This window comes from Chenopodium album, chromosome 3 (assembly GCF_948465745.1).
Source record: "Chenopodium album chromosome 3, dcCheAlbu1.1, whole genome shotgun sequence".
NCBI lineage: Eukaryota > Viridiplantae > Streptophyta > Magnoliopsida > Caryophyllales > Amaranthaceae > Chenopodium > Chenopodium album.
Window position 1 is genome coordinate 60,969,688 of NC_137836.1, and position 72,089 is coordinate 61,041,776.

The 72,089-nt window shown below is 34.1% G+C and overlaps 2 pseudogenes; one reads left to right on the forward strand and one right to left on the reverse strand.

Annotated features, from left to right (window-relative positions):
- Positions 1 to 33,803: 33,803 nt before the first annotated feature.
- Positions 33,804 to 37,109, forward strand: LOC145614377 (sugar transporter ERD6-like 7; annotated as a pseudogene).
- Positions 37,110 to 37,604: 495 nt separating this feature from the next.
- On the reverse strand, positions 37,605 to 46,372 carry LOC145625166 (putative indole-3-acetic acid-amido synthetase GH3.6 pseudogene; annotated as a pseudogene).
- Positions 46,373 to 72,089: the final 25,717 nt, after the last annotated feature.

Below are 72,089 nucleotides of genomic sequence, written 5' to 3' on the forward strand. Positions count from 1 at the left end.
CATGACCCGAAGAGGAAATCCGGATTGGGCCGAAGAATCGAGCCCAATCGAAGTCCAAGCCTCGAAGAAGAAGCCGAGCCCGATCGGGCAAGCTTGCGCCCGATCGGGCGAGCACGCACAAGAAGCATCAGCAAGAAGGCGCGCCCGATCGGGTGAGTGTAAGTTCGATCGGGCGCGGCGTAACAGGAAGAGCGAGGGAAAAAAAGGCGGGCCCGATCGGGCGCGTGTTTTTAGAAGACCTGATTGTCGAGATTCTTAGTTTTCAATTAGGGATTTGTTTTAGGGATGTTTAAGTACGATTTTTGTACGTAATTTTGATTACCTTCTCTTTTAGACTTTCTCTCTCTACTTAGGATATTTTCTCACTCTTAAATTCTCTCTACTTTGTTCTTAACTCCATTCCTTAATCCAGATTTACTTTTGGTAACAATTTATTCTCTTTTAATTTCAGTTATTTTCTTTAATTCTTTCATCATGTCTTGTTTTATTATTTTGATTTGTTTAGATTTAATTATGCTTGAGTAGTTTTATTTCTAGGGTTTGTGGGGATCTAATAAATAATATGAAGGGGTAATTTGTTATTGTTGATTATCAATGCTTGATTAATTTCCTATTGATTGATTTAATGCTATGCAATTAGGTTTGGCCAGATTTAATTGTATGAGTTTAGAAATATTAATTCGAGATTCGACAGATGAGAATTGATGTTTAGGCTTAGTTTCAATAGGCGGACTAATTTATAAATGGTTAAGTCGAGATTCGAGAGATGAGATTTAATACCGGTAAATTAACTCTGTGATTGTAATACGTAGCGAAAGCCCTTTATAATCTGATTAATTGATGCTTGATGATTGCTTATTATGATTTGCCCTGGAATATTGTTTGTTAGTGAACCTATGCCCTAGGTTTTCCCTTCATTGATTTACATCCCTTTTTATTTCCTTCCTACTTTTACCCTTAGTAGTTTAATTACTCTTTTATAACAAATTTGGTTACTTGATAATTTAGATTGCTTCTAATTAATTAAGAATAAATTGACCTGATTCCCTGTGGTTCGACCCTTCTTCCCTATCTACATAGTTAGTGGATTTAGGTTTTATTTTTGATTAGGTGAATACGATTTGAGCCTGTCAGACAGTTGTTGTTAGTTGAGACGATTAATACAAGAGGGGGGTGAATTGTATTAAGTTCCTAATGACTACCTTTTGCAGATTAATAAACAATGCATATAGGAACTTGCTAGCACACACAGATTTTACGAGGAAACCTTCCAGGGCCCAACTGGAAGTAAAACCTTGACCTTGCCTTAGGGATTTCAAACGCACAAACTTCACTATAATAGGGCAAACACCAAGTTACAACCTATTAGACACGGACCTTTAGTTTCACAAGATCCTCAATGGACTTGCTACTTGATAGGACCCTATCCTACCCAACCTAAGCACCACACTTAGATTCACTAGTACCACCAAAGTACTACACGTACTGCCAAAGTACAAAACTCTCAGCCTCACCAAGAAGCTTACAAAACTGTGTGTAAAATAAACAATAAACTCACCCAAATAACCCAACCCAATACAAGTGTACGACACCTAGTATGATAGGTAAGCAATGCACGAAATGCAAAACTAATATGACAAGTTAGAAGCTGGGTAAACTTACTCAATTATAGCACAATGATTTCTTCACGCATAAACTCACAAAAACCTAAAACCATTTTACTCTCCACTATTTATACAAGTAACACTCGTATAGTAAATAGGTTTTCTAAAAAATAAATAAGTTAACTTAACTTATCTTTAAAACACGGTTTTATGTAAATCAAGTGAATAAAATATTTTCCGGAAAATAAAGATAAAATGATATTTTGTTAAAAAGAATTATATTTTTAACAACCCGATTTAAAGGAAATAAAACTTTTTAGAAAATCTTTTCCTAAAATCTATCTTTTATTACTTTCCGTATTATTTTATTTACCAAGCCAACTTGTCACGCCTCTAATAAATTTCGTGCAATAACCTACTTAACATATTAACAATAATCTAGAAGATAAAAACCTTAACTAAAATAATTGTTGCGTCGCGCCTTTGTTCAGGTAAATTACTTGAGCTCCAAGCTTATTAAGTTCCACCAAAAAACTTAAGCTTGTTGTCTTCAAGTTCCTGTTAGGGAACGAACCTGTTAGGGAACTCAGTTCTTGTTAGAGAACTAGTTCTTGTTAGAGAACTCTTCTTCTAATTTGTTTAACTTCTTTGATAAAGATCTCTTCATGTCTTCTTAGTTCCAGCTACTTCTTCCGTCACCATGATCAACTTCACCTAAACTAATCAAACACTTGAAAACCTTTATTAGTCGAGTTTGCTTTAGTTTAAGTTCCTCATCATCAAAACCTTTATGCTTCAACAGTTGTCTTATACCAGGATGTGACACGCGTCACTTCCGGTGTCTAGTGATGCGGTTAAATATCTCTCTTTATGTTTTTTTTGTAAAATGTGCTCTATTTATGAAAATAGTCAGTCCAATTTAGTTTGGTCAATGGTAAGGGTCCAATAGTAATGTAGTTGGATTGGGATCGAAAAGTGCTTTCCAACGATATATTATAAGCCCAATTCCGATGGATAATGAGGAAACTATGGCCAAAATACTAATTGGGGCCGAAATGATAAATTTTATATGTGGCCCAATGATCTAGAGGAGGGCCTATTAATTATTATTTCTAAAGTTATTAGGATTGACTTTAGTCTTCTAGAATAATCTAGAAGGTTCTTTTAAAATTCTAATGGAATTAGGATTAATAATTGTTATTTTAACGAGTTTTATTTGGAATAAAAAAGTGTTTTATGATAAATCTGATCTTAAAACTGTTTAACGCGGATTCTAATTACTTAATTATACTAGGAAAACGATTCCGTGCAAAGCGCGTTTTATCTTTTAAATAGCGCCAAATGACGGAGTCTGTCGCTGTTGCCTGTCGCCTGGCGCTGGTCCCTGTCGTCTGGCGACATGAGGTCTTTTATTCCGAATGGAACTTGATCTCTTTTCTTTCGATTTCCGGACTATTTTTTCTATAAACAGGGTCCTTGGCCTCTGTTTTCAAATCACCATCAATCAACAATCTCTATTCTCTCTCTCTAAAAGCTAGAAGCTTACTCCCTCTCTATTCTTTTTCAAAACCTTCTATTTTACAAAATTCCGCGTACATTAGTTCTAGACACATCTAGCCAATTTCGAATTTGCCTTCGCCCTAGATGTGAAAGGTTGATAATTTCTGAGGGTTTGGTCCTGAATCTCTATTTTAATTATTTAAATTAGTTGTTTGATTTAATATTTTCTTTGAAGTTACTAACGCGTGTATTTTTTTTATTAGAAAGAGAGACGAGACATCCAAGTAAGTAATTTAATTGTTAATCTTTTGATATAGAAATCATGCTTTAATTATTTTAATTCCTAATATCATGTTAGGATGTCTTTATGATTTCTAGTATCATGTTTAGGGTTCTTCCTATGCTTTTTAAATATCATGTTAGTATCATGTTAAGGTTGAAGCTTTTGATTTTTTTTGTTTAGTGGCATGCTAGGATTTGTTATTAATCTTGTTAGTATCATGCCTAGGATCTTGCTAATATTATTATGCTTTATTGATATATAGGGCTTTTTGTCAAAAACTACCTAAAACTCATATTTTGTGAGAAACTACCTAATAAAAAAAATGTTGTAATAAACTACCTAATAAAGGTAAGTTGTTGTAAAAAACTACCTTAGAAAAGGTAAAATGTTGTAAAATACTACATATACCGAATTTTCACTGTTGATCGGCCTCAAAACCATCGCTTTCATTCCCAAAACTAACACAACTTGCTTGAAATCGTCTCCCACATCTAAACAGCCTTTAAACCCCAAAACCACCACCTCTAACCCTAAAACCACCATCCCGAAGCACTAATCTACCCTCACCAACTCGAAATATCCTCCAACCACCCCAAAAATAACCTTATCACCTTGAAAACCAACCCTCACGGTGGTTTTGGGGGTGTTCTAGGGTAGACCAACATCCTAAAATTAAGTCAACGGTGGAATTTCGGTCAAAGGTAATATATTACAACATTTATCTTTTATTTGGTAGTTTCTTACAACATTTTTTTTATTCGGTAGTTTCTTAAAAAATTTAGGCTTTATTAGGTAGTTTCTCACAAAATGTCCATATTATTATTATGATGATCATTATTGTAATTATTATGTTGCTTGATATATATTATTGTTATTGCTTGATCACGCTTTTTATACATGTTTAAAGGGAATTTGTACTTGTAATCACGCTTAATAAGATAATTAATAATCCTGTTTAGGCTAATATGATTATAATTCAAGTGGATCGCCAATAGTAGTCCTGCTTGTGCATTAATATTCAACCAACATAGATTAAACAGCTTTAGGGTTAATATATTATTGATTGTATGTTAGTCAGAAAGCGCACATGAATATGAGAAGAATAAAGTAGAGACCTATTTTTTGGGCAGATTCAATCTCTTTTAGGTTGAATTCGTACCTTCATCCCCGAATATCCAGTCATGGTTCAAGACAACTATGGAGTTAGCAATCTCATGGATCGTGAAGGGGTGTAACCTTCACCATGTAAACAGTTGTTGGCGACTCTTTTGCTCTAGCTTCCTTCCCTTTGAACGCCATCATGCTTAAGTGTATGATCATAGTGGGGCTCAAGTGTGGGATGCTTGAAATATTCCCTACAATTATATATTCAAGTTAATTACAATTTTGTTTATGAAATTTGCTATTATACGTACATATTATCACAAAATGATATACAACTAACTGTAAAATAAATGTTGTGTTTAACAAATGATTTTTTTAGATATAAAGGTAATATATTATTTGTAATTTTGTGTATGTTTGCACTTTTGCAAATAATTTTATTGGAGATTTTAGTTTGCTGTTCGATTGATTTTTTTATGTTTATTAAAAATTCATTTATAAATAAATATTCACTAATATGGCCACTAGACCTGATCAAGCCCCGCCTGAAAAATTCTTGAGTTCGGGTAGACTAAAAAAAATCCATTTTTTTTAGATAATTTGTTGCTATATATATATATATACTTCCTCTGTTTTTATTTCCTTGCAACACTTCTCTTTTCACGCTTGCCGATGCATTATTTCAATCATTTATATCTTTAATTATCAATATGAAAAATTATAAATGTTAGATATTAAAATAGTATAAACCGAGACGAATCTAACAAGATCCCACATGACTATATTTTTTCTTAGCTGTAAATCGTCAAAGCTAGTCAAAGTGGAGTACATGAATAGTGTAAAAGTCAAACTGTTGCAAGTATAAGAAAACGGAGGAAGTATATATATATATATATATATATATATATATATATATATATATATATATATATATATATATATATATATATTATGACATTATAATTTCTATATATTTGTATGTTTTATCAAATTTTATTTGTTGGATATAATTAATTTTTTTTTAAAAAATTAGACTTACCGTGCATGGCACGGGCCTTAATCTAGTAACAATAATAATTATAAAGTCAAGTTTATGAATTTTTTTTTTTACGTTGAATAATTAATTTAGAACGGTACCTAATTTCTTTTATTATTGTCAATGTCTAAATCTTTAATAGTTTTACTATCATTGTTATTGTTATAGGCTTGTGACTCACATAAGTATAGATTAAGGCCATGGTGTTTGTTCACCGTAGTTTCATCAGTCTATCTATCTATATATTATACTAAAAGAGGGTACACTAGCTTCATGGCTGCCACATATCCCTGTTTTAGGTTTTTTTTTTTTTTTTTAATTTTTTTTTATTTTGATTAAATGTATAATTGTCAAAGATCCTATTATTAAAGATATTCCGAGATAATATCTTGACTTTCTTCATATATGTTTCTCAATTAATATTATTCATGGATTTTCAGCATATATTTAATCCATATCATTTTTACATTAGATTGCTTAATTCAAGGAAAGTATATTTTGTTATTCTGTACTCCGTACATTATATTTTAGGTTTCCTTATTAGCACACGTACATATAGCTATATTAGAGTAGATTATTCCTTCAATCTAATTTTTTTTTCCTCCCCACATTATTCCTATGTCTACAAACACCATTCCTAATGATGTTGAAGCTAATTGTGCAATGTTGTCAACCTCGCTAATCTTATGAAACTCAACTCAACCAATTATTTGTCCTTAAAAGTTCAACTTGAGACTATACTTGTGGGATATGACTTTTTCAAGTTTCTTCATGGATCTCACCCTGGCCTCCTCCATCCATATCTTTTATATTTAAATCAAGTTTATATTACGGATTAGTAAAAGATATATTTGATTATATATTAAATGTAGATATACTAATGTTTATAAATTATGTATCTTATTTAAAAAATATAATACGGAGTACTACCTCCACTTTGTTAAGTGTTATATTTAAATGATCTCCAATTCACTATTTTGACGATTTTTTTTTTTTTTTTATAATTGTGCATTAATTTAAGTTATACAAAAGTTGATATATTGAAAAGTTATGACAATTTTTATATAATAAGATCAAACTTGATAATAATACTTCCTCTGTTTTTATTTAATTGCAACACTTCTCTTTTCACGCTTGCCGATTTATTATTTCAATTGTTTATATCTTTAATTATCAATATGAAAAAATTATAAATGTTAGATAATAAAATAGTATAAACCGAGACGAATCCAACAAGATCCCACATGACTATATTTTTTCTTAGCTGTAAATCATCAAAGCTAGTCAAAGTGGAGTACATGAATAGTGTAAAAGTCAAACTGTTGCAAGTATAAGAAAACGGAGGAAGTATATATATATATATATATATATATATATATATATATACTGTAACACCCCAATAATTCTCTCTTTAAACCTATGAGGACCCTGAACAATATTCAAGAGAATTACTGGCGTGTTACCGCCACGTGTTCAAACGTTAAGGCTTTATCAGAAAATAGCAGCGGATAACTAAATCAGTTATAAATAAGTTTCAAAACCAACGAATGAAACCAAATTAAGTCATACAACTTGGAACCATTAAGGCCCTTATTCAAAACCCAATAAAAGTAGTAAGTGATTAAATTCAGTGTTCAAATAAATTCAAACCCAAAAGAAATAGTGTCGAATAAAATCAAATTAAAATAGATTCAAACTTGCAAAAGAAATAAAATGCAAACAACCAACTCTCTACTCAAGATCCCACAACCCTGATGAATGTTGCATGTGTAAGAACCTGTGGTAATTCTGCTCCCCAATATTACAAGTGTAAAAATTGGATCGTCACGGGGTCATTGAAAGGCGAAGTCCATGACCAAAGAAAGACACACAAAGCACGCAATCAGCAAAGCTGAGTACATACAAGCTGCGAAATAAATTAAGAAATCCATAACATGCTACTAATAATCAATCATCATGCATCATTAAATTATAGACTCAACACACGACTCAACTATTTATATTACTAAGACTCCATTAATTAATAATAGGTAAATCATTATTTTTATTCATTGGATTACGCAATAGACAAGGTTGTCCAACCCATGCTCCATTTGGAACATCAATAAAAGAAAAACCCCATGTCTCCTTTCGGAAACATCAATAAACATCCAACGACCACGGGCGCGACTCCGTGACCGTAGTTAGTTTGAGATCTCACCTAACTCCTAGTTTTGAAAAATATTTGAAATAAGAGACTCGTAGATCAGACGGCCTCGAGAAAAGTACACGGCTAATACCCCATGTACCCCAACCCCTGATTGTCATTACTCCAGAAGTGCACCAATCCAGAGTTTTATTGCTCATCCATCTTGCACTTTACGTGATTTACAGGTTTAGACTTGGTGATGACTCATATGCATAACAATACAATCAATCCAATATCAATTCAATCAAGTAAAACAACTTTTCAATTTCAATTCTTGATTTATTAGTGGCAAGCAACATTTATTATTTATTCCTTTACTACCTCGGTGTATAAACACCTTAAGTGCATAAGGCACCCCAAAACCTTAACCTCATCTTAGAAGACTTAAATTCTTCCTTTACTCATCCTGCTTGCATAATCATGAATGAGTAATAAATTAATCATTACACCAATCATATACCTTTGCCTCTAAGCGCACCTTGCATAATTAGAGCACAAATAATACTTGCAATATAAAATAGTGCAAGTCATACGAAATTCACAATGTATAACCAAACAATTTAACTCAGTCATCCCTATACATGATACTAAGTTCTCGATCCGTCGTCCTTAAACATGCACCTAAAAGAAAGGTTTCGTAACTTGTACGTACCTTGAGCAAACGAATTGGTATGCCACTTTACTAACTAGAAATCACCTTCAATAAACTCCTCTCCTAAGCCAAATAATCACATCTCAATCAATACCCAATCAATCAAATTTACAGCAATACTAACTTACTTTAAAACCTTCAAAATCCAAATCAAACAACACTTTAAAACCTTCCCTTTAGTTAAAATTAAAGGCTTATATATAGTTCTTAAATTTTCTTCATAAAAACCTTAAAATACACTCTTATACATGAAATTACAGCAAGTTCAAAGTCTAATAAAAATCTAAAAATTATATAAAAACTCCTAAAAATCTCCCTTTTTAATGGGTGATTAAACCCTCTTTATAAAACATCAAAAGTAGTACTTAAAAACTATTTCCAACACTTAAAACTTCAATAAAAACATATATTTATGCTTAATTAACTTTAAACATAATTAATTTTATTAATCAAACTCAAGGATAATATTTTAAGTATAAAAAAACTTCGTTAAAATCAAAAATTGCCCGAAAATCATATTTAGAGGCTGAACTTGGCCACGAGAGGGTGGTTCTCACTACTGAAGTAGTGAGTCTCTTTTAAAACGTTGTTTCCACATGGAAAACACTACTTTTTCATCAAAATCGAATGAGTTCAGAATCTGATCGGGATTAAAACGGGATTAATATTAATGAACGAAAATCTAAAAATTAAAACACGAATCTACGTGTTCAAAATAATCTGGAATTAAGTTAAACTAATCAGTAGTTATAATCACCAAAATTTCAAAACATCATTACTATAAAAGCCCTAAATCAATTGTTCATAAAAATCCTAAAATCATGCATGATTTTCAATAAATTGAAACTCTAGGTTTATAATTCATAAAATATGAAATTTATAACATAAATATAATCTGAAATTTATAATCTTTATACCATTAAAATATAATTTGATACTAAAAATATAATCTTTATACTAAAATCAAAACCCAAAACAATTAAATTAACATTAAGCAAAATAATGAAACAAAGGAGGATGCAAATAAGACTAACCTTTTTGTGTGGGAAATTTTTGGAGATTCATGGGGTATTTATAGGAGAGAATTATTGTAGGGTAAAACGAAAGATTGGGCCTCATAAAAATAATGGGTCGATGAAGTAAACAAATGGGTTAGGCTTGTGTGATTGGACATAGATTGTAGAATAAAGATGCATAAAATAATTTGTTCAAATAATTTTCGACCCAGATTAATAATTTGAAACTTTTGAAATTAAATTATGAAAAATAACACATAAATATTATAAATAAAATAAATTTTCATTTATAAAATATTTAAAAATACGGGGGATTATATATATATATATATATATATATATATATATATATATATATATATATATATATATATATATATATATATATATATATATATATATATATATATATATATATATATATATATACTATGACATTATAATTTCTATATATTTGTATGTTTTATCAAATTTTATTTGTTGGATATAATTAATTTTCTTAAAAAAATTAGACTTACCGTGCATGGCACGGGCCTTAATCTAGTAAAAATAATAATTATAAAGTCAAGTTTATGATTTTTTTTTTTTTTACGTTGAATAATTAATTTAGAACGGTACCTAATTTCTTTTATTATTGTCAATGTCTAAATCTTTAATAGTTTTACTATCATTGTTATTGTTATAGGCTTGTGACTCACATAAGTATAGATTAAGGCCATGGTGTTTGTTCACCGTAATTTCATCAATCTATCTATCTATATATTATACTAAAAGAGGGTACACTAGCTTCATGGCTGCCACATATCCCTGTTTTAGGTTTTTTTTTTAATTTTTTTTTTATTTTGATAAAAAGTATAATTGTCAAAGATCCTATTATTAAAGATATTCCGAGATAATATCTTGACTTTCTTCATATTGTTTCTAAATTAATATTATTCATGGATTTTCAGCATATATTTAATCCATATCATTTTTACATTAGATTGCTTAATTCAAGGAAAGTATATTTTGTTATTTTGTACTCCGTACATTATATATTAGGTTTCCTTATTAGCACACATACGTATAGCTATATTAGAGTAGATTATTCCTTCATTCTAATTTTTTTTCCTCCCCACATTATTCCTATGTCTACAAACACCATTCCTAATTATGTTGAAGCTAATTGTGCTATGTTGTCAACCTCGCTAATCTTATGAAACTCAACTCAACCAATTATTTATCCTTAAAAGTTCAACTTGAGACTATACCTGTGGGATATGACTTTTTCAAGTTTCTTCATGGATCTCACCCTGGCCTCCTCCATCCATATCTTTTATATTTAAATCAAGTTTATATTACGAATTAGTAAAAGATATATTTGATTATATATTAAATGTAGATATACTAATGTTTATAAATTATGTATCTTATTTAAAAAATATAATACGGATAGTACTACCTCCACTTTTTTAAGTGTTACATTTAAATGATCTCCAATTCACTATTTTGACCATTATTTTTTTTTTTTTTTTATAATTGTGCATTAATTTAAGTTATACAAAAGTTGATATATTGAAAAGTTATAACAATTTTAATATAATAAGATCAAACTTGATAATAATGTGCTTTCTAGCTTATATTTAAACAATTAGACATGTTGTGAATCGTAAAAGCTTATAAATACGTAGATTGTGTGTTCTTTAAAAAGATAAATGTAAATTGTGATACAATTATAATGACTTTACTAATTTTCTACCATATGATTTTAGGTATATCATAATTAATTTTTTTTTTTTAAAAAATTATACATGCTATATATAATTCATTTGCTATAATATTTTGTTAAAAAAAATTATACATGCTATATATAATTGATTTGCTACAATATTTTCTTACAAAACTCCTAAATGCGAAATCTCTAAATTATTATAACAAAATTTTAAACTTTTGCTAAACCTATAAATAAACCATTTATTAGACAACTAAAGTCCCAACACACTCATGCATAACATCTACAAATTGTAAAAAAGTTGATTGATATATAATTCTCTATAAACTATAATTCTCATTTTTAAATATAGAGTTCGACACTAATTATTACTCCATTCTTTCTATTATAATTGACACGTTAGAATTTTTTTCACTATCTATAATATTAGCGTTGATTGTAGTTTATTTATTTTACTTTTTTTTTTTTATAAATGTAATAAATTCATATTTTTATCATTTTTGATATAAGGTTTAATAATTATAAAGAATATAATTTTTATTGATATTAATTACATAAAAACTAAGTAAAACTATTACATCGAGATGTATGCAAAGTTTGATTGTGTTAGTTATTCATCAATGTTACTCAGTTAGTGTTATAGGGGTCACTCAATTAATGATATAGGGCTTACTTTTTTTTTTTTTTTTTTTTTGAGGAAAATATAGGGCTTACTTATTAGTAAGTGTTATAATGGTTACACTGTGAGTGTTGTAGGGGATACTTTATTTGTTAATTATTTAAGAGTTACTCAATAAGTTAATAAGGGGCTACTCTAAATAAGTTAGTAAAACAGGGGTTAACTTGTCGGTATCATAGGTGTTACTATTGCTTTTTACAAACGGCCACACGATGTGCCAGTCGCATAGAAAATGCGTTGCATATTTTGTGTCGTCACGAGTGATATGTAAGAGTAATATGCATGTTTTTTTACTTCTCTTATATCTGTGTACATATAATATTTTTTTTCACTATTATATACTTGTATGTGCAATAAAAATATCAAATGATTATATATTATAATAATAATAATAATACATATAATATTATTATTTATTATTATTATTATTATTATTATTATTATTATTATTATTATTATTATTATTATTATTATTATTGAGAATTAATCAAACAATTAAGGGCAAGCCTACGCATCCTTATAAGGTCATATGTAGCTAAATGTTACAATTTTTGAAAAAAAAAGTATACTAATTAAGCAGTGGCTTTTCAGATTTTTAAATGTGCAAATATTTGGATGTAGAAGATGCAATATGTGTGTGGTGATGAGGTTGATTCATCATGTGATAAAATTTAGTAGGTGATGAGACAAGATAATTTCATATTTTTTATTCTCCACGAGAGAAAGAAAAATATGAGAACTAATATTTACATACATAATAAAACTACAACAACTTTTTAGTGCAGCAGGCCACACCATGTGGCAGGGGTTACCCGAGTTATTTTGTTAGAAGTTACCCGAGTTATTCAGTCAGAGGTTACTCGAGTCACTCGGTCAGGGTTACTTAAGGGGTTCGGACAGGGGTTACTCGAGGGGTTCACTCGGTTCTATGGTTACTTGAGGGGTTACTCGGTAAGGGGTTACTCAATCATGAGTTACTCGGTCAGGGGTTACTCGAGTTACTAGGTTAGGATTATTTAAGGAGTTCGGTCAAGGCTTACATATTCGAGTAATTTGGTTAAGGGTTATTTAAGGAGTTAGGGGTTACTCAGTCAGGGGTTACTTGAGGGGTTCGGTCATGGATTACTCGAGGGGTTACTCGATCAGGGGTTACTTGAGGAGTTACTCGGTCAGGGGTTACTTGAGGAGTTACTCGGTCAGGAGTAACTCGAGTAACCCATGACCGAGTAACTTGAGTATCCCCGACAACTCGAGTAACCCCTATCGCATGGTACATCAGACTGCATACAAAAAATTGTGATAAACATATATATCAAATGTCTTTAAAAAGATATGACTATATTCATGCTATATGTGAATATAAAAAATCCTATTTTAGAAGTTACATGTTAAATTTCAAGTGTTTTAGAGGCCATAGAGAAAAAAAATGACATTATTTGTGACTTACGAAATACAATATTAATACAATGATCATGTTGTTTGATAATAGAAATTATTTTTCCAAGCATATATTGAGTTCACAAAGTTTCATATCTGGTTGGCTACACCGTGTAGCCGAGATTTTTTGGTCAGAGGTTACTCGGTCGGTGTAGACACCTAAAAATGTCTCCCCAAAACCAAACCCGATGATGAACACCTTTCACTAACATTATTGGTCGGGTTGAGTATTTAATCTTTGGAGTGCTTAAATCCATGTTCTATCCAATACATTTCATAAACCAATCCATTTCCTAGCTCATTTCTCTAAACCATAACCTATTTTCCACTTTTCGTATGCACATCAAAAAACCGAGCTGAACTGATTTTATGGCTATATAATTTTGATCCAATTATTATTTTGTCGGATAGGCCTTGAAATAAGCTTTCCAACCATATATCATAAGCCCAATTCCGAGCTATAACGAAAAAGATATGAGCAAAACACTAAACTCGGCCCAAAACCGACACCCTTCCACTAAAACGGCCATATCTTAACCTCTACAAATGATTTTTACCTGATTCTAATTGGGTTGGAAAGTAGAATTGATAATATTTCCAATGATATATTATATGCCTTATTTCGAGTTAGAGATCAAAAGTTATCGCAATTTTAAAAACGCATAAAAAATTGGAATCGTCGCACAAGCAACAAAACCACCGCGTCACGGGGAAAAGTGAGGTGGCACGGGGCCTGGTACCGTGACACGGGAATTCTTAACGTGTCACGGTGCCTGGTGCTGTGACATGGGAATTCTCGTGCTTATTTTCACATACTTTTCACGCGAAATTTCTCCGCGTCACGGGAGATGATGACGTGGCACGGGTCATGGTACCGTGACACGGGATTTTTTACCGTGTCACGGCGCTTTCCCGTGTCTTTTGCGTGTTTCTTTCCCACGCGCTTAAGAACCTGGGCAAAAACTCCACCATGTCACGGCATGTCTTCCCGTGTCACGGTGCACATCCCATGACACGGTGCACATCCCGTGACACGGGATTGCTCCGTGTTTTCTCCACGTAATCCCTAAATGCGTTTTATCCTCTGTAGGTTTGTTTCTGTCCCGTGTCACACTGTTCCACCGTGTCACGGGATTTCCCCCCGTATGACGGTGCCTGGCACTGTGTCATGGCGTTCTCTGCCGTGTCGCGATGTTAATTTTTAGGGTTTTTATCTTTTTAGGGTTCCGTGTGTTCCCTCTGCTCATTTCCCTATAAATAAGACCCCCCTTTCTGCAGTTCGGGGCACCAAATCCTTCTCTCTTTTACACCAAAAACCATTCTCTTCTCTTTCTCTCATATTCTAAGCCTCAAACCTATATTCCTAATTACATCATACTTCCTTAAGCACTCCAAGGAGTTCATACAATACCCGAGGTTCTGTCCTTAAACCAAGGTGTGAAAGGTACAAATAATTGAGGGTTTGGACCAAATAAAATCTATATTTATTTAATTTAATTTTCATTTGATTTATATTTTTTTATTGAGGTTACTAACAATTTATTCATGATGTAGCAATAAAGGAGCGCACGGAATGTGAGTAATTAATTAATTTAATTACTTATATTTTTTTTATATTGCTAGTATCATGATTAGGTTAATTTATTATTTGATTTGACTAACGTTATTATTGTTGAATTGCTTCCAATATTAATGTTTATTCTATTATTATTATGATCACCATATTGTATGTTTAAAGGCAATATGTAATTGAAAATCACGCCTAATAAGATAATTTGGACAACCGGTTTAGGTTCCTTTTTAATCTTGTTATTAATTCAAGTGATCACTAATTTTTAAGAATTATGTGTTGCATTAATATTCAACCAATTTAGCTTAATAATAGATTGGAGCAAATTGAATTTTTGTTTGTAAGCCTTTGAGATCGCAGGAATCAATTTTCACTATAAGAATCGAGTAGAGGCCAATACGGGCGAATGTGACTCCATGACTCACTTCGTACCATCATCCCCGATCCTCCTTTCGTGGTTCTGAACCATATGGAGTTAGTAATCTCATGGATTATGAATGGGGTGTAACCTTTACGGTTCAATCATTGTTTCCTATCGTTGTCCCTTATTCGTGGTTGCCTTTTATGATCGGTGAACGGTTTACAAGTTCCTTAAAAACTTGTTGGCGGCTCCCTACTTTGCTTTGTCCCTAATTGTTGTCCCTAATCGTATATGTCAATTCCCACTTCCTATGAGTGCCAAACATATTCACACATGCTTTTAACGTAGTCGCACTTCAAACGACACCTACAGTCGGTCAGGGATTACTTGGTCAAGGGTTATTCAATTCGATCGGTCAAGGGTCACTCAGTCAGTTTGGGGTTAATTACTTGGTCATGGGTTACTCATGTTTTGGCGTGTTTCAGCCGTGTCAGTCACACAAAAAAAGTGTTGTATACATTGAGTTAGTGGACAAAGTTTAATCATTTTTAAAATCAGTGACTTAAGTAGAAATGAGAAAAAAAATTACTTAATGTAGGGATTGATTATCAGTAGTTCATTGATTGAGTAGAATTATATTTAAAAAAACTTTACATTCAATTTAATAATAAAAAATTTGTCTTTAAAGTAGATATCATTATTTTAAGAGGTTAAAAATGCATGATTAAGACATCTATGTAAGTAAATTCATCATTACTCATTAAATCGTTTTATCTTAAAATTTTGTGAAATGATTATAAGTCATAAGATTTGTAAGTCGTGCACCGCACGGGTGCTATGCTAGTATTATTACTAAACTCAAAGGCAAGGAGTGTCATATCGCCATGTGTCATTTTTTTTTCTTATTTAGCCACGTCATCATCAAATTAGCACATAATAGATTACATGTACATGATAAACATGTGTACATTAAATTGTATAATAAATTAATTAAATCAATTGTTTCAAAAAATTAATTAAATCAATTGTTTCAAAAAAATTAATTAAATCAATCAATCAATTTTCATCACCCAAATTAAGTTTTGTAACCAGTTATATTTATGTTGGGCTTAATTTGATAGATGAAGAGTTACAACAATGACAATGTTTTTAAATTGTTTTGACCCCTTCAATTTGTAACCGATATGTATTCAATAAATTCGTCCTTATAAATCAGACCAAGGAAATGATACACTAAATGGTCATACCTCTTGGAGTCTTGGAGAAACATTTTACTAGGTCTGATTGTGTTAGTACGAATTTGTTTACTATATCTTATTTGGCATGCATTAGATGCATTTTGCATGCTTAATTTTACATGTACACAATAAATCACCCCAAATTAATTATGACCTATATGTTTTTTATGCTATTATTTGCATTTTAGTTTAATGATTGTGTATTATGTAGGATTTGCTATATTTCAATATGATATTCCATTAGTTGATTTGCTTTATAGTCATGTTGATATAAAAAATTCACTCAAAACTCTTGAGATTAGTGTAAAATTCTTCATTATCACTACATATGCTAGAGGTAGTTGAAAACAAATTCTACCTCCGATTTTTTTTAGTTGTAACTTTGGGGAATTATTTGAGAGATATAAAATATTTCAAAGTTGCGACTAAAAAAAATCAGAGGTAGTATATGCTAATTAAGTTTCATGTAATTGAATATGAAGAATGTCATGATTGGTATGTTTAACACCATTTAAAGTAAAATTAATGTTTTACAAGATAAATGAAATTCATGCAAATAATAAGAAACCAACATTAAAAGAAAAAATTAAAAACTTCAAACGATTCTTATAATTAATTTGATTTATTTATATAAAGTTTTCATATCATATTAAAATATCTTTTAGATGTGAAAAATTACTATACAAACATTAATCTATAATATTCTTTTCGAACAAACTGGACGAGGGGATGATCCGGACCCAGTTCTATTTTCCCACGACAGCTGACGGCGGATTGAGGGCGGAAACTATGATTAAAATTTGGCGCTTGAGTGGGGTCTGGGGGGTAAATTTTTTTTAAAATATGATAAAAATATTTAAGTGATATTGTAGACACCCAAATGTGTCTCCCCAAAACCAAACCCAGTGATGAATACCTTTCACGTCATTTGATTATCGAACAAAGCGAAAGTGTGAAAAGTCTAGTGATGAGGATATTTTTATTAAAATATCTCTTCTTTATGTTTTTGAAAATATTTCTTTTCTTACCTTATTTATGAAAAATGTGCATTACAGTTTAGTTTGGTCCATGATAAGGGTATAATAATAGTGTATTTTGATGGGGCTTGAAAAGACATTTCCAACGATATATTATAAGCCCAATTCCAATGAATAATGAGGAAGTTATGGCCAAAATACAAAGCTGGGCCCAAACCGGATTTTACCTACGACCCAATGATCATGCGGAGAGTCCAAAGGTTTAATCCTATTCCTAAACTAATTAGGATTAATTAGAAGCTTCTATAAGTTTATAAAAGATGATCTTAATTATCCTTTTGAAAAGATAAGATTAAATAATTTTAGTTAAATAAAAACTTTCCTTTTTTAAAACTTTCCTTTTTCTTAAATCCTAGTTCTATTCGAATTTAAAGATGTTCAAAGGCAGTTAGATATTATTTTTGTGCCTCATAGTCTTTATCCAAATTTATATGGTTGGATAGATCTTTAAATTATCTTTCCAATGATATAGTATAATATTAAATCCGAGATATAACGAAAAAGATATGAATGAGATATGAAACTCTATCCAAAACTGACACCGTCCTACTATTTCGACCATATCTTTTTATCTACAAAAGATTTTAATCTGATTTTAATTGGTTTGGAAATTATACTACAAGAGCATTCCAACGACATATTATATGCCTTATTTAAACTTCTAGATCAAAAGATATGATAAAAACAAAATCCGCAAAAACTGTTGTCCATCGAGTTTTATTTCGATTCGAATTCGGAATCTTTTCTTATTCTTCGACTCTCTTTTTTCTCTATAAATAGAGGTCATATCTCCCCCTTTTCAATCATCAATTCTAATTCTTTCTCATTCTTTTTTCTCACCAACTCTCATCAAGAATTTCTTGATTCTCTCTTTCTTTATAAACCAACCCTTTTACAAACACAATTCCTCATACATTAGCACTAGACACACCTAGCCAAGTTTGAAGTTGCCTTCGCCCTAGACGTGAAAGGTTTGATATTTCTGAGGGTTTGGTCCCTAATCTTTATTTCAATTATTTAATTTAATTGTTTTATTATTGTTTTTTTTGAAGTTACTAACGTGTGTATTTTGTTATTAGAAAGAGATACGAGGCATCCAAGTAAGTGCTTTAATTGATTTATTGATTTTATGGTTCTTAGAAATCATGTCTAGGTTGTTATGATTTCTAGTGTCATGTTAGGACGTTTTGATCTTCCTAGTATCATGTTTAGGATAATTTCTAATATCAAGAATGATTAAAAGAATGTTTCCTAGTATCATGTTTAGGGTAAAGAATATAATAACAATTATGATTTCTATGATGCCTTTTATTTTCTTTCCTAATATCATGTTTGTATCATGTTAGGGCTAAAGCTTTGATTTTTATATGTTTAGTGACATGCTAGGGTTTGTTATTAATCTTGTTAGTATCATGTCTAGGATCTTGCTATTAATATTATGCTTTAACATGATTATGATAATGATTGTTATGATTATTATTATGTTGCTTGATATATTTATTGTTATTGCTTGATCACACCTTTTATGCATGTTTAAAGAGAATTGGTACTTGTAATCACGCTTAATAAGATAGTTAATAATCTTGTTTAGGGTTAATATGATTATAATTCAAGTGATCGCCAATAATAGATTTATTTGTGCATTAATATTCAACCAACATAGATAAACAGGTTTAGGGTTAATCCTATTGATCGCATGTTAGTCAGAAAGCGCTCATGAATACGATCAGAATAAAGTAGAGGCCTATTATTAGGGCAGGTTCAATCTCTGTTAGGTTGGATTTGTACCTTCATCCCCGAACTACCAGTTATGGTTCCATACCTATTGGAGTTAACGATCTCCTGGATCGTTAAGGGGTGTAACCTTCACCCTGTGAACGGTTTACAAGTTCCTAAAACTTGTTGGTGACTCTTTTGCTCTATCTTCTTTCCCTTTGGACGTCACCGTACTTTAGTGTATGATCACAGTGGGGTTCAAGTTTGGGATAATGCTTGAAATATTCCCTACAGTCTTTGGCGACTCCACTGGGGAGGATTTCTATTTTAATTCCTGAAATTTATTTTGGCAATGATTTAGAATGAGTGGATGAGACTCGAAAAGTTTTAAGTATTTCATGTGTGTAATTTTGATTAGCATTATTGTCATATGCATAAAAAAGATCTCATTGGAAAGACCATCTGTAATGAGTTAAAACATAGGATTTTTACACGTAGGAAATTTGAGGAATATCTTTCACAACTAGAATCGAAATATTGATGCGCGAAACTGGAAAATTTTTATCGAGCACAGAAAGCTATTGAGGCATGTAGGGACTAGCTTCAGGAAACAGAGTCTAGTGCCACTGATTTGACTTTAGCGCCTTGCGATAGAAGCTGTCGCCTGGCGCTAAAGCCAAATCGTTGGCGCCGGCCTCTGTTTGCTGGTGCCAAGTTCTTCCAATACCGAGCCAGAAATATGCGTTCTAATTTTGACCAGTTTTTAGCACTGTTTGCTCGATCCTATTTCCTGATTGAGTTTTTCTCACTTTTCTAAAACCCATATGTTTTCTACATATGGACATAACCCTGTGGGAATTCATGCTCCATATACCTGATTGAACGCTCTGTGCAACAAAGGGTACATCCGAGAATGTTGAATTCACCAAACCATGGAAGCGAGTTTTTAACTCGCGGTGTCCCATCCACTTGCGCCAACCCTTCACGGTTAGGCTTCCGCGCGGTGCATCCGGACAATTAACCATGGACCCTCTTTGACTAAGCCATATCCCGAACTTTAGAGAACTAGAGCTCTAGTTAGGTTGCAAACTCATTGCATCATATTGTGACTACTTGACTACTTGTGCATTCTTTGCTTGTGCATACTCTATGTGTTTTTCCTAAACTTTTGGTTTGACTTGTGTTTGTAAATAAAGTCTTAATAAACTAATTAATGACTAAAGGACTTTGTTTAATTAATTAATTTGAGCTAATAAATATGTCTAAAATCGAGTCATAGTCCCTTTAAGTCAACCCGGATTTTTATTCCCGTATACTGCACAAGCGTCAACTTGTTTTGGTCATAGCAAGAGTTCTAGGAAGAACTACGAGTCGTACAACATAAGGATCTGTAGCCCCGAGTTTTATCTTTAATTTGGCGTTGGTTTCATCCCAATCAGAGTCACAGATCAAAAGATATGACTAAAATACCACAACTTGTCCAGTTTAATGCATATACGTGAGGTCTTAACTTAGTCTTTGTTCGAGTCTAGTCATATAGTCTAGCCACATGGTCATGACACAAGTCTTAACATGTCACTAAACTCACTAGTGACTAGTCTTAGCACAAACTTTGAGTATATGTCAACATGACCATGTCTTAGGTTCATGCATGAGTCGGTATTTTCCGTCATTTGAGTTGGGGGTACATTCTACTCCTGATTTTTCACATCTCTCCAATTACATCACCTTTCCATTTTCTACATGATCCCTCTATATCACAACCTTTATTCTTCCTCCCTTCTTCCATCCATGCATGTTGAATCGAGTTTGAGTCATGTGATTGACAAATAAAAAAATGAGGGTAATGATGAAACACATGCATAAGACAAGTTTCTCACCAAGATTTCATGCTTTCTTCTTCTTTTTTTCAAACCCTTTCCCCAATAAGTCTAGCATAGGCACCCTTCATCCTCCTTGAATTTTTTTCTTAGACTTTGGTTTTTACCCTTCACTTTTTAAATAAAATGAGCATTTATTTCCTTGCATATGATCATTGTGTTGCATTGCATTAAAAAAAAAAAATTCATTGTCGAACTAAGAACAAGGTGTACCAATGATTTGAGGCACCCCTTGTAGCCACATCATATCACCTTTCACCCTTCAAATGTGCAATACTTTCTTGATAAACCACTTTGAGCCTCGTCTAACGATAGACCCTTCATTTTTTCAACTTACATCTACCTAACCTTGGGATGGGATGGTGTGTAACTTATGTAACTTCAAAAGGCTTGAGTGACTTCAAAAGATTAAAATAGCAAAAAATAAATAATAATAATAATAATAAAAGTGTACAAAAGGGAAAGTGTTCCAATGTCTTTGATATGAACACGTCTCAGATTGCGTATCTTATCTAGTGCTCGGTACCGTGCCTGAGAAACATGAATGCCTAGTGAGTGATAGACCGCATGATCGGGATTGCCCACACTTATAAAAAAAAATGCTAAAGCAAAAAAGAGAAAAGAGAGCTAAAAAAAAAGAGTAGAAAGCCTCAAGCATAAAAATATAAAGATTAAAAAGCAAGGTTGCACACCTTGGCGGCTTATCTAGGGTCTTGAGCCTTTTATCCCCTTCTTTTTCAACCTTTATCCTAACCACGTTACAACCCTTAAAAAGACCTTTTTGAGGTATACACACACTTGTGCGTTCGGCTAGAGCTACGTTTGGCCTGATTCCTAACGGATACGTAGGCAACCTCACGTCGAGGTGCGGCCGTAATAAAAATGCATTCATATTCACATTCACACACTCACACCATGATCATATAAAGGGGTCTCCTATGCTCATCCCTTTTCACTTAGAGCTAGACTTGGAGGCTTGATCCCTACATCATTAGCCAACCCAGCCTAAGAGTCACCACCATTTGACTCTTTTCAATATTTTTTTTCCACACATTTAGCTCTTGCGGCCTAAATTTAGAATCACTTTCATACACATCACAGATACATGACCAAATATACCTTCCCTTAGGAACCTTTGTCATGGAATCTTAACACAACGTTGAAGCATGCCTTGTCATATCAACATCACTCATCATTGCATCACAAAGTATGAAGTGCTTAGCCTCCGTGCCTAAGTTACCCAAATGCTTTCATCATTGAGTCAACAATTGAGATAGCCTAGGATGGGTTAATCCTTACACCTTGAGAGATAGTATCAAATGACATTTGACTAAGCTCATTCAACATGCACCTTCAAAAACTTCGCTTCTTTCTTTTTCGCGTCTTTCTTTTTCGGGAGAAAGTCGGTACCCTCCACAAAAATGACGGAAAATTTTTGCTTTTTGCATTTTCGAGTCGCACGATCACAATACAATGCACACACGGGTCATGAGTCACACATGTCATTTCACTTCGAGTCGAGTCAACCTCGAGTCAATCACAGCGAGTCAAGTTTATTCCTTGAGTCGTATCAAGTCAATGAGTCAAGCGACATTAAACTTTAGGTCAACTCTAAAATAATTAAAGAAATTGGCAAAGTCCTATAGTCAAAGATAAATACAGGTGCATCCCTGCAGCAGCAAGAGCAGAATAGGGAAGACTCGACTCCAGTGCCAGACGACGACATCTAGCGTCTGGCAACAGATTTCAGCGCCTGGCGCTAGATTCCAGCGTCTGGCGACAGAGCCAAATCACGGCGCCAGAGGCATTGTAGCGGCGACAGAGCTCAACCACTCAGAGTAGTTATTTCAACCTCTTTCAGCAATTTCGGGTTCCTTGGTACGCCAGTTAGCCCCTATAAGCAATTTGACATGATTAAGTAGTCGGCTTGATTACAATCGCAATAAGTGATCAACCTGACGAAAGATCGTCTTACTTAGCTTAAAGCGCCTAAGCATTGGCTCATCGCAGAGACACCGACGTACTGGTTCATAAATAACAGAGACACTGGCGTACTGGTTCATAAACAGCAGAGGCACCGACATAATTGTTCACAAGCAGCAAAAGCGCCAACGTACTGGCATAGCGGAAGCAAAGTTCAAGCGAGCTTTAAAGACTGACAAGCTTTGGTCTTCAGAAGTTTTCTTCGAAATATTATCGCAACAAACATTCAAGTATCAAAGCTCTATTGTTCAGAGACGCGTGGAAAATCCTTTCAAGCTATTTTGTTCAGAGACGCGTGGACATTTCTTACAAGCCCTTTTGTTCAGAGACGCGGAGCTCTTTTGTTCAGAGACGCGTGGACATATCATCAAAGCTCTTTTGTTCAGAGACGCGTGGACATATCATCAAGCTCTTTTGTTCAGAGACACGTGGACATATCAAAGCTCTTTTGTTCAGAGACGCGTGGGCATATCATCAAAGCTCTTTTGTTCAGAGACGTGTGGACATATCATCAAAGCTCTTTTACTCAGAGACGCGTGGGCATATCATCAAAGCTCTTTTGTTCAGAGACGTGTGGACATATCATTCAAAAGCTCTTTTGTTCAGAGACGTGTGGACATATCATTCAAAAGCTCTTTGTTCAGAGACGCGTGGACATATCATTTAAAAGCTCTTTGTTCAGAGACACGTGGACATATCATTCAAAAGCTCTTTGTTCAGAGACGCGTGGACATATCATTCAAAAGCTCTTTGTTCAGAGACGCGTGGACATATCATTCAAAAGCTCTTTGTTCAGAGACGCGTGGACATATCGTTCAAAAGAAGCTCTTTTGTTCAGAGACGCGTGGATATTTCTTCCCAAAAAAGCTCTATTTTTCAGAGATGAGTGAACATCAAAACAGCAAGATGGCGTTCCATAGATTGTGGAAGGTTTTCACAACGACAAACGCAGCAACAAATCGGTTACCTTCACAAACGTGTGCTCGACAGTGCAAGATACGCGTTTCTTAACTCTCTTATCTGTTTAACTAATGCTAGTTTGCAGGTATCGGCGTTACAAGAATGGTTTAGGATCGCAGAACGTTCTGAATCATTCTCCGTCCCTATCGCTACTTTGACTTTTGTTTTCGAAACTTGCGTTTCTCCAAACTCAGTTAAAGTGAGGGCTTCTGTAGACACCCAAATGTGTCTCCCCAAAACCAAAGCCAGTGATTAATACCTTTCACGTCATTTGATTATCAAACAAAGCGAAAGTGTGAAAATTCTAGTGATGAGGATGTTTTTATTAAAATATCTCTTCTTTCTGTTTTTGAAAATATTTCTTTTCTTACCTTATTTATTAAAAACATGCATTCCAGTTTAGTTTGGTCCATGATATGGGTCAAATAATAGTGTTTTTGGATGGGGCTTGAAAAGACCTTTCCAACGATATATTATAAGCCCAATTCCGATGAATAATGAGGAAGTTATGGCCAAAATACTAAATTGGGCCCAAACCGGATTTTACCTACGGCCCAATGATCATGTGGAGGGTCCAAAGGTTTAATCCTATTCCTAAACTAATTAGGATTAATTAGAAGTTGCTATAAGTTTCTAAAAGATCTTAATTATCCTTTTGAAAAGATAAGATTAAAGAATTTTGAGTTAAATAAAAACTTTCCTTTTTTAAAACTTTCTTTTTTCTTAAATCCTAATTCTATTCGAATTTAAAGATGTTCAAAGGCAGTTAGATATTATTTTTGTGCCTCATAATATTTATCCAAATTTTATATGGTTGGATAGATCTTTAAATTATCTTTCCAATGATATATTATAATATTAAATCCGAGCTTTAACGAAAAAGATATGAATTAGATATGAAACTCTATCCAAAACTGACATCGTCCTACTATTTCGGTCATATCTTTTTATCTACAAAAGATTTTAATTGGGTTGGAAAGTAGACTACAAGAGCTTTCCAACGACATATTATATGCCTTATTTGGACTTCTAGATCAAAAGATATGATAAAAACAAAATCCGCAAAAACTGCTGTCCATCGAGTTTTATTTCGATTCGAATTCGGATTCTTTTCTTATTCTTCGACTATCTTTTTTCTCTATAAATAGAGGTCATATCTCCCCTTTTTCAATCATCAATTCTAATTCTTTCTAATTCTTTTTTCTCACCAACTCTCATCAAGAATTTCTTGATTCTCTCTCTCTTTATAAACCAACCCTTTTACAAACACAATTCCTCATACATTAGCACTAGACACACCTAGCCTAGTTCGAAGTTTCCTTCACCCTAGACGTGAAAGGTTTGATATTTCTGAGGGTTTGGTCCCTAATCTTTATTTCAATTATTTAATTTAATTGTTTTATTATTATTTTCCTTGAAATTACTAACGTGTGTATTTTGTTATTAGAAAGAGATATGAGGCATCCAAGTAAGTGCTTTAATTGATTTATTGATTTTATGGTTCTTAGAAATCATGTCTAGGTTGTTATGATTTCTAGTGTTATGTTATGACGTTTTGATCTTCCTAGTATCATGTTTAGGGTAATTTCTAATATCAAGAATGATTAAAAGAATGTTTCCTAGTATCATGTTTAGGGTAAAGAATATAATAACAATTATGATTTATATGATGCATTTTATTTTCTTTCCTAATATCATGTTTGTATCATGTTAGGGCTAAAGCTTTGATTTTTATATGTTTAGTGACATGCTAGGGTTTGTTATTAATCTTGTTAGTATCATGTCTAGGATCTTGCTATTAATATTATGCTTTAACATGATTATGATAATGATTGTTATGATTATTATTATGTTGCTTGATATATTTATTGTTATTGCTTGATCACACCTTTTATGCATGTTTAAAGAGAATTGGTACTTGTAATCACGCTTAATAAGATAGTTAATAATCTTGTTTAGGGTTAATATGATTATAATTCAAGTGATCGCCAATAATAGATTTATTTGTGCATTAATATTCAACCAACATAGATAAACAGGTTTAGGGTTAATCCTATTGATCGCATGTTAGTCAGAAAGCGCTCATGAATACGATCAGAATAAAGTAGAGGCCTATTATTAGGGCAGGTTCAATCTCTGTTAGGTTGGATTTGTACCTTCATCCCCGAACTACCAGTTATGGTTCCATACCTATTTGAGTTAACGATCTCCTGGATCGTTAAGGGGTGTAACCTTCACCCTGTGAACGGTTTACAAGTTCCTAAAACTTGTTGGTGACTCTTTTGCTCTATCTTCTTTCCCTTTGGACGTCACCGTACTTTAGTGTATGATCACAGTGGGGTTCAAGTTTGGGATAATGCTTGAAATATTCCCTACAGATATCCACTATCTTCCAACCAAAATTAAAAAATAAAATAAAATAGGAGAAACAAACACGGGGCATCGCCCAGGCCACTAAGTGGTTTATTTATGAAAAATAAGTTCAAAATAGATTAGATTAGTAAAAATAAGGTCAGATATAAGGAACTCCTAAATATTACTCGTGCTCATCAACTAATCTCATACCCAAAAATTCAATGAACTCCTTTTGCTTCAACAAACACACCTCTTTGCTAAATGGGACATCCTGTTTTTCATAATTAATTTTCAGCTCCGAAGTTGCTTTACAAGATCAATATATCAGCTATCTTTGAGTATATTTAGCGAAATAAAAAGGGGATGGAATATAAATTAAATAAATTTAAATTGGATAAAAAAATTTAAAGCACACAAACGAATTAAATTGGACATTTTGAAGGTTTGTAGGGGAAAAAATAGAATTTTTTGGTCCAAATACGGCCTATCTTTGAATAAGTGATGTAGATTACTAAACTAATCCATAACATTTTATGAAGTAGTAATTTTTTGCAATTTGAACAAAAGTCAACTAAAATTTAGTAATTTATGATTAATATTTATTTATACAGCAATTATTATTATTTATACAATTATTATTAATAATATTTTTTTAATAATGATTAATAATAATAATAAATAGTATTTATTAATATAGATTGTAATGATATAATAATTATTGATTAGTAAATTAATATAACAATATAACTAATATTTTATATATTTTAAATATTAATTAATAATAATAATTGTTATTATAATAACAGTGTTAATAATAATAAATAAATAAATAAATAAATAACTAAATAAATAATAATAATTAATAAATGGAAAAGGCTAATGAATAGCCCGTGGAAATTGGATAAGATATTTAAAAGTAGAAATATTAAAATGAAATGAACATTAATTTCTATATTATATCGTTTTAGAAAATATTTTTCTTTGAAGAAACTTTAAGAATATTTTAAATGATTATCTAACACCCTAGCAAGATCCTTAATAAATTAATAATAATAATTATCATTATTATTAATATATACTTTGCTACTTTCGTTCTTTTAATTTCTATAAGTTTACTATAGATACACAATTTAAGAAATTGTTGAATAATGTAAGTGAAATACTGAATTGGGATTAAGAAAAAGTAAGAGAAAAAGTATAAAAGGTGGGTTTGTGTAAGAAAAATATTGAAGAGAGAGAGAGAGAGAGAGAGAGAGAGAGAGAGAATGTATGGAAAGGTGTAATCATTGTACGGTTGGAGTAAATATTGGCCCATACCTGGTATGTTCTATACCAAGTATTTTTTTTGTTTATACTGTTATTATTGATAATATATTGTTATTGTTAATTTTATACTGTTATTTTTTATTCTATAATGTTATTATTTCAGCGAGATTTCCGATTAAGAAAGAGGGAAATAGGAAAGAGCGTATTTTTTTTATTATACTGTTATTATTAATTGTATAATGTTATTATTAACTTTTATACTGTTTTTGTCTTTTGGTATGGACCTTACCTCTGGTAGCGGACCATCACGCCTCGTTGGGTTGAAGGTGTAAGATGGTATAAGGGGTTTTGCCATAAATAGAATAAAGCTATATGTAAAATATAAAAAACGACAAAAAAATGGAAAGTAAGTTGAATAAAAAAGAATAGAGAGAACATTAAATTAATTACTAATAAAAATAATTACTAAAATAATAACAAATATTAGTATTAATAATAATTAATACTCCCTTGATTTTCTAAGTTTTGGGACCATGCATATGACTACTTTTGGTTTAAATCAAAGGCGAAAGAGATAAAAAGAAAATGGATTAATTGAAATAACTGGGTCTTGAAAGTGGGGTTATAGTTAATAAAAAATGAATAAAATGTTGTCATAAAATGTATAAAGTAAGTAGTAGAACTTAAGAAAACGTGCCATAAAACGTACTCCGTATAAAGTAAGAAGTAGAATGTAGGAAAACGTAGGGAGTATAACAATAATAAATATAACAATAATAATAATAATAATAATAATAATAATAATAATAATAATAATAATAATAATAATAATAATAATAATAAGGGTAATGCTATATGCAGCCCTTAGGGCTGCATGTAAGCATTTAATATCTTTCCTTTTTTAGTATTAAATTGTACTCCGTATAAAGTAAGAAGTAGAATGTAGGAAAACGTAGGGAGTATAATAATAATAATAATAATAATAATAATAATAATAATAATAATAATAATAATAATAATAATAATAATAATAATAAGGGTAATGCTATATATATGCAGCCCTTAGGGCTGCATATAAGCATTTAATATCTTTCCTTTTTTAGTATTAAATTGGGAATTTATCAACAATTCACAAGTAAATCGGTGAAACAATTGTATATTTATTGTCAATTCTTTCCACTTTTAGCTTCTTATATGCAGCCCTTAGGGCTGCATATATCTTTTTCCTAATAATAATAACACTATAATAATAACAACAACAACAACAACAACAACAACAACAACAACGTAGGGAGTCCCTACTTCTCCAGCTCCATCCTTGCCTGATATACCTGTTGATTGCCTAACCCCTACTTCTCTAGCTCCATCCTTGCCTGATATACCTGTTGATGGCCTTCATCTCGTTACTACTTCTGTTGTTGTTTTGGATCGGATTAAGAGTTTTCCTCGAGGCATATCATGTGGTAGGGACGATTTACGTGCTCAACACCTTATGGATTGCTTGAGTGGTGTTGATGTGGCTGTATCGGATGAGTTGGTTGACTCTATTTTTGAGGTGGTTAATCTATTTTTAGCTGGAATGTGTCCTATGGAACTAGGAGAGTATATTGCAACTGCTCCTCTTACACCTCTTGTCATTGGTGGTATTCGTCCTATAGCTGTGGGTACTATTTGGCGGCGTCTGGTTTTGAAGGTGGGTGCTGTTATGGTTGGCCAGTCTTTAGGTAATTACTTTGATGGTCTTCAATTTGGCGTTGGGGTTTCTTCAGGTGGTGAGGCAATTCTTCATGCTATGAATCGGTTGATTGAGGATCGTGGTTCTAAGGTTGGTCTTTCTATGTCATTGGTTGATTTTTATAATGCCTTTAATCTTGTTGATCGTAAGGTCATGTTGCGTGAAGTTCGTTGTCGTTGTCTGGGCATTTCGCGATGGGTTGAATTCTGCTATTCAAATCTAGCCAGATTGTATTATGGGGACCAATACTTATGGTCGTGTAAGGGAGTGCAGCAGGGTGATACCCTTGGTCCTTTACTTTTTTCTTTGGTTTTACAACCCATTGTTTGTAAAATCAGAGATTCTTTTGACTTATGTCTTCAGGCATGGTATTTGGATGACACACTGTTATTGGTGACACTTTGGTGGTGGGGAAGATTTGTAGTTGATTATGGAGGAAGGGCCTCGTTTTGGGTTACATCTCAATGTGGAAAAAACAAAAGTTTTCTAGCCTTTTGAGGACCCTCGAAGCAGGCTCGTGGGTGTATTTATTTCCACCTAATATTGCTCGACCTTCTCATGGTGTCAAGTTGCTTGGTGGTCCTGCTAGTTCCGATCCCGGTTTTGGAGGTGACCTTGTGTTGCAAAGGGTGTCCAAGACCATTGCTCTAATGCATGGATAGGGTTGCTAAGCTCGATGATCCCCAGTGTGAGTTGTTGTTGCTTAGGGCGTGTACCAGAGTTTCTAAACTCTACTTTTCCTTGCGTACTTGTCCTCCTAGTACTTTTGAGGTGGCTCAACGCACTTTCGACGAGGCTATTTGATCTCCTTGGAGCGTATTGTCACTACTTCGGGACCTGGGTTTGGCGATTGGCAGTGGCGGCTTGCCACCTTACCATTTGCATTTGGTAGACTTGGTGTTTATTCCGCAGGTGATGTTCGTCACTATGCTTTTCTTGCCTCTCGATTATAGTCTGCTGGATTGGAGACAAAACTTCTACGGCATGCTGGCGTTGTTAACCTTGGTCAAGCTTTTGAGGATGCGGTGAGTCTATTTAATGGATCGGTAGGGTCTAACATTTTGGTTAATCCTAATGAGGTCGCTGCCCCTAAACTCATGAAGAAATTGGCAGATATATATTTCACAAAGGTTACCGCATCTGCAGAATCCACCTTCTTTTTATTTCCTCGTCAATCAGCATTGTGAAAATCGCAGCAAGGAGATCACACCTCTGCTTGGCTTCGGGCGGTTCCAATTTCTGGGTTGGGTCAGACGATGAATGTAAGGACTTTTCGATATGTATTGTGCTACCGCGCGCTTGGGTGTTCCTTTATTCTCTGTCTCGACGCCATGCTCTGCTTATTGAAGGGTTTTTATAAGGGATATTTTCGACGACCACGCGGTGTCATGTGCTGGTATTGTGAGCATTAAACATCGGCCTAATGTTGTTCGGGATACCCTTGTTGATATTTGCTATCGATCAGGGATTACAGCTAGAAAGGAGGTTGACATAGGATTGTCTAAAGGGAATGACGGGGCCCTCAGACCTGCCGATGTTTTACTTTATTCATGGGATCATGGTTGTGATGTATGTGTCGAATTCACATGGTCTTCTCCTTTGACACAGACAGGGATATCTGATTTTGTTCCTTGACGGGTTGTGGCAGATGCGACTAATCAGAAGCGGGTTAAGTATGAAGCTCGTTGTCGGGCGATTGGAAATGGTTTCATCCCCTTCTCCTTTTATTCACTTGGGGAATTAGAGAAGGAGGTTGTTGCGATGCTGAAGAGGATTCAGATTTTCTTGACGACGCATGACATTGGGGCTCGATCTGCAGCTCATATCTTAACTAGGGTAGACTTTGATATAGCTAAAGGAGTGGGGGCCCAGATTGTATCTCGGCTTCCCACTAATTTATTGTAGGTTGTATGACTTTTGTTTTTGAGATATAATAATAATAATAATAATAATAATAATAACAATAATAATAACAACGTCATTTTTTTTTTTTAGTGATTTATAATATATGCAGTTTTGTATCAAGAAATGTTGAATTTTGTATTTTTAAATGTTCAGTTTTTTAAGATGTATGCATAAAAATTACATGCCTCAAGGTCATTTACAAAATAAGACTAATTAAACAATAAACTTTTCAATCCTTAGTTGTTAATTAAGCACCGACGAGGAGTGAGGAGTGGAGGGATAATTAGTCCCCTCCATCTCCCTCAAGTGTGACATGGGTTTGACTTCTCATCGCTCCTCCAATCTCTCATATATTCCTGTTAAAAAAAAGTACTCACTAGGGTATGAGATAAATTTAAGTGTCTAAATTTTTCATTTATTCATATATATGCTTCCTTTACACTTATGTTAGCATTATTAGCAAAATTTAATTCTTAAGAAGTTGCCAAGCATTATTAGCAATATTTAATTCTTAATTATGAAGTTGCCAAAAAATATTTTTTTTACACTATTAATGATGGGAAACTTATCTCTGTTGGAACTTTCTATTAGTAGTTTTTATCTCCTAGTAGTTGCTATTCATAGATTTGCATACAAGTTTTACCATTTCACTTAAAAGGGTTTTGCTTGCTTTAAGCATTTTAAAGATATAATTAATTCCTTTTTTAATCTTGTAATTTATTTTGTTGAGTAGTGAGTTTAGAAATTAAGTTTAGAAATCTTAGTGCTTATTTGTAGCCTATGTAAAGGTGTTTATGCTCTTAATAAAAATCAGTTTTAGCTCTTGGAATTTTTGAAGGGTTTACCTAATCTTGTGCTTGTGAATTCTTGGCTTTGTTTAGGTTTATTCTTGTGTAGCATATCATTTCTTGACTGAGACTTAAGATTTCGAACCTTTCAACCGAGATTGAAGGTTATATCCATTAAAATCCATATCAATATAAATATTATATATAATAAAAAATATTAAAAAAAAAATGATGATCATACATATTGCATGCTTGCAAAAAATGGAAAGTTATGTATAACTACAATTGTTGAATTCCAAGTTTTGTGTCAATATAATAACAATATATTTAGGATCACACTACATCGACAAACTAACAAAAAGAATCCAATACACTTCCATATACCTTCAATAATCATCTTTAATTATTCTGAATAGCCATATCAATAACTATAATAAGTATATATGCTAATAAGCGCTCTTGTTTCTAAATATATATATTTCTCTCAACTTTGCCTCAAAAGATATGATATGATTCTTCAATTTACTTGAGTTGTAACCCATCAAAACCCACTAGGCCACAAACAAACCAACTTCTCTTAATATGACCATCTTTCTCTTCATCATGCAATCTTCATCGTTCATTTCGAATTGTCTCAAAAATCATCTTCCATTTAGAATAGTCCATTCTTGTTAACATTGAATAATGTAGCAATAAATTAAAGTAAGAGTGTAAATATTGTTTTAAAAGTTATTCACAAAATGTTAATTAGCAATGTTAGGTTCATTTAAGGTCAAAATCAGGTAGTTTTTTTATTTTTTATTTTTTATTTATTTAGTTTTCAATCTATTCAGGTCAGGTTATACTCTAGTGTATTGTCAATTACGAAATATAGTGTAATATATATATTGTTTTTTTGAAGGAAATAACGGTATAATACATTAAATAAAAAATAAATAATTTTATTTTGAGTCGCATGATAAATCTAATTTTAAGTAAAACCACAACTATAATAAATCGGGCTAAGTGATCATGTACTTTTCATGTTTGCCTAATCAAACTATCAAAGTGTTGGACACGTAACATGTTTTCTGTAACATATTACGCACACGAGGTGTTGGTTGTAAGTTGTAACTAGTATAATTCACTCCTACAATTTCCTAGAGAAAAAAGAATCTCCAAAATTTGTTTAAAAAAGATTCTAACACTCATTACATTCCCAAATCAGATCATAGTTCCATAGAATATTAGAATGATATGCGTGTCAAGATCAAATGTTTTTGATTTGTGGGGGCAAATATGAACCAACTATACTATAAAAGGACGACCATGCAAAAAAATTTGTTACACTAAGTATTACATATTTACATGTTTTATAAGCTATATGTACTATAGGATGCAAATAATTGGTTAATTGGAGTCACCACTTTATATTCAGTTAAGGTATTCTTGTTATATTTTGTCATTTAATTACTTTTGTTTTGTAAGTTATTATTTGCAGTTGTTTCACTGATAAAAGAAAATGGCTACTAGAAATATGTGGTGACTCGTTTGTAATTTTCAAAAGTACTTCTTTAAAACCGTTTAAAAAAATAGAAAAAAAAAATCGAATTAAACAAGCTTAAGTCTGAATTAATAGTCTATGCACCTCTGCAGTTTCTATATAAAGCCATAAAAATAATATGGCTGCTAGAAAGGATGTGGAGCGAGGACTTGAATGCGAACAAGATGAGGTCCAACAGCCAAAGATACATGCTAAGGAAAGCATCATCGATGGAGGATGTAAAAAAGGCAAGGCTAGTAGCAAAGGATATCCATGGATGATTTATTTAAGCACTTGTGTTGCAGTGTGTGGTTCGTACCAGTTCGAAGCTTGTGTAAGTGTTGTTCCATTTAGTCTGCCTCGATCTGTAAGCTGTTGTATCTTTCTGTACATTCACTCGGAATATTAACTAACATAATGGGTTGATATTCAGGCTGGCTACTCTTCTCCTACACAGTCTGCAGTAACTGCAGGACTTCATCTGTCAACTGCTGAGGTTTGCTGACAGTCCGCTTCTATGTGTATTTTGCAATATCAGTTTAGCTATTTTTGATGTGCATAAAGCTCCTAAGATGTTTATTTTTGTTCCTGATTTTCATGCAGTTTTCACTTTTTGGTTCTATACTGACTTTTGGTGCTATGTTTGGCGCTATAACAAGTGGACCGATAGCTGATTTTGTTGGTCGAAAATGGGTAGGAAGCAAAATTTATCAGGGTACTATGTCACAGGCTACTTCTTTGATGCATGATATGAATTCTTTTTAAATTTGATTTATTGGCAGGCAATGGGACTGTATGCCACATGCTGCGTGGCAGGGTGGTTGGTTATATATTTTTCCAAGGTTGAGACAAATATTTTCTTGTAAAACTATAAATAATAATTACTAACTAATGTTGTTTTAATTAAATGAAATAAATTGTTAAGATATTATCCTATGAAAAGCAGGGTACTTTTGTTTTGGACATAGGAAGATTAGCCGGAGGATATGGAATGGGTGCCTTCTCCTATGTGGTATGTATGTTCTGTTATACATTGTAATCTTTAAACTATTGAATTGAGCTCAACTAAATGTCGGTGTTATGTACTATGATAAATTTTACAGGTTCCTATTTACATTGCTGAAATATCACCTGTAAACATTCGAGGAGCCCTTACAACACTGAATCAGGTATATATATATGCTTCAAAAGTTCAAAGAGATTTTCCTTTAAAATGTTCTCTGTAACTTTGGAATTGTCATATATATATATATATATATATATATATATATATATATATATATATATATATACTCTTTGAACTTTTGAAGCATACTTTTCATTAAGCAACATATTAGAATTCTGTCCAAAAATACATTCTAGGGGCCGAGCGGATGAGCGGGGGTAATGTAGAATCTTTTTTGCCATTGTTTTCGCTTACTTGCTCTTATTTATTATACAGGTCATGATCTCTACAGGGGTCTCAGTGGCATTTATAATAGGGATAGTAGTATCATGGAGAACATTAGCATTAACCGGTAAAGGCTTCATAAAAGCATACCTGATCATTAAAGAAAAGCTAGCAATTCAGCCAAAAAGTAACTTAATGATATGATGCAGGACTAATCCCTTGTGCTATTATGATTTTGGGTTTGTTTCTTATTCCGGAGTCACCAAGATGGCTGGTACGAATACATAAACTATAGGTAACATAATATACTCCACATGATCTGCAAGGAAAACTAAGTGCGTGTTGGTCGTTGGTTATGGATATAGGCAAGAAGAGGAAATCAGGAGTACAAAGATGCACTTCAAAAACTTTGAGGCCAAGATGCAGACATAACTCATGAAGTAGCTGAGATCCAGGTATTGTGTCAGCAAATTAAATGAAATTGTATAAACATTCGAATTATTGACTCGTGTATTTTCATTTGATAGAGTTGTATAGAGGAGCTCAAACATCACCCGAAAGCTAGAATATTTGACCTGTTTCAGAAGAAATATCTACGTTCTGTCATAGTAAGTTTAACTGGTACTGATAGTTTACTTACAATGAGGTGTTGCTGCTTCTTGAGACGATAGTTTAATGGTGTTGCAACAGTTTGGGGGAATCAATGGAATTTGCTTCTATGCAAGCAATATTTTTGAGACTGCAGGTAAAAGGACTTTGTTTAATTCTTCACAACAGAACATGAATGTACGTACAATCTGTTTGAAAGGCGGCAATTAATAGTGCTAATGTTAATGAGCTTGTATTTAAATTTGAAAGGAATTTTTGATCATGGCAATGTTACTGTACATACCCAGTTACCCACAAGTATCTCCAAGTATCTTTTTTGCTATAACATGTGGAGAAGCATTACCATGAACTTTGAAATGGGACTTTCCTTGCCTATTACTTATAAGCTTACCATTAACACCACTTCTTACTGCTTACTTAGCCATCAGTAAAGTGTGAAAGCTTTCTCATAAAGTATTCAAAGATGCCTTGAATCTCATTGCTTTTTCGACAGGATTTTCCTCAAAGATTGGAACAGTTATATATGCTTTACTGCAGGTTTGAGGCAAAACATCCCTGTTACTAAAGGCAGTAATTCTGTTATGTCTGTTGTCACTTCCCTAAGAATTATACTCTGCAGGTTGTGATTCCATCTGTTGGAGCAACGTTGATTGATAAAGCTGGAAGAATGCCTTTACTATTGGTAAAGATTACCTCTATCCTTTAAAATTACCTTTTGATTATTACATTTGATGACTTGGGAAACATATCTTATACACTACAGGTTTCGGCGACAGGATCAGCTTTAGGTTGCTTTCTCACATCAGTTGCATTCTACCTCAAGGTAACTTATGAAATAAAAAGAAACGGAGGTAGTATAATAGTCGACAACTTGCAATAGACTTGTAACCACAGAAATGATACTTTTAATTCTATATTAGGTTCATCAGGAATCGACAAAAGCAGGAGGTATACTTGCAGCTACTGGTATACTGGTATGCAGAGTTTTAGCTGTTACAAAAGAAACGATTTCACAAATACTGCTCATGAATGTTTTGTACATGTCAAGCTCACAAATGTTTCTTTTATGAGTGTAATAGGTATACATAGCGTTCTATTCGATAGGAATGGGTCCGGTCCCCTGGGTTGTAATGTCAGAGGTAACCCCAAACCATATAAACTATTTGTTCTTGTTAGTTAAGATAGTAAATGTCAGCAATCTACTGAGAAGTTTTTTATAAATGACAGATTTTCCCGATAAATGTAAAAGGAGTGGCTGGAAGCCTGGCAACACTCGTGAACTGGTTTGGTGCTTGGGCAGTCTCTTATACATTCAATTTTATGATGGAATGGAGCTCATATGGTACACCACAGCTCTACTTTGGATCAGATTTACGACTGAAACAACTAAGCAAAATATGTAATATATATACCTTACAATACTATAAACACTGCACATTCATGATTATAGTTTTTCTGTACTTGTCAGGTACCTTCCTTATCTTTGCTGTGACTAATGCACTCGGCATCATTTTTGTCGTCATGGTCGTGCCTGAAACAAATGGGAGAACTTTGGAGGAAATCCAAATCGCCCTTAATGGATAGTGATAGGATCCATTACAATTTTTAAAGGAAGAGAACAACGGCATCAGAAACCCTTGTTAGAAATGTGTAAACCTTTACTAGAGAATGTATACAATTATACAAACTTACTGATACATGAATAAGTGACAATTTTCCTTGACAAAAATATCAGACTCCAAGAATACTCTAAATACTCATAATCTTAAATTAGTGATGAAGTAGTAGTTTAGGACAGCTAAAATACACTAATTACCAAGCTTGCATATACACTAATTTTTTGCAAGCTTGGTAATTGAACTTTATCACATTAGCTGATAGATGGTTCTATTTTTAAAATTTCTTCAGGTTAGTTCATTTGGTAATGTAAGCCGATAACATGAGGATTATACTGTCATAAATCAAAAAAAGGAGTTTAATTAGAAGTCAAATTACAACAACAATAAACATGTATAACACATAGATTTACAAATTGTCAAATACACAGATTGTAATGATTAAAAATGTATGCACCTCTTGTTGATGATCAATTGAAAACTACACTTAAAGCTGAATTCTCATCCATGAAGTCAGCAATCCCATGACTTCTAATGATTTTAGGTGGCTTATACTGACTAGCAGGAGCACCATTTTCAACAGCCTTGTGGAGTAACAAATCGAAAGTACCGGGCTGAACAACTGATAGCACCAAAGTTCCGATTTCACCATTTCCTCTCTTCAATTTATACAAAGCTCCCAAACCATCTTCTATAGTAGATCGACAACTTTCAAGAAGCAAAACTGACTCGTTCTCCTTCTCCTTGTCTAGAAGTATACACTCGTGTGCAAACTCAACGAAGATCTTAACTTGTTTAGCTTCTGAATCCAAGTCCATAAAACCCGCAAACTCTACTAACTTCCCAAGTAACAAACTCGCCCCTGCAATCTCCAAGTTCTGAACAGCTCTAAACAAGTCTTTCTCAGTTAAAATTTCGCTAGGATTTTTAGGAGCCCTCATGACTAACTCCAATTCAGGGGATGAATTATGAAATCCTACGACTTTTACAACATCACCTAGACGATAACGATATAGTCCTCTGTAAGTTGTCACAACAACTTCATACATCTTTCCCACTTCCACCTCAGAAAAATCAACTGTTTCTTTTCCTGCAAAAGCATTTTTTATCGTACAAATTGAATGGAAGAAATTCAAAGTAAGCTGCTGTTGGGAGCATAACGAAACGAGTCAGCTCAGGAGGTTGCATAATATCCATGTTGATACCTACACAACATTCTGAAGCAAAATACTCACCACCTAGCAATGGAACATCTCCTGCATAATATTTCAGTTTCGTGTAATACTGTTGCATACTTCCTGTAGTAATACACCTGACATATCTAGCATTTGGCCATAACTTACCAATAGCTCCTCCCCAATTCTCTTCTTGACAAATTGCTCAAACTCTATTCGTAATTTTTTCCTCAGGCCCACAGAGAAGTTCATTAACTGAGTCCCTCATTGCAATGTCAGTAATTTCAGAACTTATAGTCCCTGATTCAAGATCATTAGAAAGCTGCTCCCACTTGGTTTGTAAAAGTGAGAAGGCCTTAATCAAAGATATAGCATATGGTGCTCGAATGGAATCGATTACCTCGAACTTTCTTAGGCCACAAAGTAGATGACAGTACATCTGTTGTTGTAGATTCGAACCCTTAACAACTTCAGCAGGGGCGATGCACGTAGAAAGAAACTGAGACTGACTTTCTCTGCTGCCTAATAATGGTATTGAAGATGCAGCCATTGCCTTGAACCCACTTTTAGTAATTGTGACATTTCCAGCATACAGAAACCATAGGATCTTATTGACCGACGGCCTTGGGGGGAACAACCTGCAAATGCTCGATCGATATTAGATCATTTTGTACATCCTATAAAGATACGAGTATGTAAAACTAATGTCAATTCAATTGCATTTTGTTCAATCAGATTCAGTAATGTAAGTATGTAACCATATGCATTTTGAAATTGTGCTCCAAGTTAATATAAAATCAATCAATTGACAAATATTAAGGGTGTTGGTATATAGAGTTTAGCTCTAAGATTTACTAGTTGTAAGCTTGTTATGTTTTAGAACATTAGTCATTTTAGCTTAACCATTATAATTAGTACAGTATGTAAATGATTTGATCAAATCATATTTATTGATATTGTTTATAGTTAGCAATCCCTTGATTTACTCTTTAGATTGATAGTCAAAGATATCCCTTATTCTTAGCTAATGTAACTAGACAAGTACTCTAATGTATCTAGTCGTATTATATTGCTTACTCATGTACTATATATACTCATGGAATCACATCAATATAATTAAGCTTTCCAACATTCCCTTTCTCATAACTCTATCACAGTAGTATAAAAAGAAAAGTTGTAATTTCATTTTTGGAATAATGCACTACTTTCCTTTTCTCTCTCCTCTCTTTCTCTCTTCCTTCCACGATACTGATTGAAGCAAGCTACTTCCATGGCTTCTCTTCACTTCCTCCATGACTTTCTTCCACCATAAACGTGTATTTCAACATGGTATCAGAGCGGGAACGATCCTAGTTCCATTTTTCGCACAATTTCGCCTTAATTAAAATCCCCAAGTTTCTAGGGTTCTTCCAATTTTTCACTCTTTATTGTTCGAATTTGAACAATTAGTCACAAATTGTATAAGGGATGCTTGTTCGACCTTCTTTATTTGTGAAATTTCGACCAATTTCTGGCAAATTTGATCAACTTTTTGGTGGTTTTATGGATGTTTCGTTCTTGAAGTTTTTTTTTCGATCGAATTACGGGTTTGCAAGTTTAGGTTATTAGAACTTCGTTCTGATTGGTTTGAAGAATTTTGATCGCTCAGATTTCGCTCAAATTTCTGGGTTTAGAAATTGGATTGAAGTTTCTGGGTTCTTCGTTCTCATTGTTGGGTTTTTCGATATTCTTGTTGGTGATGTTCGTAGCCACCGCCGTCGTTGCTGTCAAGATTGTTGTTGGTGTTTGGCCTTTCTTTTCTTCGGTGGTGATTGAAGGAAGTTGGGTGTGTTCTGGTTCAATATTACTTCCCATATTCTTGATTGACTTGAGGATTTCTGCTTAATTCTGGTATATTTCTTATATTTTCAATACTTGTTTGGTGATTGGTATACTGTTTCTTGGTGTATATTGATTGATTGGAGGTGTAGTAAGATTTTGTTGATGTTATTGTGGATATATATTCTTGTTACTATTGGATGTTGATGATGAATATTGATTAGTTGAAGTCTGTTGGATTTTTGGGTTAATTGTTGGTTGAGTTTTGAATTGAAGTTTGGGTTGTATTGGTGATTGATATGTTTTATGATGTTGATATTGTGCTGATAGTTGATGGGTGATGTTGAGAGTTCTTTGGTTGTTTCCTTCCCAAACACATTCTTTCGTCTCTTTCTTTTTCCCCTTCTTCCTCAAATTGTAAAGTTTGTTCTTCTTGGATTATTAATCAAATTGCCGAGGTTAAATTTCCAGAGAGTTTGATTGATATCCATTCTTTTCTTGCCTTCTTTTGAGGTTTTTCTATGATGATCCTTAGTGATCTATTTTGACCCATAGTGGTCCTTTTTGCCCATAGTGGCTTGTTGATTGCCCATAGAGGCTTTGATATTCAGACCCATAGTTGGTCATTTTGTTTTGCCCATAGTGGCTTTCTTTTGTGATCCATAGTGATCAAATTTTATGACCCAATAGATGGTCATTTTCAAGACCCATAGTGGTCAGTTTTGTTGTGGCCAAAAGGTCAGTTTTGTGATCCTTTGTGATCAGTTTTGATGAGAACCATTGAGGCTCATTTCTTCAAAGACTCGAAGAGGTCAAATTTTTAGATCCTTTGTGATCACTTTCTTCTCTCTTTTTTTTCAGTTTCCAAACACATTATCTTCCAGATTCATTCTCCTCTTATTTTCCATTTACATTGGAACTATAGTGTATGTGTTGTTATATGGGTGGAGATTGGCTTGGTTGATGGTACATGGGTGTATCGTGAGATTGGTGGTCACACAGTTGGTGTATTTGGAAAGTTTGGTTGTTTATGGCTAGCTGGTTTGGAGGATTGATATGGTTTGGTCATCTATTAAATCAATTTGATGGTCTATTGTGATATATGGTGGCGTTTGTGTATTGTGGTGATGGCGTTGTTTGGTTAGTTCCAAATACGACTGATTTGGAATACATTAGTGTGTTTTGTGGGAGTTGGTACTTGTGCAATTATGGTGATATGAAGGTTGAGGTTTCAGCAAATTTATGGTTTCAGTTGGCATCGATATTGGCATCTCTTCAGCAAAATACATATTCTTGGAATGTTGCTTATGAGTTGATGACGATGATTGGCTTCAGTTACATGAGATTGTATACATCGCATCTTTGATAGTGGCTTTGCTTTCTTCCTTGCTTTCTTTGCATTTTATTCCCCTCTTGTTAGCTTCTTCAAACTAAAAATGGTTAACCTTAGTCATTTTAGCTCTAAGATTTACTAGTTGTAATCTTGTTATGTTTTAGAACATTAGTCATTTTAGCTTAAGCATTATAATTAGTACAGTAGTATAAAAAGAAAAGTTGTAATTTCATTTTTGGAATAATACACTACTTTCCTTTTCTCTCTCCTCTCTTTCTCTCTTCCTTCCACGATACTGATTGAAGCAAGCTACTTCCATGGCTTCTCTTCACTTCCTCCATGACTTTCTTCCACCATAAACGTGTATTTCAACAAAGGGTGCAATGGACCTCTGTCTTGGATTGTTGCACATTACCTCATACCATGTACGTGCTCTCGGGTGCATACATCAAAATATCAATTACGGAGTGGTACAGAGTTGTATATTGTGATCGATCTCAGGCAAGTTTTTAGATTGAACTGGTTGTACCGTATGTATGGTACAACTAAGGCTATTTACTTGTCCATGTGCTTGTATCTTGTGAGAGAATGCACAGAAAATAAAGTAATGTAATTAGGGGTAGGAAAATTAATATATACCCTTCAAATTACATTGTAAAAATTCATCCGATCCATAAGTTTAATAGGTATTCAATGGGTTATGGAATGCACATAGAGAAGGCATTATATAAAAGACTAGTCGTCTATCATGACTTGAGACAGTGATTAAGCCACTAATAATTTGGGCTAACTAGTCCTAAGTGAACTATTTGTGTGAGGGACTGAGGGTACTAATTTGGAAATTCGCAGAAGCTTCTGTATAGTTTGGTAGTAAAATAATGTCTAGTTCTCCTCAATTTATTTTTGCTGAACTGAAATTATTTTATTCCATTAAGACTTATTTTTATTGATTCCCTATTAAATCTGTTTTTTTTTTGGGTGAGAATTAAATGGATTTTTTTACTTTTACCACAAAAAAAATCACAAAATTGTTTTTTACTACAAAAAAATTTAAATGTTTTATTTTACCACAAAAAAATTTCTAAAAATTGTTTTTTACTACATACCGTCAAGAAAACCGTTAAATTTAACGGTTTAAAAATAAATCTTTAATTTTCGTGCGCAAAACTTGTTGTTCATTGGTTTAGGCGGGGCATTTCGGCCCTTTGGACCCAATTTGAAGTTAGAATTGACAAAAAAAATGATCGGAAATGCCTCGTTTTGCGTGTTTCACGCAAACCGAGGTATTTTTAAACACGTAAAAAAGGAAGCATTTTCGATTAATGTTTATCAATTCTGACCTCAAATTGGATCTAAATTAAAGGACCAAAATGCCCCCAAAACCCCTAAAGATGATGTGTTTGGCACAAAAATCGAAGAATTTAAAATATTCCGTTAGGTTTTTAACGACATATGTGGTAAAGAACAATTTTTAATTTTTTTTTGTTGGTAAAAAAAAATTTAATGGAAAATTTGATAATTACCACCATCTATAATAGGCAAAATTGGAATTACCATCTCAAGGTTTTTTTTTTTTTTTTTTTTTTTTTAAAAAAAGTACCACCTAGTTTTTTTCCAAAACTTTTTAAACTCCCACCTGTTTGACGAATGACGTCATTATGGGCCCAATTTCGTGTTTATTCTCTTTTACCCTCTCTCCTCCCTCGAATTACCGTGTTTTCCTTGCCCAAATTGCATGATTTAATTGTGTTTTCGTCTCAGTTACTTGTTTAATTGTCCAATTTTCATTTCATAAACCCTACTTTTTTAATTTTAGCAAAACCCCCAAATTGATAACCCCTAAACCCTAATTACACTATTTAATTCAATTCGAAATAGGTACGATTGCAGAATTGTAAACCTAATTTGAGTAATTGAAATCGAATTTCAAAGAAGAATTCGAAAAAGGGAGAAGGAAGGCAAGGAAACAAGGGAATTCGAGGGAAGAGAGAGGGAAAACGCGAAATTGGGCCCCATGATGACTTCATTCGTCAAACAGGTGGGAATTTAAAAAGTTTTGGAAAAAACTAAGTGGTAATTTAAAAAAAAAAAAAAACACTTGAGGTGGTAATTCCAATTTTGCCTACTATAAATGATGGTCATTATCAAATTTTCCTTTCAAAATTTTTTGGTACTAAAAAACAATTTTGAGATTTCTTTTTGCGGTAAAAGTCAAAAAATCTAAATTAAATCTATTCTTTAAAGTTACTAAACAGAACTCACTTTTACTAAATTTGTTGAACTTAACTTAATTTTGATGAATTGAAAATATTTTTAGTACACTAAATTATTTTACTCCATACTGAATATTTTTGGGGAAGTAAACATGGTGATAATATAATTTCTAGTAAGTATATGTCAATAAGGTCAATCGGTCATCTGTGAAAGAAGACTAATTCTTCCGAAAAAATTTCGATCTGATAGGTATCAAAAATTACATTGGGCTGTGGACTTTTTAGTCAACTAGCCACTTTTCAAAGACAAATTGATTGTCCATTGGAAATTGTCTCGCTTCTTGTAATAATAAGTTTTCTCTAACTGTTTGAAATAATGATGTTCTTTTACACTAAAATAGATTACTCTTTCCGTCCCTTATTACATTCCTACTTTTAATAATTATTCACATAATAGAAAGAAGTAAAAATCTAATTAAGTGACGGATGGAGTAGATAATAAGAGATATTATAAATAGGAAAATTTTGATAATTATCAGCTACTATTGTTTTCATTTTAGCAATAACCACATACTATTTTATTTTATTTATTTTTTTTAAATGACCACCAACTTTTTTCTTAAAAACTAAAAGTTCTCATCTAGTTGGCTCTCAACCACCTTATGACGTCATATGGGCCTTACATAATACCTTCCCTCCCTTTTTCCCTCCCATTTCTTATTCTCACTCGATACTTCACTCATAGGTTCAATTTTCCGCTGAAAGAAATCGAAAAAGCAAACAATATTCAATCAATAATTTGGTTTTAGAGAAGTGAATTGCAATGTTTTTGATTTCTTTCAGCGAAAAATTGAATCTGGGAGTGAAGTATCGAGTGAGACATATGAAATGGGAGGGAATGTATTATGTGGGCCCCACATGACATCATAAGGTGGTTGAGAGCCAAATAAGTGGGAATTTTTGGTATTTTAGAAAAAAGTTGGTGGTAATTTAAAAAATAATAATAATAATAGTAGGTGGTAATTGCTAAAATGGAAACTATAGTATGTGGTAATTTTCAAAATTTCCATTATTATGACATATATACTATTCTTTAAAATGTTATTATGTGAATATCTTTGTTATTATCTCACTCTCTCTTTTTAATTAATTTTCAGATAATAAAGTATTCTCAGATACGAAGTACTCTCTCCGTTGCTAAATGTTTTTTACGTTTCCGTTTAGGGTGTTCCTTTTTATTCTTTACATTTAGTATCTTTCCTATTTTAGTCATAAATTTTGGACAACATTACCCTTGTTTTACAATTTTTATACTCAAAAGTCCTTACTTTTTCATGTGCTATTGTACTTTTTGTACTATTTTAATAGTTTTTCAGTTTTCACAAAAAAAAAAAAAAAAAAAAAAAAAAAAAAAAGTTAATAGTTTTTCAACACTTATTATTACTTTCTATCTCTCTCCCCTCTCTGCTAATTTCTTCACCCCACGTGCTCAACATTGTATTTTTCAATAAATTTGTACTTTCAATCACTGAAATATTCCTACGTACATCAACTTTACACAATTTTTTTAATAATCGTGTATAATTCCAAACATAAAAAACATTAGGGAACGGGGGAGTATTATTCTTTTTATTTTTTTTTTTTTTTTTTTTGAGAAAAGGGAGTATTATTCTTTAAAGTATTCTTCTCTGAATATCTTTGTTATTAATTTATTCATGTGCGCATTGTAAATAAAATAAAATAAAGTTTAACGAACTTGCTTCGAAAAAGACATAATCAATTACTGTATTGCATAATGTATTAATGTATAAATCAAACAAAGGCAGAAAAAAGAATCATACTACAGCATTTATTTTTATTTTTCATTAATTATTTTTAAAGAAGTACTCTAGCATATTTTATGAACAACAGTACAAGTAGTATTTTTAAAAATATTTAAGATAAAGAAAGAAAAAGCAGTCGCAATAGGTATACCTACGCTGGATGGCAGAGCTGCCGTAATGAGCTAAAAAGGAGGCGGCTTTGGAAGATGCTGAATCATAATATGGTATCAGTTTTTGCTTCATTCCACTTGTCCCTGAGCTATTCATCACCCAAATAAACGTTTTGATTAGTCCGTCTGATAACACATAATCAACTCATTTTACTACTATAATCTTATACTACTTCTGTTACTTTTTTATTTACATGATTACATGAATTCTTTACCGTCTTCACCAAACATTATTATTTTCTAGTTGTTATTATCTTATTTTATTATTTATCTTGTTAAAGTTTTTCGAAATATTCGAAACAAACAAAAAATAAATCAAGAGTAATAAAAAGATGTTTATTTTAAGACAGGATAAGAAAAGACTAAATTGAATAATCAAGATGGATCATAGAATGTTTACCTTAGAAAGAAACATATGATTGGATCAAATGAAAGAAAATGCCAACCATCAACATCGTCATCAAGGACTCCTTCGGCCATCCGATCGATATGATCGGCGTAGTCATCGTATGTGGACAACAGCACAAGCCGCCGGAAAGCATCCGCATCAAATTGATCATAGGTGTTGTCAAGGTAACGTTGGAGGTATCCAACTCTACCGTTAGTTCTAAGGATGGTTGCAAGAGTCTCTCTTTGGCAGCGTTTGGCGTTTATTGTTGTCTTTTCAATCTTGTTTATAAGATCATCATCTTCTGCCATTTTTATGTTTATTTAATCTTTAGGACGATAATGCTTGTAAATAGTTATTAATAGAATTAAAAGCGGTGATTAATTATTATATTTGGTGAGTTGAATGGTTTACCAATATTAAATTGTGTATGCCAGTTCCCTCTAGGGTTTTCCCTTGGGAGGGATTTTCCTAGCCTCTTTTGCTAGGGTTTTTTCTTCAATCCTTTCCTACTTTTCTTCATCTCCTTCATTCTTGATTTTTATTTGTGAATTTTGTAGGGGCTTCCGCTGGTTTTTACCGGTGGAAAGCCCCAAAATCTCTTTAATTGCTTTCAATAAAAAGATACCATCCTTAAGATGGTGTTCATGGTAGGGATTTTGATTACTTGTTTATTGAAGAATGAAGATCGAAGGTTTCACAATTTCTACCGGAGTTTAGAAGACCACGAAAGGATATTCATCCAAAAAATTATGCATCTGCAGATCTTATGCCGAATTAGAGCGAACTCACATATTATATTGCTTTGGATGAAGTTTTTTGTTAAGGCTATTATCAATCGATTCTGCGATGTTCATTTTAGGGTTTTATATGTTTTTGTTGGAATTTTAAATTTCTCAAAAATTGATTGTAAGTGCCGTTTGGCTATTTTATAAATGAAATCTTTAATCTTCCCGTCAAAAAAAAAAAAATTTGTGTATGCCTGAAAATTATTAAAGGTTGGACCTATAATCAAGTAATTAAAACCAAGATACGATTATATGACTTGTTAAGATTCTAATATTCCCTCCATTTAACATTTTTAATTGCATATATCTTTAATCTTACACTAGCAAAAAAATTATATAAAAATCAATCAATCAATAACAAAATATTAAAAGACACTAGATACATGTCATCTCCAGGTGTGTGCTTAATTTTTTTTTTTAAACAATTTGTATTTAAGAAACAAATATTTTGCAAATATATGCAAATATATACGAAGTATAACAATATGTACTTTACTTATTAAATACTCCGTATTCTGAGTAAAGCATAAATACGGTCCCTGAAATTTTGTATTTGTGCACTTTTAATTTAGTCCCTCAACTTTTATTTGTGCATTTTTGGTCCCTCAACCACCACTCTTGGTGTTTCAGACCAAAAAGTTGAGGGACCTATCCTAGTCAGCAAAAGTTTAGGGACTATGACTTAAAAAAAATTTTATTAATTTTTTGTCAAATTTTTATTTAAAAAGAATCTTTTTTATTATTTTAGGTATCAAATAGTTTAGGGACCATACTTTATTTTACTTTCTTTTCTTGTTTTTTTTTTTTAAAAAAAAATTCTTAAAGAAATAGGAAAAGGAAAAATAAAGATAGAATTAAGAAAAAAGGAAATAAAAATAAATAGGAAAACGAAAATTAAAGAAGAAAAATTGAAGAAAACTAAAATAAAAAACAAAAACAAAGGAGTGGTTAGCTTCCTCTTCTACTCTTTCGGTTTGGCTGCTCTAATGGGGTAAACAATCCCCTACTTTGCACCTCATCAACAATCATCAGCAATAATCATTTTTTAATTCCAGGCTTTGATGCGACTGGGCTGGTGTTGGAGACGCGACTGCGCGAATTAGGGTGTGCGACAGTGGAGGCTGTTGTGGTGGAGAATGGAGATGCGGGAATTGAAGGTGGCGTAGTGGTGGGAGCTGCGGTTGCGGCGAGGTGAAAGGTGACCACAATCGAATTTTAATAGTTTAATTAAGGATGATCTAATGAAATATATACTCGTATAATATTATAATCCAACACTTGATCCTACTCTTTACAAGTATGAAGTTCATTTTCATTGTTCCTAAATCTTCTTTGTCAAATTTGTATTATGATTTTTTTGAATTCATCTTTATTTTTAAAATTGATTATATGTGAAGGAGATTTATCCGAAAATCTCATCATTTACATAAAATCGAGGCAAATTAGGTGATATTTGTAAATCCCAAAGTAAAAACGTCATAAATTAAGTTAATTTGATGTTGAGAATTCTTTTAGATTTTCTGTCAAATTAACGGTCTCATATTCAGATAATTTATGTTTGTTTTTATTATTTTATTTGACATTTAATTTAGAAAAAACAAACGTAGTATAATAAGTTATGGTCCAACAAAAAAAGCAAATTTAGAGAAAATTCATTTTTAAATAAAAATCTGAAAAAAAAAGAAAATAAATAAATTATTAAGTCATAGTCCCTAAACTTTCGCTGACTAGGCAAGGTCCCTCAACTTTTTGGTCTGAAACACCAAGAGTGGTGGTTGAGGGACCAAAAGTGCACAAATAAAAGTTGAGGGACTCAAAGTGCACAAATACGAAAGTTCAGGGACCGTATTTGTGCTTTACTCTCGTATTCTAGAAGATTTTATATATATGTTTTCCCAAAAAAAAAAAAAACAAACATGTAAATATTGGTTTCCAAAAAGCAAAAATGTAAATATAGCAATATATTTACTCTATATTGTAGAAGATCTCATATATTTTTTCAAAAAAAAAAAAAACACCATAAAGTAATTAACATAAATACGTAGTATATATTTTTTTTTAAAAGAAAAATTAACTTAAATATATTAACACTTAGTAATGGCAACTAAAAATATCGTTTGATATATCATAGCATGTAATATTATAGTTGACTCACATACAAATATAATGCTTTGGAAAATCTGAATCAATCAATCAATAACCATATACTAAAATATACACCAGGAATGACATGTGTCATTTCCTGGTGTGTACTTAAATTTTTTCATTTTTTTTAAACAAATTGTATTTAAGAAAAAAATATTTTGCAAATTTATGCAAATAGCTATAACAATATATACTTACTTATTCAATATTCTTGAAGAGTTTATATGTTTTTCCAAAAAAAGCAAACATGTAAATATTGGTACATCCTTCCAAAAAAAAAGCAAAAATGTAAATATAGCAATATACTTACTTACTTTGTATTCTAGAAGATCCCACAAAAAAACACACCATGAAGTAATTAACTTAAATACGTAATATAATTATTTTTTTTAAAAAAAATAACTTAAATATATTAACAGCTAGTAATGGCAACTAAAAATATAATTTGATATATCATAGCATGTAATATTATAGTTTAGTCACATACAAATATAATGCTTTGAACATTTGAATGAAAAAATGGCAACTACCCATACTACAATAACTTTTTTGAGATACATTCTATTAAATAAGTCACTACCACAAAAATGGGAATAAGTAACACATAATACACAACAGTCGAGTTGGATAGATGATCTCTAGCATTTTACAGATCGCCTAAGTAAGATAGGCGTTTTGTAAATTAAAACTTATAGAGCGCCTCCCCCACTTAACCGTGCTATATGATTTATTATTATTTTAATGAAAAAGTAACTTTGTAATATAGAGCGCCTATATTAGTTAGACGCTGTATTTGCTTTTAACATAATAATAAAAAAATTAAAAAATCCTAAAAAAATAATAATTAAAAAAAAATTGAAAAAACCCTAGAACTACCTTTATTTTGTTGAATCAGCCGCTATATCATTCCCCTCACAAAAAATTTCTTTCTCTCACCTCCTTCTTCTCCTATCTTCCTCTTTAGATCCTATCATCCTCTTCTACATAATTTCATACTGATGAACCGAATCGCGCACTCCACATTCACCATTGATGTTTCCTTTAGCCAATGACGAAGTGATGAACAAGGAGTCTTGTGTCGTCCTTAGGGATGTCAACGGGGCGGGGCAGGGCGGGGCAGGTTTTGGCATTCCCCTCCCCATCCCCGCCTCACATTTCCATCCCCATCCCCGTCCCATCCCCACGGCGGTTCTGAAAATTATCTCCATCCTCGTCCCTATCCCCACGGCGGGTGTGAAAATTATCCCCATCCCCGCCCCGGCGGGTCCAACTCCAAAATCACCCCCGCCCCATCCCCACGTGGATATCCATCCCCGTCTCAGCCCCACGTAATCCCCGCCCCGTACTCGCCAACTCCCCACCTTAAATCCACCACAAATAACATATTTAAACCTATTATATATATATATAAATACATATATACATATATATATATATATATATATATATATATATATATATATATATATATATATATATTATGTACTACAGTCTACAGGCCTACAGTTGACAGCTCAAATAAAAAATAAAAAAAATTAGCAGTACATACTTAACATGATGAAGAAAAAAAAACACACAGTAACCAATATAATGCACTCCAAACAAATAAATGTAACTCTAAATTGTCTAAAGTCCAAATACGTAGTATTAAAAATACATAATAAGAAATCTAACCCTTCAATTATTCTATGCAAACTCCACTTGTACTGGAATCGATATCCCATGTTTCAAATTCTTCCTCTAATTTTCCCACCAATTTAGCATATTCATCATCCTTGTATTCTCCACAATCTGCAAAATCAATGTGACTTAATTAAAAAAATAATAATATTATTATTATTAATTAAATAAGATTTATAACCACCCACAACCAAAGACACCAGAGCAAGGGTAATAAAAAACAAAAGTATGCCCTCTGTCCAGAACTTCAAATTAAATGAAATTATCAAAACATTTTCTAAACTAATATCAATATCATGCAACTCAAAAATACAAGTAATTACATTATAGAAAATTAGAAACATATATAGCCTATAAACTAAAATTTGCAGTAACTCATAAATCATAAGACCAAGCAATTCAAAGTATCAGACGAATGAGAGTCAAAGTACAATTTTATTGAAAAATACAATGTTGAGCATGTGGGGTGAAAAATTAGATGAGAGAGGAGAGAGAAAGTAACAATAAGTGTTGAAAAACTTTTAAAATAGTACAAAAAGTACAATAGCACATGAAAATAAAGGACTTTTGAGTATAAAAATGGTAGAACAAGGGTAATTTTGTCAAAAATTTATGACCAAAATAGGAAATATACTAAATGTAAAGAATAAAAAGGAACACCCTAAATGGAAACGTAAAAAACAATTAGGAACGGAGGGAGTACAAAACAATAACACTAATAAACAACAATTACAAAGCAATAATACCCTAGCATAATTACTAATATAATAATAATAATAACAACAACAACAAAAACAAAACAATATTAATAATAACAAAACAGTATAATTAATATTAATCCACCTAGGGACATTCGGAAATTTCAGGCGGATGTCCCTTTTCCTGAAAATAAAAAAAATAATTCTTACATAATGTTCCGACGCATTCTCAGTCGTCGTCCATGATCCAAGACCCGTCGGAAAAACTTGATGATTAATTTTTAAAAAAAAAACGATTTAAGGTGGTCGTGGGGACCGATTTGATTTGGAGGTCGTGGGGACCGATGTGGTGGACTCGGGATATTCACGTCGTACTACTTTGAGGGGACCGTTTGATAGAATGTGTCCATGTAGGGAACAAAGTCCTTTTTATAGTACAACTTGCATAAAGGGCATATTTGTCCATTCAGCTTAAAATGGGAGCGTTACTATGTAAATTGGGAGTAACGAATAGCAATCCACTTAGTTATTCATAAACAAAAAAATATTAAATTTTAAAATCATAGTTGGTAAATTTGCATCAAAAGGAATGATTATGAAAGATATGTTAAATATAAAATGATGTAGAAAGTAATCAAAGTTATGCATGCTAAGATTTTTTTTTTTATAGCTTTATAAATATTTGTATTAAAAATATGTCAAATATATTTTACTTTAAGCTACATTATAAAGATTTGACATATATTTAAAACAAATATTTGAATATAATATAGTTGTAGGCGTTGTTTGAAGTGCGTCTACGTTAAGAATGTGGTGAATATGCTTGACACTCATAGGAAGTGGGAATTGACATATATGATTAGGGACAATGAAAGTAGGGAGCCGCCAACAAGTTTTTAAGGAACTTGTAAACCGTTCATGGATCATAAAAGACAACCACGATAAAGGGACAACGAAAGGCAACAAGGATTGACCCATGAATGTTACACCCCATTCATAATATAGCTATGAAATTATTAACTCCATATGATTTGGAAGCACGAAAAGAGGATCGGAGATGATGGTACAAAATGAGTCATGGAGTCACATTCGCCCATATTGGCCCAGTACTCAACTCTTATAGTGAAAAGTGATTCCTACGATCTCAGAGGCATGCAAACAAAGATTTCATTTGCCCCAAACTAACATCAGGCTAAATTGGTTGAATATTAATGCAACACATAATTCTATAATATTGTGATCACTTGATTAAACGACAAGATTATAAAGGAACCTAAACCGGTCGTCCAAATTATCTTATTAGTTGTGATATTCAATTGCGTATTCCTGTAAACATGCAATATTGTGATCATAAAAAATAATAGAATAAACATTAATATTGGAAGCAATTCAACAATAATAGCGTTAGTCAAATCAAATATAAATACACCTCTTATCATGATACTAGCAATATTAAAATAAAATATGTAATTAAATTAATTAATTACTCACATTTCACGTGGTCCTGTAAACTGCTACATCATTAATAAATTGTAGTAACTTCAATAAGAATATAAATCAAATTGAAATACTACCTCTGTTAATTATTATGTTAAACAAAAGAATATTTTATGTCTCACAAATAATACCTCTTTTTTGCACATAATAATTAACGGAGGTAGTAATTAAATTAAATAAAAAGTAGAGTTGATTTTGTCCAAACCCTCAGTTAATTCTACCTTTCACACCTTGGCTTGAGGACGAAACCTCGGGTGTTGTATGTACTCCTTGGAGTGATTAAGGAAGGAATGATGTAATTAGGAATATAAGTTTAAGGCTTAGAGTATGAGAGAGAGATAAAATGATTTTTGGTGTAGAAGAGAGGAAGACAGAATGATTTGGTGCCCCGAACTGTAGAAAGGAGGGGGTATTTATAAAGAAAATGAGTAGAGGGAATACACGAAACCCTAAAAAGATAAAACTCTAGTTTTGGGGTAGCAGAGGTTTCCGCGACACGACAAAACGTGTCGTGACACGGTTCATAATACCGCGTTGCGGTGCAATAGATGTAAGAAAATCCCGTGACATGGTGGAAAATGCTGTGACGCGGCAAAGTCCGTAGTAGCAGGGCACGTGGCGCCGTGTCACGGTGTACTGTTTTTTCCGAAATGCGTCCAAGTTCATAAATGTGTGAGGGAACGCAGGGACGCAGAAAATACACGAATTGGACACGGTGTAGAATACCGTGTCACGGCAATATGCACCGTGCCACGTCACCTTTTGTTGCGTCGCGGCATTTTAGCTGCTACGCGGTATTTCCAGATTTTTACGCGTTTGTAAAACTATGATAACTTTTGATCTGTAACTCGGAATAAGGCATATAATATATCATTGGAAAACTTATCAAGTCTAATTTCTAACCAATTAGAATAGTACTTCAATTTCTCTAAGCTAATTATATAGTCATCTCTATTAAAATATAGTAGCAATACATTATCGTATATAATAATAAACCATCTAATTGCTTAGTGTAGGCGTCGTTCGAAGTGCGCCTACGTAGGCGTCGTTCGAAGTGCACCTACGTTAAAGCTTGTGTGAATATGCTTGGCACTCATAGGAAGTAATTGACATAATACTAAGCTATTAGGGACAAGGAAAGTAGGGAGCCGCCAACAAATTTTTAAGGAACTTGTAAACCGTTCACGGATCATTTAAGGCAACCACGATAAAGGGACAACAAAGGCAACAACGGTTGACCCATGAAGGTTACACCCTATACATAATCCATGAGATTACTAACTCCATATGGTACGGAACCACGAAAGGAGGATCAGGGATGATGGTACTGATATGTCCATTTTATATAGTATTTTACCCCCGTCTCTTGGTCATAATTGGTAGTGTTTTTGGCTCTTTAGAGCCACTTTTATTACTAATTGGTGCTTTCTAGTGTTTTCGTATTTTTGGTTGACTTTTGTAGGGATTTTAGCTTTTGAAGCATTTTCCCGGGATATTATGAAGTGACTACGAGCATTGGAGGAGCACGACCAGTTTTCATAGCCCAGGGCCAGTTAGAGTCATCGAACCGGTGATTAAGGGCTTAGCATTTGAGATTCCGAGGCATTTGGACCAAGTATTCAAGACCCGAAGAGGAAATCCAGATTGGGCCGAAGAATCGGAGCCCAATCGAAGTCCAAGCTTTCCCAAGTGTCTGGGCCTGACCAAGTATGCTCCCGCCCGAAGGCGTGCCCGGCCGGGTGAGGAAGATTAGTTCACGCCCGAGTTTGCGCCCGGCCGGGCGCGAGAGATGCATATATTACAAAAAAGGCGGGCCTCATCAGGCACGAGGTTTTTAGGAGCTGATTTCGGCGATTTATCTTAGTTTTAATTAGGAGTAATTATTTTTTATATAAATACGATTTTAATGTTTTTTTGTTTAGTAGTACTTCTCTTAGACTTTCTCTCTCTAATTAGTTTTAGATTATTTTTTCTCTCTCTACAACTTTGTTTTCTATATTGTTCTTAATTCAACTCCTTAATTCTGATTACTTTGGTAACGATTTCTTCTACTTTAATCTTAGCTATTTACTTTAGTTCTTTCATCATGTCTTGTTTAATTGCTTTGATTAGTTTTATTTTTTATTATGTCTAAGTAGTTTTCTTTCTAGGGTTTATGGGGATCCATAAATAATATGAAGGGGTTATTTATTGTTGTTGATTATTAATGCTTGATTAATTTCCTATTGATTGATTTAATGCTCTGCAACTAGATTAGCGCTGGTCTTTTATGTATGAGTTTAGCAATATTAATTCGAGATTCGAGTTGATATTTAGGCTTAGTTTCAATAGGCATGTTAATTTATAAATGGTTAAGTCGAGGTCCGAGAGATGCGATTTAATACCAGTAGATTTATTCTGTGATTGTAATACGTAGCGAAAGTCCTTTATGATCTGATTAATTGATGCATTGATGATTGATTATTATGTTTTACCCTGGAATGTTATTTATTGGTGAACCTATTCCCTAGGCCTTTATTCATTGATTTCTCTTTACTCTTAATCTTCGTAGTTTAGTTTCCTATCCTTATTATTAATTTGTTACTAAATAATTTAGAATGCTTTAATTAGGAATAGAAAGACCAGTTTCCCTGTGGATTCAACCCTACTTCCCTATCTGCATTAGTTAGAGGATTTAGGAATTATTTTTGATTGGATGATACGACTTTAGCCTTGGGGGAGTTTAATATGTCCATTTTACATAGTATTTTACCCCCGTCCCTTGGTCATAATTGGTAGTATTTTTGGCTCTTTAGATCCACTTGTATTACTAATTGGTGTTTTCTAGTGTTTTTGTAGTTTTGGTTAACTTTTGTTGGGATTTACATTTTTGGAGTATTTTCCCGGGATATTATGAAGTGACTACGAGCATTGGAAGAGCACGCCCAGTTTTCATAGCCTAGGGCCGGTTAGAGTCGTCGAACCGGTGATTAAGGGCTTAGCATTTGAGATTCTGAGACATTTGGACCAAGTATTAATTCAAGACCCGAAGAGGAAATCCGGATTGGGCCGAAGAATCGGAGCCCAATCGAAGTCAAGCTTTCCCAAGTTTCCGGGCCTGGCCAAGTAAGCTCCCGCCCGAAGGCGCGCCCGACCGGGCGAGGAAGACTAGTTCGCGCCCGGCCGGGCGGGAGAGATGCATATATTGGAAAAAAGGAAAAAAGGTGGGGCCGATCGGGCGGCCCTTCGCCCGATCGAGTGCGAGGTTTTTAGGAGCTTATTTTGGCGATTTATCTTAGTTTTAATTAGGAGTAATTATTTTTGATATAAATACGATTTTAATGTTTTTTTGTTGAGTACTTTTTCTCTTAGAATTTCTCTCTCTACTTAGTTTTAGATTATTTTTTCTCTCTCTATAACTTTGTTCTCTATATTGTTCTTAATTGAACTCCTTAATTCTGATTACCTTGGTAACAATATCTTCTACTTTAATCTCAGCTATTTACTTTACGTCTTTCATCGTGTCTTGTTTAATTGCTTTGATTAGTTTAATTTTAATTATGTCTGAGAAGTTTTTTTTCTAGGGTTTATGGGGATCCATAAATAATATGAAGGGGTAATTTATTGTTGTTGATTATCAATGCTTGATTAACTTCCTATTGATTCATTTAATGCTCTACAACTAGATTAGCGCTGGTCTTTTATGTATGAGTTTAGCAATATTAATTCGAGATTTGAGAGATGAGAATTGATATTTAGGCTTAGTTTCAATAGGCAGGTTAATTTATAAATGGTTAGGTACGAAGTGAGTCATGGAGTCACATTCGCCCGTATTGGCCTCTACTCGATTCTTATAGATTCTTGCGATCTCAAAGGCATGAAAACAAAATATTCAATTTGCTCCAAACCATTATTAGGCTAAATTGGTTGAATATTAATGCAACACATAATTCTAAAATATTGTGATCACTTCGATTAAACAACAAGATTAAAAAAGGAACCTAAACCGGTTGTACAAATTATCTTATTAGTCGTGATTTTCAATTACATATTCCCTTTAACATGCAATACGGTGATCAATAAATATAATAGAATAAACATTAATATTGGAAGCAATATAACAATAATCCAACAATGTAAAATCGTTAGAAAAATAATAGAAATAAAAGGAACATGATTCCTTACTTTGATTTTGCTTGCTTGCAATTGTAAAATAATAAACAAGTTAGTAACATTAAGGAAATAAATAAAACTGTAATTAAAATGAAATCAAATAGATTTGATTTGCACTAGGTGAAAAAAGAAGACCGACACCTCCCTAAGGCCACCGGTTTTAAAAAACTGGTGGGGAAAAAAGTGGGAAAAACGAGGGAAGGGAATTGCCACTGGTTCAAAGAGAACAGGTTGGTAAAATATTAATCCCACCGGTTCAAAACCAGTGGATTTATTATTTAAAAAAAAAACGCCCCATATATACCCAAATAAACCCTTACTCACCACTCTCTCCTCAGCCGCTCTACTTCTCTTTCTCTTTCTCTTTCTCTTTCTCTTTCTCTTTCTCTCTCCTTATCTCTATTCTATGTTTGTCTCCTTTGATCTAAGATCAGCTTGTCTCATGTTCTTCTTATTCTTTCTCTTGTTCTTCTCCTTCGATCTCTGTAAGGAATATTTCAAGCATTACCCCTAGCTTGAACCCCACTATGATCATACACTTAAGTACGGTGGCGTCGAAAGGGAAAGAACATAGAACAAAAGAGTCGCCAACAAGTTTTAGGAACTTGTAAACCGTTCATGAGGTGAAGGTTACACCCCTTTATGATCGAGGAGATCATTAACTCCAATAGGTCTAGAACCATGACTGGTAGTTCGGGGATGAAAGTACAAATCCAACCTAAAAGAGATTGAACCTGCCCTAATAATAGACCTTTACTCTATTCTGATCGTATTCATGTGCGCTTTCTGACTAACATGCAATCAATAGGTTTACCCTAAACTTGTTTATCTATGTTTGTTGAATATTAATGCAAAAACAAAACTATTATTGGCGATCACTTGAATTATAATCAAATTAACCCTAAACAAGATTATTAATTATCTTATTAAGCGTGATTACAAGTACCAATTCACTTTAAACATGCATAAAAGGTGTGATCAAGCAATAACAATAAATATAAATCAAGCAACATGATAATAACAATTATAAAAATAAATCATAAAAATAATCATAATAATGTTAAAGCATAATAATAGCAAGATCCTAGGCATGATACTAACTAGATTAATAACAAACCCTAGCATGTCACTAAGCAATAAAAAATCAAAGCTTTAACCCTAACATGATACTAACATGCTAATAGAAAGACAATAAAATGCATCATAGAAATCGTAATTGACATTATATTCTTTACCCTAAACATGATACTAGGAACTTATTGTTGTCACCCTAAACATCATATTAAGAAAAGCATCCTATCATGATACTAGGAATCAAAATAACAACCTAAGCATGATTTCTATATCATAATATAAATGAATAAATTAAAGCACTTACTTGGATGCCTCGTACCTCTTTCTAATAACAGAATACACACGTTAGTAACTTCAAGGAAAATAATAAATCAAAGAATTAAATTAAATAATTGAAATAGAGATTTGGGAACAAACCCTCAGAAATATCAAACCTTTCATGTTTAGGGCGAAGGCAACTTCGAACTTGGCTAGGTGCTTCTAGGTCTTGTGAATGCGAAATTTTGTTTAAAGGGTGGTTTAGAAAAAAGAGAGAAAGAAAGCTTTAGCTTTGAGAGAGAAGAGAATTAAAGAACTAAGGAGTTGATGATTGTATATGATTGAAAACAGAGTTTTTAGGAGGCTATTTATAGAGAAAATCAGCCAAAAAGATAGAAAATCGAACCAGAGTTCTGACGTGAAAAAACGGAGTTAGCTCCAGACGCTAACGCTAGCGCCAGGCGCTAATTAGTTTTTTTACGCGTTTTCTAAAATCAGATAAAATTTAACCGTACAGGAGGATAAGATCGTATTTTCCTCAAAAATACTCTTTTATTCTGATTAAAATTCCAAAAAGTCAACAAAAGTCAATTTATCAATGCTAATTGAATTAGGAATGAAAAGAACCTTCTAGAAGAATCTCGAAGACTAATACCATTCCTAATTGCATTAGGAATGATAAATCCATATTAGGCCCTCCTCTAGATCATTGGGCCGCATATAAGGCTCAAACCGAGCCTAGTTTAGTAATTTGGCCATAACTTCCTCAATATTCATCGGAGTTGGGCTTATAATATATTGTTGGAAAGATATTTTCAAGCCCTATCCAACTACACTATTAAGGGACCCATATCGTGGACCAACCAAACTGGATTGGCTGTTTTCTTAAAATAGGTTTTCAAAAATAGAGAAAAGAGAAAAGAAATTAAAACTATCCGCAACACTAAACCTTCCACACTTTCACTTCATTCGTTTATGATTCGACGTGAAAGGTAATCATCACCGGGTTTGGTTTTGGGGAGACACAAATGGGTGTCTACAGAAGCCCCCACTTTGACTGAGTTTGGAGAAACGCAAGTTTCGAAAACAAAAGTCAAAGTATCGATAGGGACGGAGCACTACTACAAAAATGCTCAAAGAGACCCTAGATAAGAGACCCGTTAACTACATAACGGATCTCTTTTAAAACAGAGACCGATTATCTTCAATAACAGGTCTCTCAAAACAACCATGAGACCCGACGTTTAAGATAACCGGTCTCTTGATTTTTTTTAAAAAAATCAAGGTACAAACAGAGACCCGTCCTTTTTTATAACATGTCTCTTGAATTTATTTTTTTAAATTGAAGAAATCAGAGAGACCCGTCATGTTAACTGACTGGTCTCCTCAAAATTCTTAAAATAGCGCGTGCGGTTGGTCAAAACCATAACCATTGAAATTAAACTTTTCACTCCCATTTTCTTTTTACTCCGCCGATTCCGCCTCAAAACTAATAACTCCCTCCTCTCATCACTTTCTATTCCCCCTCCTCTCATTTCTCTCTGTTGTGAGAGCTCATCTCTTTCTCCCTCCTCCTTTATTCTCTTTCCTTCTCATTCCATATTTAATTTCCTTCATATTTTTCTGAATTTCAAGTAGTGATCTTCTCTATGTCGTATTATAATTTCAAGATCTATCCGATTAATCATGATTCAAGATTTATAATGGCTACCCAACTATTGTAGTTGGGTATAATTTCAAGATCTATTGTCAAGCTGAGTTTGTATTTTTTTTTTTCCGTGTTTAAGGGCTAATCTTCAAATTTTTTGTTTTTCCGTGATGAAAATATATTTTGTTATAATTTTATATAAAATTTGTTTTTTTTTAAAAAGATTTTGCTCGATCTTTCTTTTAGTTATGATAATTGATTTTTCTTGTTAATGTTTTTGTTTTTAAACTCATTTTCTACAAAATATGTTTATGTGGTTTGAATTGAATGTGTTTCCGATTTTGTTTTGAGGTTTTTCTAAATTGATTTTTTTTTTCTATTCATCACTTTTTCTTATACGTTTTTTTTTTTTTACATTTTCTTAACTATAGTTCTTATATATAGTCAGATCTAGTTAGTTTAGTTTATTTTTCGCTTACTTTGGTTTTTTTTTTTTTAAAAAAAATAATTTTTGTTATTTTGTTTTTTTCACTTCTTATATGATGGTCGATCTGAGATGTTGATGTATTTAATTTCTTATTTTCATGTTTAATATCGTTTTTTAGTTATTCAAATTTTTGTTCTGGTATATTTTTTTCATTTTTAAACTTTATTCTTTTGCTTTTCCTGCCAGTTCGTTCTTTAGCTCATTTGTAAATTTATCTTTTCATTTCTTTGTTCGGTAGATTTTTTTTTTATCTTTTAAATCTGTTAGTATAATTTCTGATTTATTTTTCTAGATACTAATTTTGTTTTTTACTATGTCTATATTTGTGGTTACAGGTAAAGATTTCTACAAGCTAAGTTTGGAGTGAAGAAATTTGTAACTGAAGATCAATGAAGCTAGAAGTTATCATATACAATTTTTTTTTTTCAAACTTTGCGTATTGGATTTTCATTTTTGATATTTGTATCATGTTTGTAACTTTTGAGATTTATGACATTCAAGAAAAATTTTTGTATTCCGTATTTAATAATGCCAAAAAAATTAGTAATATTGATAAATTGTTGTTATAATTTTAAAACTCAAAAGAAATAAGCTATTTTTTTTATTTTAAATGAGACTCGAGAGACCTGTTAAGTTCAATAAGCGGTCTCAAATTTCTCAAAAAAGAGACTGCTTGTCTTTAGTAGGTAGTCTCAATTTTTCACAAAAAAGAGACAATAGGTGGTCTCAGTTTTCTGAATCTAGAGACCGCCTCTAGTCAAGCAGTCTCTTTGCCAAAGGGACCGCTTAGCTAGAGACCGCCTCTAAGGCAGTCTCTTTGGCTAATTTGGACGGGTCTCTTTGGCTTATTTTGTAGTAGTGGAGAATGATTCAGAATGTTCTGCGATCCTAAATCATTCTTGTAACGCCAATACCTGTAAACTAGCATTAGTTAAAACAGATAAGAGAGTTAAGAAACGCGTATCATGCACCGTCGAGCACACGTCTCTGGAAGTAACCGATTTGTTGTTGTATTGTCGTATTTTTGTATTTTTGACGACCTCCTGCAAGCTAGAGAATGCCGCCTGAAGACTGCTATGCTTGTAACTACTCCAATTCCGCCATGATAGACTTCTGCAAGCTAGAGAACCCTATCGAAGATTGCTTCTCTTGAAATGACCTTCTAGCACTTTGTGACCATCTTCCGCAAGCTAGGGAACACGATCGAAGACAACTTCACTTGAGATCACCCTCAGTTGTTTGTGACAACTCTCCGCAAGATAGGGAACGCTGCCGAAGATATCCTCGCTTGAAGCTATCCTCATTTGTTGCGATAATATTCCGAAGAAAAACTACCAAAGATCCACGCTTGTCGATCTTTAAAAGCTCGCTTGAACTTTGCTTCCGTTATGCCTGTACGTCGGCGCTTTTGATGCTTTTGAACCTGTATGTCGGTGCCTTTTGCTGAATGAACCAGTATGTCGGTGCCTTTTGAATAAACCAGTATGTCGGTGCTTTGCAATGAGCCAATGCTTAGGCGCTTTAAGCTAAGTGAGACGATCATTCACCAAGTCGATCACTTTATGTAATTGTAATCAAAATTGATTACTAAAATCATGTCAAATTTCTTAGAGGGGCTAACTAGCGTACCAAGGAACCCAAAATATATTGCAAGAGGTTGGAACAACCTCAGCAAGTGGCTGGACAGACTGGCGCAGCTAAAATATTGCTAGCGCTGCATATTTGGCTGTAGCGCCAAACGCTGGCACTAGCGCCAGGCGCTAAGCCTTATTGTCTGGCGCTAAAGTCTGTCGCTTGGCGCTAGAGTCGGGTTTTCCATAAATACCCTTCTTTTCTTCATTTCTGCTGCTGTTGCTCGTGTTTTGCTCGAGAATCGCTCAGAACTTCATTTGGCTCGTTCTTGCTCGTTTCATAACCGAATTCGCTCAAATTTGTTGCAAATCAAAGCTTATTCCATCCATTTTCCCGATCTATGTAAATTTTCTTCAAACTCACCCCGGTTTTAATGAATTTCGCATGTATTTGTTCACGAATTTCTTGAAAATTCGAAATTTAAATTACTTAATTCTCTTTGTTTATTAAATTTTTTGCCATGAAATTGCTTGATTATGTTTATATATTGCTTTGGGAGTAATTTGAGACTTGTTTGACACAATTTGGTGAAGAAACAAACAAATCACCATTGTTAGACCTCTTAAGGTCGGGAAGACAATGTGGCTTGTTCTTGACGTTTTTGCTAGCAATTCTTGTCCAATTTGTCACAATAATTACTATAGTATTGCAAGAAATTGTTTGAATGCTTGAAAAATGCCGCATATGCTCAATTTGAATTTGCGCTCTGTTTTAGTACTACGTACTCTGTTTGTTTTTTTTTTTTTTTTTTTTTTTTTTGCGAACATAGTATCATGTGGCTAGGCGAACCTTAGATACTATAGAACCTTAATTTATGATAATTTTCACAATGTAGCATGGTTAGACAGCGAGGTTCGAGTTTACGGTCCCGAGACGTTCGACGGGAGCACGAGCCCCGTAGAGGATGACGCCGATCCGTCCACTTCACTCGGTCGACTCCCTGAGTGGGATGAACGGACTTTATACTTCTCTCCCGTTCACCACATTTATGAGAGGGTGAGACGGGGTATCACAGTTGGGAGGACGCGTTGCCATGGTTTAGGTTGCGATACCTTGGGCGACTTGTACAAGGTGTACATCGGCAACGACGAAGAGGCGAGACTTCCCTGGGAATCTTGCGGACTAGCTGTGCTCTTCGAGACCTCAAAGGCCATGATTGCCTCTAGCGGGGGTCACCATATGGTTCGTGCTCTGGTGGAGTTCTTTTGGGACACCACCAACACTTTCCACTTCCCTTGGGGTGAGATGATGGTCACCCCGACCGACTTCAGTCTCATTACGAGACTGGAGTTTAGCTCAGTTGCGCTGTCGTTCGACAACGAGATCAGCGTATTTTCTCCCGAGGTCGAGGAGCTGTTGGGTCCGATTGCTGTTCGGGCTCGAGCTGAGGTGGAGTCGACTCAGTTCAGTGCGAAGGGGATTCGCCGCTTGACTCTAGCAGCGGCTTTTGGTGATGATGCGACCACCCGAGAGCAGCGGGTGCGCATCTTTGTACTCATCTTGCTGTCAGGGACGTTCTCCCCTGACAAGGGTAGTAGAGTGCTGCTTTACTACCTGCCTGCAGTCCATGATCTACACTTGATCGGGACTTATGATTGGGCCATCTTGGCCTATGCTGACTTCATCCGAGCGTTACGAGACTCGTTTCGACACCGGTCCTTCACGGGGAACGTCGCTCTATCAGGATTTTGGAGGGTCGTAGAGGTATACTTTATTTCCCGTAAAGTTTAGCTTTAAGCTTTAGTTTAGCACTTGCTGATAATTTTTGCCTTTTGTAGATCTGGTTCTACGAGTACTTTCCCTCAGTTGCGCTGGCGAGACCGTCGCCGCGCAAGTTTTCAGTGAGCGCTTCCTAGGGAAGCCGTTGTGTTGGGATGTCCACTGCTTATGTCCGAGATTGGATCATCTCAATATAGTTCTTTACATATTTGAGCATTTTGTAACACCTTTGATAGATTCTTGTCTGATAGGTGTTCCTTGCAGGAGCCTGACGTGCTGTACCGGCCGTGGGTCGACTTGGCTGTCCCTGGGCTAGCCGTGCAGTATAATGCCGAGCGTCGCTATTTCTTGGGGACATATGAAGCGATCGCGTATCTCGGAGAGAGGGTTTCTATTCAGCATTCCTCGGACACCTTTGTCGTTCTTGCTCCTCCACCGCGTCACATGTTTAACGCCGCGAGGTTGGTGAGCATGTCAGAGGGAGCTGGTACCCCTTGGCGATCTTACACGATCCTTGGGCGCTGCTATGAGGAGGAGCTACTGCTGTTGTTAGCTCCAGTTCCTGTACCTGCTGAGGAGGTGGCAGTATGATTTTCAGCTTTTACCTTTCGTTAAGTAGCCCCTAAGTAATGCTTTACTGACTTTGAATTGCTTAGTCAGGCTGGACCTACTGAGTTCATGCCACCTCGTATGTCCATCCACTATTAGGGGACATACGGGCCGATTGAGGAGATGATTCCTCCGGCTCATGAGGGCGAGCGCTTTGTGGAGCGGTCGATTCCTCGTCACGAGACTCGGGTAAGCTTAGTTATTTGCAACTTTTATCCATATATGTTATGCATATTTACTGACTTTACTTCTTTGACAGTTGTCACGCGAGGTGGTCACGGCGATGACACGATGCATAGATGCCTTCCGAAGCCAGCTCGCCCGGATGAGGAACATGGCTACATGTCGTCGTGACGACGCCGTCCATGAGGTAGCTTCCCTTCTTATGTTTTTTTATTACTGCTTCTATTTTGCATGTTTCTGATTTTGGTTTCTTTAGCAGGGACAGCCTGTTCCTTCTCGTACCCGTACGAGACCTGAGGTGCGGAAGGAGCCGGCGAGGTCTAGCTCGAGACGTTTCCGCACTGGTTCTGGTGGTCGGGGCGGTCGTTCTGAGGCTGCCCGTACCGAGGCGGTAGAGGGCTCAGGCTCTTCATCTGAGGATGCACATGCTGTGCCAGGGAGAGGCTACCTCGGCTCTTAGAGGTGGTGGGATGTACGAGGTCGGATCGTCATCGGAGCAGCCTCCGCAGCCTCAGCCTCAGGTTGATTTTGGGTGGACGGGTCTTATGCTGAGTTTTCCACCTCCTGAGGAGACCGGAGCTGGAGTTGGAGCTGGTGGAGAGGTTACTCCTCGTACGGCGGAGTTTTATGAGATGATGGGTGTATGTCCCCCGGCGCCGTAGTTTGTTCTTGTTTTTTTTTTATTATTTTGACTTTGTATAGAAATTTGCCTTTATTTAGACTCATTATTTAGACATGATTGTATATACATACTACTATGAGTTTATTCATCATTTATCGTTTTTCATTTTTTACTTTTATGTGCATGTTTGTGTGTGCAAAGGATTGTGAAAATTAATTTTGCGCAAAAATTCCGTCATTTTTATTATTGATGGAGGGTATCCGACTTTCTCCCCCAAAAGAAAAAAATGAAAGAATAAAAGTCAAAAAAATATTGGAGTTTGAGCGCTTCTTTAGTTTAAAAGACAGAGATCTAACAAAAATAGTAGATGGTAGCATAGTTAATTTGAAAGAATTTGCTCGCCATTATTTTGATAGACCTTATTCTGAGTCTTTTCATGTTTATAGAAGAAGGGCTTTTCTTTTCTGCATGCTTAATCAATATCTTCTCACTAGTGGTAAAACTAATGAGGGTCAAGCAGTTATATCCACTGTTTTAGAGCAGATTGAATTTGGGAGAAATCCAATGCCATTAATAGTTGGAGAGACCATGCTTAGTCTTGATGAATTAAAGAAGAATCCAAAAGCACCTTTCCGGGGCTCTCCAATTTTATTGCAGGTAGAAAAATAATATTTTTAATTACAGAAATCAAAAATATATTTTTGTATAGTAAGAATAATTTATTTGTATTGAATATTTTTACAGATGTGGCTAATGGAAAGACTGGAATTAATTAGCCCTCCAGACAATATTGAGAAGTACACTCCAAACTGCTTTGTGAGAAGGAAGAAACGCTTCTCTAAAATGGGGAGCCACGAATGGAAGAAGGTCTTTGAGTCTTACAATTTTGCCATCAAGTGGGTCATCCCTTGGTGGAAAATAGAAAAGATGGTTGCTGTCAACAAGCAGCCTTTCTGCCGTCTTCCAAGCTTGTCCCGAATGACTTTCTATTATCCCTGCAGGGTAAAAAGACAGTACGGCCTACGTCAAACAATTCCTTCCGGGGATCTTCGTCGTCCCTATGAGTTCCCTGTCTCTCAGGAAGTAGACAAATTTGATACTTATTGGAGCGCTAGACCTTTATGGGAAGTGATTACCCAAAAGGTTCCTCTTTGCTTGCCTAATGATGTGAAAAGGTGGCTTCTGAAGAAACCTTCAAAGGACATGAAGAAAAATCAGAGTAAAACTGATGTGAAGAGTCGTCTAGGTGATAAAGTAATTCCTGTTAAGGAACGCTTGGGTGAAAGAGTTGAGTTAAAAACACCCACAATGCCTAAGAAGAAAAGTTCTGCGAAAGATAAAGGAAAAAGGAAAGCTGACACTATAGAGAAGAAGGCTTGGGTAGAAAAGAAACATGGGGTCCTAGCTAAAGGAGAAACTATTTACTCCAAAATTGAATGTAGGTCCTCTAAAGGATGCCTACTAGCTAAGGTTATGGATGAGGAAGAAGACGCAGATAAGAATTGGAAGAGGGCAAAGAAAGAGAAAAAAGATTAAGAGCATTTCTTAACTTTCAATTATTAGACTTAGTTTTTAAATTCAAAGTTAATTTATTTAAGCTTTATTTAAATTCTATCAATAATGTAATTTATTTTATTAATGAAATTCTTGCTTTTTAATTAAATTATTTACTTTAAATTTACTTTATTAAAGCAATGAAAACCGAAAATTTAATTTTCCAGAAATTTTTTCGAGTACGGAAGTCAAAAATTTTCCGAAAAACACCGAAATATTCCCAGATACTTTTCAGAACACTGGCGCCGCGATTTTGCGATTGGCGCCAGCTGCGGAAGTCTAGCGTCAGGCAACAGAGGTTGTCGTCTGGCGCTAAGGTTCATTGGCTGGCGCCAGAATTTTTCCTGTGACGCCAATGTGTCGTTGATCCTCTGTTGAATTTTTTATTAAGTCTGGGATGCGAGGTTTGAAATAAAATAAAGTGGCCGCACCAGTAATGGGTTGCCTACGTATCCTTTCTTAAGGAATCAGGCCAAACGTAGATTTCTTGAGTGTCCTACTCAAGTGATTATGGGTATTACTTTTTAAGTTGGTCAAGATTAGTCATGTTAGAGAACTCATTGCCATCCATGTCAGTTAATTTTGCTGCACCTCCCGATAGGATTGTTTTGACAATGTAGGGTCCAGACCAATTAGGTCTGAATTTTCCCCTTGAATCTAAAACATTTTTCCTTAATGATTTTAACACCAAATCTCCTACTTTGATGTTTCTTGTCTTGACACTCTTGTTAAAATGCCTAGCCATACGAGTTTGGTAACAATGAGTGTGATGTAGAGCTTCTAGTCGTTTTTCATCAAGTAGAATTAGCTCCTCAAATCTTGCCCTAGTCCATTCGACTTCATCAAGTTTGCTCTCTAATGCGATGCGTAGAGATGGAATCTCTAGCTCGACAGGTTGTACGACATCCATTCCATAAACTAAGGAAAATGGCGTATTTCCTGTTGACATGCAAGTCGACGTGTGATAACCCCACAATGCGAAGTGGAGTTTGTCAGGCCAATCCTTGTAATTTTCCGTCATTTTCTCGATGATAGTCTTTAAATTTTTATTATCTGCTACGACTGCTCCATTTGCCTGAGGTCTATAAGGAGAAAAATGATGATGTTGAATGCCATATTTTTGTAGCAATTCTTCACACTTGGGTTTAAAGTGAGTTCCATTGTCACTTATCATTTCATGTGGGACTCCATAACGACAAATAATATTTCTTTCGATAAAGAGTGCTACATGTTTTGCAGTGAGTTTGGTGTACGATTGTGCTTCGACCCACTTTGTGAAGTAATCAATTGCCACTAAAATATATTCGTGACCTCCTGTTCCTGGGGGGTGATTTTGCCGATGATGTCAATTCCCCATGTGGAAAATGGCCATGGCGAAGTGTAGGTGTAGAGCAAAGATGGAGGAACATGTTGTAAATTAGCGTAGATTTGGCACTTAGGGCATCTTTTTACGTATTGATGGCAATCCCTATTCATGGTAGTCCAATAGTATCCTTCTCGCATTATCTTTTGGACTAACATTTTGCCATTTACATGAGTTCCACAAATTCCTTCGTGGACTATCCTCATTGCCGTTTGAGCATCCCTTTTTCCTACACACAAGAGAGCTCGACCCTTAGGTACCCTTTTTTGTAGCTCGTTGTTTATGTGTACGTATTGGGACGCCAAGAGTCTTAATGCTCGTTTTGCTCTTTTGTCAGCGTGGGGAGGGTATTCTCCTTTGGTGACATAATTGAGTATATCCGTATACCACGGTTCTTCTTCTTCTTCTTGGGTCACTTCATCATCTTCTATAGCTTGAATATAGGCCAGTTTATGCCTTTTTTCTATAGTTAGAGGCATTTGCTCGATTTCCGTAGGAATCCTAACCATTGAGGCTAGTCTTGCCAAGGCATCAGCAAATTGATTTTCTTCTCTAGGTAGATATGTGTATTCTACCTTCTCTAACTAATTAGTAAGGGTTTCTAGATAAGTTTGGTAAGGGGCTAGACTTTCGCTCCTTACTTTCCACCTTTTGGAGATTTGATTGATGATCAATGAAGAGTCTCCAAATATCCGTAACTTTTTTTACTTCCAATGCCAAAGCTGTTTCAAGGCCTACCACGCACGCTTCGTTTTCAGCAGCGTTGTTGGTAACGTCGAAATCAAGGTTTATGGAGATTGGAACATGCTCTTCTTTAGGTGATACTAGTAATACTCCAATGCCACATCCCTTTTGGTTTGAGGCTCCGTTGAAGTAAAGGTCCAAGTATCATCTTCAGTGACCATCAAGTCTTCGTCTGGAAATTCATTGTTGTGTATTGGCGTCGAGTCTTCTACTGGAAAGTCTGCTAGAAAATCCGACACCACAGATCCTTTGATAGCCTTTTGTGGCATGAACCTTACATCGAACTGGGTTAAGTTGACTATCCATCTCGATATGCGCCCATTGAGTGTAGATTTCTCGAATAAATACTTGAGTGGATCTAATCGGGAAACTACAAAGACTGTATGCACGAGCATGTAATGTCTTAACTTGGTTGTGGCCCACACCAAAGCGAGGCACAATTTCTCAAGTGATGTATAGCGTGTTTCATACTCGAGCATCTTTTTGCTTAGATAGTAGATCGCATTTTCTTTGCCTTCTACTTCTTGCGCTAGCATGGCTCCCATTGTCTCTTTGGTAACTGTTAAGTACAATCTAAGAGGTATTCCCAGAAGTGCTGGTTCTAATACGGGAGGATTTGCGAGATAGGCTTTGATCTTTTCAAAGGATTTTTGACACTCGTCATCCCATATCACTGGTACATTCTTTTTAAGCTTTTTGAAGATTGGTTCACATATTGTTGTCAATTTTGATATGAACCTGCTTATGTATTGCAACCGGCCAATAAATCCTCGAATTTGCTTCTCAGTTTTGGGCAATGGAATTGACATGATTGCCTTGATCTTGGTTGGGTCTATCTCTATTCCTCTAGAGCTTATGACATAACCCAAAAGCTTGCCTGAGGTGACTCCAAAAGCACACTTAGATGGATTTAACCTCATGTTGTATTTTCTTAGCCTTACGAAGAATTTTCTTAAGGCTATTTGATGGCTTGGGCGATCTTTTGATTTCACAATCATGTCGTCCACATATACTTCAACTTATTTATGCATCATGTCATGGAGCAAGGCAGTCGCTGCTCGTTGGTAAGTAGCACCCGCGTTTTTCAACCCGAATGACATTACCGTGTAGCAGTAAGTACCCCATGGTGTTATGAAGGTTGTTTTCTCCATCTCTTCTTCAGCCATGAGAATCTGATTATAGCCCGCGTATCCATCCATGAACGAGAGAAGTGCATGATTTGATGTGTTATCCACCAGAATATCGATGTGTGGTAAAGGGAAGTCGTCCTTTGGACTTGCCTTATTTAAGTCTCGATAGTCGACACACATTCTTACCCTTCCATCCTTTTTTGGAACTGGGACGACGTTGGCGACCCATTCAGGGTATTTGGATACCTTGATGAAACCTGCAGTTATTTGTTTTTGAACTTCTTCTTTTATTTTAAGAGCTACTTCGGGTTTCATTCGACGTAACTTTTGTTTTACAGGTTTCATTCCTGGAATTAATGGTATAGTGTGTTGAGCTATTTCTCTATTAATGCCTGACATATCTTCATATGACCAAGCGAATACATCGATGAATTCCTTAAGTAAGTTAATTAAATCGGTTCTTTCTTGTTCATTAAGTGTTAGTCCGATTTTAACCTCTCTTTTATTGGTTGAATCATTTGAGATATCAATCGTCTCAGTTTCTTCAATTATCAGTGTTTTCTTTTCAAGTGTTTCCATTGCTTTAATAAGTTCTTTGTCATTTTCATTGTTAGTTAAGAAATGCTCATCATCTTGGGTTAGAGAAGAACACAAGGAGTAAGGAGAAGAAGCCATATTATTAAATTCTGAGATCATTACATCAAAGAGGGATATGTCCTCAGGGATTTGATCACTAACTATCCTAGGGGAAGAGATAGAAGGAGGGGGTGCTATAACTAAAGACTTAGATGACTCTATAGGGAGAGACTCTAACTCTGATTCGGACTCAGACGACACTTTGAACATCGATCCTTGCCCCTTTGTGATGGAGATTTTCCTTCCACTTGGAGTAGTCACCTTGACGGTCTTGCGCCACCCTTGTAGTGATCCTTCCGCTGGAGTGATTAGCTTCGAGGGATCGAAGCTTTCGCTTTGTAGGACTGTTTGGATGAGCGAGGAGTTATCCTCTTTGTATGTTGACTCATCTTTTTCTCGCCCGAATAGTAATCCCATGACATTAAAGTCAAAGCATGGGGGTGCTTTCTCCTTGTGGACAGGAGTTGGGATTTCGTCTATTAAGTAGCAATCTAAGAAAATCTCGAATCCTGGTTGCCTTATGCTATTTACGACAAATGGTTCGGGAAATTCATAGCATGGATATTCCTCTCCTTCTTTTATAAATTGTCCATTAAGGGTAAGAGGATACTGATCCATTGGGATTGCTTTCTTTTAGATGTTAGCGTCGCTACGCGCCTTTAACTTTTCCTGGGCCCACTCGAGATCATTCTGAGTTGGTTCGAAACCAAGTCCGAAAGTGTCTAATTTAGGGAGGCCAGGTGATTCCAGCGGTTTTGCTATTCCTTTCTTCTTTCCTAGGGTCATCCCAGAAAAATAATGTCCTTGCTTCTTTAGAATAGCGTTCACGATCATATTGGAGTGGGGTCCGTGGCAGAGAGGGGTCTTTTCATCCTCCTCGATTAAGGAGACCTCTTCATTAAAGCCCCACAAATCTTCATCGTCTTCATCGTTCTCCACATTAATTATTGGATTCTCTATAGCTTTAATTCTCATGGCACTACTACAAAAAGCGTGTTTTTTGGACGCTTTTTAGGCCTTTTTTCGACGCTAAAAAACGTCGAAAATTACGTATTTCGCGCATTATCCCAAATGTATGTAGTTTTTATCGACGTTTTTTCCTGTCCACATAATCAAATTTAGCGACGCTTTTTGTTGTCTTGCGTTTATTCGTGTCAGCCTATGGTATGGCGGGAAAGTCTTTGAAATTTGAAAATGTGCAATTATGTAGACATTAAAAAGCGTCTAGATTTATTTTTTAAGCTTTTTTTTTTCTTTTATCAAATTATTATCATCATACATACATTATAATTGGGATATTTATCATAAATTAAATTAATTAATAACATTAAAATAAAAATAAACAAAAATTCTATATAACTAGATTAAAAAAAAAAAACAATAATTAATCAACAATAAAAAGAGTACGT